The sequence below is a fragment of the Spermophilus citellus genome, assembly GCF_964194105.1.
Source record: "Spermophilus citellus genome assembly, chromosome: 2".
Classification (NCBI taxonomy): Eukaryota; Metazoa; Chordata; class Mammalia; order Rodentia; family Sciuridae; genus Spermophilus; species Spermophilus citellus.
The window spans coordinates 242110014-242182102 of record NC_138183.1 but is presented as its reverse complement, the minus strand read 5'-3'; the positions used below and the strand labels follow the sequence as shown (position 1 = coordinate 242182102).

Here is a 72089-nt window from a genome sequence, read left to right as displayed (position 1 = left end):
AAAAAAACAATTTGACAAAATACAGCATCCATTCATGCTCAAAATAGTAGAAAAACTAGGGATAGTGGAATCAAACCTCAACATTGTAAAAACTATCTATGCTAAAACCAAGGCCAACATCATTATAAACTGAGAAAAATTGAAAACATTCCCTCTAAAAAATGGATCAAGATAGGGATGTCCTCTTTCACCACTTCTATTTAACATAGTTCTGGAAACTCTATACAGAGCAATTAGATAAAAGAGGTGAAAAGGATATGAATAGGAAAAGAAGAATCAAACTATCCCTGTTTACCAATGACATGATTCTATAATTAGAAGACCCCAAAAACTCCACTAGAAAATTTCCAGAACTCATAAATAAATAAAAAACACCCATAAATCAATTGCATTACTATACATCTGTGAGCAATCAACTGACAGAGAAATTAGGAAAACTATCCATTTACAAAAATCTAAAAAATAAATTTGGGAATCAATCTAATAAAAGAGGTGAAACATCTCTAAAATGAAAACTAGAGAATTCTAATAAAAGAAATCGAAGAGGACCTTAAAAGATGGAAAGATCCTCCATGTTCTTGGATAGACAGAATTAGTATTGTCAAAATGGCCATACTACCAAAAGCACTATGCAGATTTAATGCAATTTATATTACTGTTCTAGTGATGTTCTTCATAGAAATAGAAAAAGCAGTTGTGAAATTCATTTGGAAAAATAAGAGGCCAGAATAGTTACAGAGCTGTAGTACCAAAAATGGCATGGTGTTGGCATCAAAACAGACATAGAAATCAATAATCGAGAATAAAAGACACAGAGACAAACCCACATAAATACAGTTATCTCACACTAGACAAGGCACCATAAACATACATTGGAGAAATGATAGCATCTTCAACAAATGGAGCTGTGAGAACTGGAAATCCATATGTAACAAAATGAAATTAGATTCTATCTCTCCCCTGTACAAAACTCAAAGTGGATCAAGGACTTAACTCATTAGACCAGAGACCCTGTGCCTACTAGAAGAAGTAGGCCAACTTTCCTTCATGTTGGCTTAGGAACCAAATTCCTCAACAAGATGCTTAAAGCACAAAAACAAGATCATGAATCAATAAATGGGATGGAATCAAACTAAAAATCTTCTTCACAGGAAAGGAAACAATCAAGAACATGAAGAGAGAGCCTACAGAATGGGAGAAAATCTTTGCCACTTACACATCAAATACAGCATTAATCTCTAGGATATATAAAGAACTCAAAATACTTATCACCAAAAAACAAATAACCCAATCAATAAATGGGCAATGGAACTGAACAAGTACTTTACAGAAAAAGAAATACAATCAGTCAACATATATATGAAAAAATGTTGCACATCAATAGCAATTAGACAAATGCAAATTAAAACTGCACTGAGGTTTCATCTCACCCCAGTCAGAGTGGTAATTATCAAGAATACATATAACAATACATTGTGGTGAGGATGTGGGAAAAAGGGTACATTCATATATTGCTGGTGGGACTGCAAAATTGGTGCAAGCACTCTGGAAAGCAGTATGGAGATTCCTCAGAAAAATTGGAATGGAACCAGCATTTGACCTAGTTATCCCACTCCTTGGCATATATTCAGAGGACTTTAAATCAGCATTATAGAGTGATGTGCCCACATCAATGCTTATAGCAGCTCAATTCACAATAGCTAAGTTATGGAACCAGCCTAGGTTCTCTTCAACAGATGAATGGATAAAGAAAATGTGGTACACATACACACTAGAATATTACTCAGCCATAAAAAAGAATGAAATTATGGCTTTTGCTGGTAAATGGATGAAACTGAAGACTATTATGCTAAGTGAAATAAGCCAATTCCAAAATACCAAAAGCCAAATGTTCGCTCTGCTATGTGGATGCTGACTCATAATAGGCAGCGGGGAGGGAGGAGTGGAGGTTCACCTGATTAGATTGGGGTGGGGAGCTGGGAGAAAGGGAGGGGGAATGGGAAAGACACTAGAATGAATTGGACATAACTTTCCTATATCATATATAAATACATGGACAGTATTACTGTACATCATGACAACCACAGAAATGGTAAGTTATGCTCCATGTACATGTGACATATAAAATACATTCTATTATCATGAATAACTAAAAAGAACAAATAAATTAAAGAAAAAAGAAATGTACCCCAACATAATGGAGGCCATAGATGAGAAGCCCTAAGATAACGTCATAAATAATGGAGAAAAATTGAAAGTTTTCCTCAAAAATCAGGAGCAAGATAGGGATGTTCATTCTCACCACTTCTATTCAACATAGTACTAGAAGTCCTAGCTAGAGCAATTAGGCAAGAAAAAAGAAATAAAAATACATTCAGTTTAGAAAGGAAGAAGTAAATTGGTATCTGTTTACTGACAATATGACCTTATATGTAGGAAACAATAAAGAATACATACACACATGATGGAATTAATAAACAAATTCCAAAGAATCAAAGTACTGGGGACTGAAATAGAACAAATTATAATCAGTGTATGTATGATTATGTCAACTATAAACTATCTGAAGAAGAAATTAATGAAATTATCTCATTTATAATAGGGTCAAAAAATAAAATAGGAGTAAATTTAACCGAGAGGATGAAAAATCTCTCTATTGAAAAATTATAAACCATTGATGGAAAAAATTGAAGAAAACACAAGGTAATAGAGATTTATCCTGTGTTCATGGATTGGAAGAATTGATATTGTTAAAATGCCCATACTACTCAAAATGATGTACAAATTCAATCTCTGATCTACAAATTCATTGCAATCTTTATGAAAAATTTCATGGCATTTTCCAGAGAAATAGAAAAGAATTCTCAAGTTGATATAAAATTTAAAATGACCTGAAGTGAACAAAGAAAAACACTAGAGGCACATGCTACCAGATTTTAAAATATATTTTGAATCTCCAGTAATCAAAACAGCACAGTACTAGCCTGAATAGACAAGGTAGCCAATGGAACAGGCGAGAAAGCCCAGAAATAAAGCATTAATTTATGGTCAATTGATTTTTGAGAAAGATCACAAGATTACATGATAGGCAAGGGATAGTCTCTTCAATAAGTGCTGTAGGCAAAATTGAATATTCACATGCAAAAGAAAGAAACTGAACTCTATCTCATGTCATATACACAAATAACCCCAAGCTGATTAAAACTTAAATGTAAGACTAGAGACTGTAAAACCAATGGAAGAAAAAATAGGAGGAAAACTCCACAACTTTGGTTTGGGTAATAATTTTTTGGATATGACTCACTCCCAAAGCATAAGAAACAAAACTAAAACTAGATAAACTGAATTGCATTAAATAAAGAAGCTTTCCACAGCAAAGGAATTAACAGAATAAAGAGACACCTCATAGACCAGGAGAGAATATTTGTAAACTATACATCTGATAAAGGCCTGATAATAAATAATAATAAATTATACTACTAATAAAATATGCTATGCACATATATAATACTCTATAGTGAATATTACCTTTCTGTGTATCTATAAAACATCAATTTAAAAAAATAATAGATAAATAGAAAGAAGACCAATGGAGTAAAGGAAGGGAAACAGCAGAAGAGAAGAGCAGAGGTAAAGAGGAAGCACTGGAGTCTTAAGTGGAGCAGATAATATTCCATGCATGTACGATTGTGTCAAAATCATACATATTATGTAAAATTATTGTGTAAAATCAATATAATATATAATTATAATGCACTAGTAAAAACATTAAAAATCTATTTTTATGACCCCAAATATCATATATCCCTATAACAATTCTAAATGTACTCAAAGACAGTGTATTTTGAAGTTGTTGGTTGGAGTGTTATATAAATATCATTTTTTTTTGTGTTCTTTCTGATGTGTAGTCTCCTTGTTTTATCAATATTGAGAGTACAATGTTGGAATCTCCAACTCTAACTGTGGATTAACTTATTTCTATCTACAGTCCCATTGATCCTTCATATATTTTGATGCTCTCTTTTTAGATGAATATTTAGAATTGTTACATATTTTTGTTAAGTTGGACCCTTTGGTATCATGAATTTTCTCTTTATCTCTGCTAAACGATATCCTCCGTAATGTACCCTAAGTCAGGTGCTAATATAGCTTATCTTCTTCTGAGATAGATACTTAATAGGAGTTAAAAGTGAGCTGCCGAAGAAACACTGTGGGAGTTTGTAGAGTGAGACTTCAGCTCTTCCTGATGGGAAAAGCATCAAGATCTTCAGAGAGGGGGTGACTGTGGTAGTTCAACCCTTATCATCCCATTTTCTTTCTTTGTCATGGTCCCATCCCAATCTCCTTACTTCTTTTTTTTTTCTTTTTTTTATTGGTTGTTCACAACATTACAAAGCTCTTGACATATCATATTTCATACATTAGATTGAAGTGGGTTATGAACCCCCAATTTTACCCCAAATGCAGATTGCAGAATCACGTCGGTTACACATCCACAATTTTACATAATGCCCTATTAGTAATTGTTGTATTCTGCTACCTTTCCTATCCCCTACTATCCCCCCTCCCCTCCCCTCCCATCTTCTCTCTCTACCCCATCTACTGTAATTCATTCTCTCCTTGTTTATTTTCCCATTCCCCTCACAACCTCTTATATGTAATTTTGTATAGCAATGAGGGTCTCCCTTCATTTCCATGCAATTTCCCTTTTCTCTCCCTTTCCCTCCCATCTCATGTCTCCGTTTAATGTTAATCTTTTCTTCTTGCTCTTCCTCCCTGCTCTGTTCATAGTTGCTCTCATTATATCAAAGAAGACATTTGGTATTTGTTTTTCAGGGATTGGCTAGCTTCACTAAGCATAATCTGCTCTAGTGCCATCCATTTCCCTGCAAATTCTATGATTTTATCATTTTTTATTGCTGCATAGTACTCCATTGTGTATAGATGCCACATTTTTTTTTATCCATTCATCTATTGAAGGGCATCTGGGTTGGTTCCACAGTCTAGCTATTGTGAATTGTGCTGCTATGAACATCGATGTGGCAGTATCCTTACTTCTATTCCTGCTTCTGTTTCTACTCATCTAATTAGTACTTCTGGAATGGCTTTCTTCTTAATTTAGTTTACCTAAGTTATAGTGTCTTGACAATTCTTCCTGGAAAAACTTTCTCATCTACTCCAGCTTCCTTTGGGCTTCAGTGACTGCATTGTAAGATTACCTAGAGAGAAGCAAATGGTGATTAAAAAAGAAAAAAAAAAGAAAAAGAAAAAAAAAGATAAGTAAATGCCATGTTGTCTTACTTCTTTAAGTCTGAGTATTCTCGCCATGCTTTGATCTCGAAGAAGTGACATTAACAAGAACCTACTGTGTTGGGGACTCTTTTAAGTACGTGTACTACTTTAATCAATCCTTCCAACATTTATGTGAGCTATGAACCTTTGTTACTATTTTAGAGATGACAGGAATGAGGTATGGGCAGGATGAAATAGTTTCTGAAGTAACAGTCAGTTAACTGAAGATTTCGCATTTATGCCTAAATAACGTGGCTCCAGAGTCCACGCAATGAATTACTTTACCCCATTTCATACATCAGTCTCCACTGACAGAAAAGAGGGCTGGCTTTGGCAAGGAGGATCCCAAAGAGGAACACACACACACACACACACACACACACACACACACACACAAACACACACACACTTTTCTTAGGAATCTTGTCTTTGAGATAAGATACTATTAGGAAATAAAACTTGGTCCAAATGCTATTGAGATCATTTAAATTTTGTCCCTTTTGGTGTAAGCCCTTGAGGTTTCAAATTCTTTAGGGGCCTGGCTCTAAATTATTGAAAATTCCCAAGAAAATGTTCCTTGATCTGTACAGTATGTGTACAGACCGTGTAATGCACAGGACAAGAGGACAAGAGTGATCTCTTGATGACCAGGGGTTTGTCTTCTTCACCAAGTGCCCTGAAAGTCTTGCTTTTGGCTAGGTTACAGCCAGGAAGGAAATTGAGTCTTCCTGGAGATTACCTGGAGAAAAGATCATTTCCTTTGAAGTAGATAAAGGGATACTTGAAGGACATAATTAGAGAAGGAAGTAGCCTGCATTTTGGACAATATGAAGTTTTTGAAATCTGGCTGGAAGGCATCAGGACTAGTGTGAGCCCTGGGAGTCTAACCTCCCACCCCAAGTGCTCTACAGAGAGCAGACCTGTACATTTTGTTCACGTCTTCCTGAAGTCAAACAACGGGGTTGTGTGTCTTTTCCGGGACTGAATTGCATTTATTTAAAAGTAATATAGAGATACTGTTAATCATAATGTACTGTAGTTCTGAAAATTGCTAAGCAAGATTTCAGGTGTCCTCACTTAAGCCTGCTAAACAATGCATGTTAAACAATTTCTCTGTGAATTAGCTTGAGGTAGCCATTCTACAAGGTATACATATCTCAAAACATCACATTGTACCGGAGAAATGTATGTCTTTCTTTATAAATTAAAAATAAATTCTGTAAAAAGAGAGATTATATGCATAAAGAACTTGAAGATCACAAAATGTTAGACATGGGAAAGACATAATGATCATTCTCATTTTGTAGAAGACTCAAGATAAATATATCTAAATAAATAAATGACTAAATAAATGGTCACTGGACTAAAACTAGAAGCCATCTACACTCCTTCTATCCCAACCCTCCTATCTTGTATCTTGTCATAGTTAGATGAGCACCAACAAAATCATTTCTTTAATGGATAATGTTCCTATTGAAAATCTAGAGTTATCTTTGTAACTGCTGAAAATATACTTCCTAGAGCATTAATCCAATAATAATGATAATGAAAAAATAATTTTAAAAAATCAAGTAGATGAAGTCATTATTATTTGAAAATATTGCGTTGAACTCCAGGAAATAATCATTATATAACTTGAAGATGGCTTTTATTTACACAGTGAATTAACTGATTATGTTGAATAAACTGGAAGTTTGCCCTATAAATTATCTGACATAATTGTCTTCTTATAGGAAATTTAAACTGTTTTGTTTATTATTACTTGACTAATGAATCACTCAGAAAATACTTTCTTGAGGGCTCTCCCTCAAAGTACAGTTGACATTTTACTACATTGTTAGCATAATTGATTTCAGTATATATATATATATATATATATGTATATATATATATATATATACATATATATATATATATAACTTCTTTAAAGAAGTTATATATAATATAGGCAGTCATTAATAGAGTTTTGTGTCATTTCAGCTCAATGGATGCTTTATTTTGTATGCAATTTCCATGATAAGTTGTGTTGACATTTGTCAGACTACTTGATCTCTAAGTCAGAGCATCTCATGTCCTTCCAGAGCATCTCATTCTTTTATAGGAATTACACAGTTAAGAAAAAATTCCACCCTCTTCTCTTTCTTCTCCTCTTCTCTTTCTTCTCCTCTGATATATATATCAGAGGAGAAGAAAGAGAAGAGGGTTCTTCTGACTTCACATCTGTCATCAAGTAAATCTATTTTATCTTCTTCAAGAACATAAGTAAATTATCATTTATTTCTATTAATTTTCAGATGAGTAACCTCTTTGTCAAATGTGCATATTGTCTTTTTCCACATCCCTTTATAAGGAGGAATAGGGAATAGAGACATACACATAAATCATATATTAACATCATCATGAAATTACTGAGCATTCAATAAGAATAATAATTCCCTTGTGTAGCTTTTCTCTGGTGTCTAACATCCGGATCTGAACCTCTCATTGGTTTTTACAGTACTCTCCATAAAGGTATTTCTAGGTGGGTTTTATAGTCTCATCACAGAGCAAGTTGAAATATGAAGAGTAATTTTCATTTCAAGTGTAATTTTATAATCCGAGGAAGTTTTATACCCTGTAGTTGAACCATTCTTGATGTGGGCGGGGATAGAGTACTGAGAGACCTGAGTAAGGCAGGTTGCCCAAGTTTACACAGGATCTTTGCACAACAGTCCAGATCTAGTAGCTGGGAATATCATTGTTCAAGGCTGTTTCACAATTGTCTGTCATAGACCTATTTAAGATAATCTGTCATTGACTTAAACTATTATTTATGGCTGTTAAAGATTGATTTTTTTAATTAGACAATAAGATAACAAATAACCCAATCAACAAATGGGCCAAGGACCCGAACAGACACTTCTCAGAGGAGGACATACAATCAATTAATAAGTACATGAAAAAATGCTCACCATCGCTAGCAGTCAGAGAAATGCAAATCAAAACCACCCTAAGATACCATCTCACTCCAGTAAGATTGGCAGCCATTATGAAGTCCAACAACAACAAGTGCTGGAGAGGATGCGGGGAAAAGGGCACACTTGTTCATTGTTGGTGGGACTGCAAATTGGTGCAGCCAATTTGGAAAGCAGTATGGAGATTTCTTGGAAAGCTGGGAATGGAACCACCATTTGACCCAGCTATTCCCCTTCTCGGTCTATTCCCTAAAGACCTAATAAAAGCATGCTACAGGGACACTGCTACATCGATGTTCATAGCAGCACAATTCACGATAGCAAGATTGTGGAACCAACCTAGATGCCCTTCAATAGATGAATGGATAAAAAAAAATGTGGCATTTATACACAATGGAGTATTACTCTGCATTAAAAAATGACAAAATCAAAGAATTTGGAGGGAAATGGATGGCATTAGAGCAGATTATGCTAAGTGAAGCTAGCCAATCCTTAAAAAACAAATGGCAAATGACTGCTTTGATATAAGGGGAGTAACCAAGGACAGGGTAGGGACGAAGAGCTTGAGAAGAAGATTAACATTAAACAGGGATGAGAGGTGGGAGGGAAAGGGAGTGAGAAGGGAAATCGCATGGAAATGGAAGGTGATCCTCAGGGTTTTACAAAATTACATATAAGAGGAAATGAGGGGTAAGAGAAGAATAATACAAGTGGAAGAAATGATTTACAGTAGAGGGGGTAGAGAGAGAAATGGGGAGGGGAGGGGAGGGAAGGGGGGATAGTAGAGAATAGGATAGACAGCAGAATACATCAGACACTAGAATGGCAATATGTAAATCAATGGAAGTGTAACTGATGTGATACAGCAATCTGTATACGGGGTAAAAATGGGAGTTCATAACCCACTTGAATCAAACTGTGAAATATGATATATTAAGAACTATGTAATCTTTTGAACGACCAACAATAAAAAAAGATTGATTTTTTTAAAAAATAAAATAGTTTTTTTCCTTTCTTGCAACAGATTCCAACTGACCAATGGAAGAAAAGAATGGAACAGCAGTGACAGAATTTCTTTTCTTGGGCTTCACGGATCTTCTCCATCAGAGGATTGTCTTTTTCATCCTGCTTCTTTTTGCTTATCTTGTTACCCTTGGGGGTAATTTGGGGATGATCATTCTCATATGCCTTGATCCCAGACTCTACACTCCTATGTACTTTTTTCTTAGTCACTTGTCCTTTGTGGATGTCTGTTCCTCTTCTTCCATTGCACCTAAGACACTGAGTGATATCTTTGCAGAGAGAAAAGCCGTCTCTTTTGTGGGCTGTGCTGCCCAGATGTGGTTCTTTGGTCTCTTTGTGGCAGCTGAATGTCTCCTCCTGGCTGCCATGGTGTACGATTGGTACGCAGCTGTCTGTAAGCCCTTGCTGTATACTCTCATTATGTCCCAGAGAGTCTGTGTGCAGCTGGTTACAGGGCCTTACACCATAGCTCTAATAAGCACCATGACCCATACCACACTCACTTTTTGCTTACCCTTCTGTGGTCCAAATACTGTGAATCACTTCTTCTGTGATATTTCCCCATTGCTTTCCCTAGCATGTGCTGATACCTCCATCAGTAAGTGGGTGCTCTTCATTTTCACAGGAGCTATGGGAGTTCTCAGTGGCCTGATCATCATGGTCTCCTATGTTTGCATCCTCGTAGCCATCTCCAGGGTCCAGACTGCAGACGGGAGGTGGAAAGCCTTCTCCACCTGCTCTTCTCACCTGGCAGCGGTCACTATTCAGAATGGGACACTTTTCTTCATCTATGTCTGCCCTGGCTCAAGTTCCTCTCTGGGTATTAATAAAGTGGTTTCTCTGTTTTATACGGTGGTGATCCCCATGTTGAACCCCCTCATCTACAGCTTGAGGAACAAGGAAGTGAAAGATGCTTTTCGGAGACAGTTGGAGAGGAAACATTTTCTAATAGCTAGGTAAGGTAGGATTCTATTTACCCAGGGCCATAGATGTAAATGCTAAATATATAGTAAAAGGAGCACTGGACTGGGAATCAAAGGCTGCATGCCAGTCCTGATTTGGCCCTTTCACAGGTTATTTTTAAAATGGGGACGTTCTTAAATATTTCTCCCATCTCTGTCATATTCTTTGTGACAGATGAGTATTTCAAAATATTCTAGAGATGAATTGAGGACATAAATGTAAAAATATACTAGGGGAAAATTAGGTGAATCTTGAGTGTGTGAATATTTTTTTAATCCAGACATGAAAACTGGAATTGCTAAAAGAAAGATCAAAGCACTACAATGTTAAAAGAAGAATAATTAAAGGCGAGAAAATGTTTTTGTAGATGTGACACCAGTGAGGTAATATCCTTAATACACAAAGAGCCTCAAACCTACAAAAAGAAATTCACAAGCCAGTGGATGAATAGACAATCCACAGAAATGGCATTGCTAATTGCCAAAAATGTTGGAAAAATGTTCAAAATAATTATTGACAAGGTAAATGAAGTAAAATTAAAACAAATATAGGGGATATAGTTGTGGCTCAGTGATGGAGCACTTGCCTAGCATATGTGAGGCACTGGGTTCAATCCTCAGCACCCCATAAAAATAAATAAATAAAATAAAGGTATTGTGTCCATCTACAACAATACTTTTTAAAAAATCCACTCTAAAAAAACAAACAAAAATTGCAATGCTTTTCCTTACAGAAGGAAAATGAATGGTTTTAATCATGTTGAGGTTCTTATTTGACTATGTGCACTTGTTTCCGATAGTGTATGACTCCCATTTCCATACAGAAATTTGGTAGTTTCCATTTAAAAAGATAAATGTATATTTTGTTTTTATTGGCTCTTTTTAGTTATATGTGACAGTATTTGATAAAATTATATATGCATGGAATATATCTTATTCTAGTTAGGACCCCAGGCATTATTATTTTTTTTTGTTTTTTTTTTAAATTAATGTGTATTAATTGTGCATGTTAATGGGGTTTAGAGTGATATTTCATCACATGCGTAACGGTTTGTACCGGTTAAGTCATAGTATTTAAGATTTGCCCCTCCTTATTATTTCTGTATGCTTGGAGTCTCCAAACTCCTTTTTTTCAGAGCTTCATAAAATATGTAGTGGACTATTGTGAACTATAGTCACCCCACTGTACTGCAAAATGGTCAGAAATTGTTCCTTCTAACTAACTGTGTTCTGTTTCCCATTATTTGATCTCTCTTTCTATACCCTGAGTCCTAACACTTTGACTTAGAAACCCCTCATTTAGAAATCTAGACCACAGAATTATAAACAGTGACGAATAAAGATTATATATATTGCAGCATTATGTGTAGTGTCAACGAAAAATTAAAAGAAATAATGTGACTATCCATCAGAAGAAAATAAATGAATAATCTTTCTACAAAATGTTTTGCAACAAATAAAAAGAATGAGTTAGGTATTCACTGACTGACCTGGAAATAATTATTTTTTAAAATGTTTTTATTAGTGCATTATTACAGATTTCCATAATAATGGGGTTCATTTTGACATAATTATATAAACATGGAATATAATTTTCTCCACTTTAGTCCCCAGTACTTCCACTTTCTCTTCCCTCCACCTGTATCCTTTCTGGAATGAAATATTTTGTGCAGTCACTGTCAGATGAAAACAAAATCAAGTTATGGATGAACATGCAGCACTAATTACATATTTAAAAAGACAAAAATCTATAATGAATAAAAGTGTCTCCCTATGTATGTGTATATGAACATAAGGATAATTAGGAAGGATAAACAGTAAAGTGAACATTGATTATTCAATGGCAGGAGCACCGCAGATAGGAATGGGAAGCTTTTCCTATACGTTTGAATAGTTGCTATTATTTTATGAATAGTTCACGGTGCTCTTTGGCTCAATTCAGATATATCATCTTCACCTTGTGGTGAAGATCACTGTTGTGCCTGTATAATTTTATTGATTGGAGAATATGACAGGATTCTGCTCATCATGAGGTATGGATGCACTGCCAAATCTGTGTGCAAACATCCCTTTCTTATCAGTGTTCAGATACAGATCAGAAGTTGCTTTGCAAAAGCCAAAAATTTCTTAAATGTGAATGGCATGAACTTGCCCCTGAATCCCAGGATATTAGTAAATCTCACACCATGGCTTTAATAAGTTCCCTACTGTTTCCTTCCCATTATTAAATCTTTCAATGCCATAAAGTCTGAAGTATTTTGTGGCTATGGTGGTAGGATTATTTGTGCTACAATGGTGCCACTTCTGACTCTGCATCCCATTTAATGCTGGTAGCTTCCTGTGTCATTCGGTGTGTGGGCGGGGACAATATTACTAGTTGTGGAATATATTGTCTCCAAACCCCAACAGGGCCATAAAGACACTGTGCCTTTTTCTATGTGAATTTCACTATTGTACATGGGATTATTTATGTGACAATCTCTTTATTGGTGTATAAAGATGATTAACATACAATGATTTTTTATACGTCAATTTTGTACCCCACAATGTCACTGAATTTATTATTTACAACAGCTTTTTAATGCAATCTTTAGGCTTTTCTAATTATACTATCATGTCACTTGTGAAGAGGGATAATTTGACTTCTTCCTTTCTTATTTGGGTGCCTTTATTTCTTTCTCTTGTCTTAATGCTTTTTTTTTTTAAAGAGAGAGTGAGAGAGGAGAGAGAGAGAGAGAGAGAGAGAGAGAGAGAGAGAGAGAGAGAGAGAATTTTTTTTTTTAATATTTATTTTTTAGTTCTCGGCGGACACAACATCTTTGTTGGTATGTGGTGCTGAGGATCAAACCCGGGCCGCACGCATGCCAGGCGAGCGCGCTACCGCTTGAGCCACATCCCCAGCCCTGTCTTAATGCTTTGACTAAATCTTCTAACACCATGTTGAATAGCAGTGGTGAAAGTGGATATTCTTTTCTTGTTTCTCCTATTAGAGAAACAAATATTAGAGGAAATGATTTCAGATTTTCTCCATTCATTATGATGTGGGTTTTGTCATATACAGGCTTTATTGTTTTGAAATACATTCCTTCTCTAATTTGTTGAAGATTTTAATATAAAGTGATGTTGATTTTTATCAAATGCTTTTTTTTTTCTGTATCTTTTGAGGTAATTATGAGGTTTCTATTATTCCTTCAGTTGATGTGATAAATTAGATTTATTGATTTGCATACATTGAAACATTTTTGCATGCCTAAGATAATGATTTATATATGTGATCTTTTTGATATGCTCTTGGATTAGGTTTGCTATTATTTTATGGAGAATTTTACATCATTGTTTAACCATGGCCCAACTCTTTTCCTTTCCCAGGGACCAAATCTTATCCTCTCAGATTTGATCTTCTGATGTATATATTTAAGGAAATATTCTGAGTTCCTTCTTATTCCTACAGAAAGTTCTCAATATCCAACTCCTAAAAGAGTCTGGACCCTTCTCCTAACTTTTCTTCCTGCAGCTACCACTGAGTCCCAAGAGTTTCTGAGCACTGAACCATGCTGCCTCTGAATCATGGCTCTATTTTATTTATTTTAATCATACTAAATTGTGGGTTCAATGCCATAATTTGGTGCATGTATGCAGTGTACAATGTTCAAATGAGGGTAGTTAATATTTCCCACTCCTTGAACATTTAAAACATTCTTTTGATTAACATGTAATTACTGTAATTATGTGGTACAGTATGACATTTCAAAACAAGTATGCAATATTTACTGATAAAATCAGAGTAATCAGTGCTTCATTCTTCTTATCATTTATGTTTGGAGCTGAAGGCTTTTATCATCTAGTTATTCACGTCATATATAATAGGTTATTGTGAACTATGGGCACTCCACAGTTCTGTTGAACACTAGGACTTGTAACTTCCATCTATCTAAGCTTCAGTACCCATAATCCACTATCTTTCCCAGCCCTTTCTGGCCTCTAATAATCACTAATATACATTCTAATTGGCTTTAAGGATTTTGGAGGGTACTAGGAATTTAACTCAGGAAATTTACCACTGAGCTATATCATTGACCCTTTTTATTTTTTATTTTGAGACAGGGTCTCACTAAATTTCTTAGGGCCTTGCTGAGCTGCTGAGGCTTACCTTAAACTTGCAATCCCCCTGTCTCAGTCTTACAAGTAGCTAGGATTATAGGAGTACACCTCCATGCCAGACCTTTTACTTTTCTTTTCTTGTCCTGGAGCTCAAATCCAGGGCCTCATACATGAGAGGGAAGCACTCTACCATTGAGCCACACACATCCCCAGTCCTAAAACATTTTAAATTTAGGGTTGCTATTTTAGAATTCTCATATCTGCATAAGGCCAGGGGTGGCTAATCATCATAGAGCTGGACATTCTGAAAACTGAACTTTCTAAATGGGTTAGGAGGTTGCCACTCACAAGAGAGAATGGAATTTCATATGGTTACATGATTGAGTTTCAAAATTATTTTCTCTAACAATAATAAATTCTGGATATCTCTTGTATGGTATGGTGAATCTAGTTAATAATATTACATTATATACTTAAAATTACTAAGAGAGAAGATATTAGATGTTTTCACCATAAACAGATACATATGAAGTGATAGATATATTAGTGAGACTGATCAAATCATTTTACAATGCATATATATATCAAAACCTCATACTGTATACTGTACATATGTGATGATATATTTAGTGCTGGGGATAGAACTCATGGCTTTGTGCATTCTCTTTACGTCTGAGCCACGTACCAGCCCCAATATTTACAATTTGTATTTGTCAATGATTCTTTAATAAATCTAAAACAAATCCTTCAAAATCTTCTCTATGGGTTTGATCCTCCAAGCTTTAGCTTGTTGCAGTGAGTTGGTTCCAGTTTACCACAAGTATTTGGAAAAATCTTTCCTGCATGTTATGCAGAATTAAGTCAGGGAGCTCATTACTAAAGTGCTACTGGAAGGCTCAGCTTCAGGATGGTATTAACTATTATTTATCTTTCCAGGTAGCCGAAGAAGCTGAAAAGAAGGGCAAGTCAGCTTTTTTTTTTTTTTGATAATTTATTTTCTTACTAAGGAGCTATTAGCTTTGTAATTAACTTTGACCTCTGTAGGCAAAGGGTGTAGTGGCTTGTTTCTTTAGAGATGTGACTTAATTGTGTATCTAAATAACCTTCAGTGGGCCAGGTATCAAAATTTGAACTCAGTGACCTAATTTAGTACAAATGAAATTTTAAACTTTCCTCTGTTTTAAACAACCTAACTCAAATGCACATTTTAGAAAACAATTTTGTGTTTTCCCTGGGCATACTGAAATATACTGGAAGATATGTGCAATCATAGAAGGTCAGAATTGAGAGGTCTTGACTTAGCCTTAATTTCTTCACTTTCACAATAATAATTCATTATAAAGGGAAAAAAAACCTCTGAATTGGTCCTCAATATTCTTGTGCCAAAGGTCACATTTATATGGAATCATGTCTTTGTTCAGTGAGAAACTTTCCATGGGTCAGGCTGGGAAAAGTACAGTTTAATAAACCTTTATGCAGTCACCAGCTATTGTTTTCATGCAGGATTTCAAGTTGAGCACAAAGTTTTTAAAATCATAACAATTTTCCTTGGTGCATGTCCCTCAGTACTATTGTTTACAGGGATTATTATTTGGGAACTCAGGTAAGTGTATTCTAGTTTCAGTCTTATACATTTTTTTTTCTATAGCTTTAATTTGCTGGGATGCATGAAATGAATTGTTTCTATCTTCCTTATATAATAACTAATAAAATATAAGTCACCTGAAATGAGTATTTATATCTGGAAAGTATGAAATTATTGAAAAGTCTTACTACTCAGAGTTTTTTTCTGACAATGTTAGTTGGCATCCTTCTATGCTGTATTCTTTTCTAAGCTCCACTATGTCTGAGACCACAAGAGGTCAGCAGCTTTTCCTTTCGATAGTCTTCCTTTTCAAGCTTTCTTATTGGGAAGAAAGTGTTAGACTCCCATCAATACTTCTCTGTCAGTACACCCTGAGAATGTCTTTGTGTGTTATAATTTTTCAAGAGCTATCTTTATTGCAAGGCCTAAAATGTGTGCTTCTCTTCCTCAGTTTTACTTTTTCTGCACTGTCCTTCCTTTTTCCATGTTTTACTTCCATTTCCTTCTTTTTTGACATAGACATTTAATTCGGAAATGATCTTGATTCACAGGGAGCACAGGCTAGTACAGAGAGGTCCTGTGCACCCTTCACCTTGTTTTCATCAATGCGAACATTTTATGGCACACAGTGTATCACCCAAATGGGGAAATCACATTGGTAGGATGTGTCCATTTAGTTCCTTCTCATTTTAATCACAGTTGTAGGTTTGTTTCAACCACTACCGCAATCAGAATATGAAACTCTTCCATCCCCACGGAGGTCTCCCTTGTGATACCCCTTCATCGTCAAACCACTTGCTTTTCTCACTGACAACCACTGACATGTTTTCCATCTCACAGTTGTGACATTCTGAGAACATTATGTAAATGTACCAATAAGCTATGTGACCTTAGGGCCTGGCTTTATTCAACTCAGTATATTCAACTGTTGCTTGAGATTCATTTATATGGTAGCCTACATCATATATTTTTTTTTAACCTTTCACTGTTGTAGGATATTTTGGTTGTTTCAACTGTTTGCCTAATATGAGTCAAGGTTCTGTGAACATTCATATATAGGTTATTGTGTGGGCTTCAGTTTTCATTTCTCTAGGATAACTGCCGGGGAGTGAGTGCCCTTTTCTTCCTTAAAATGCTTAATTTTCTTTCCCAAGATTCTGACAACAATCAATATTTAAGAGTTAGTCAATTTTTTTTGATGGGCTTCAAAATTATATGAATAGTGACTGGATTTATAGGTATTTGCAACAGTGACTTCCATCAGTACTTCTCTGGCAAGAAACCCAGGGAAAGTCTTTGTGACAATTGTGCTCTTGAAAGAGCTACCGAGATGGATCAGAGAATATGCCCCAGATGGGACACTATGGCATCAGCCAATACATGTCCCAAAGCCATGTTCTCTTGTCTCTGTCTGCCCTCGAATCTCTTAGTTACCGGAAATTCAACGAATTGTTTCTATAGAATCTAAGGGAGAAGGAAACAAAATTATGTTCCTAATAGAGTAACTATTTATCCTTAACCCGGGTTGAGGGGAGTTAACCATTGAAATTCATTGAATTCATGTAATTCATTTAATTCTTATCGTCATCAACATTGTGAGGATCCGCTCTGCTGATGGCAGGTACAAAGACTTCTCCACCTACTCTCCCCACCTGATGGCTGTCTCCGTCCTTTACGGAACTCTTCATCTATGTAATCTGAGGTCTGGTTTCTCTGTGGATATCCACACAGTGATTTCTATGTTTTGTACAGCTGCGATTCTCATGTTGAATCTACTTATCAACAGCCTGAGAAACAGGGAGGTCAAAGATTGCTCCAGAAGGAGGTGGAAAGGAAGTTGTGCTTAGACCAGCAGGTGATATAGTACAGAGGCAAGAACAGTTGGCTGGGAATTGGGATATGGCATCTTTAGTTACAACTGTCTCATTTCCATTGTCTTCTTTTCAAACCCAAGCACTTTAGAATTAGAGCTTTAACCTGAGATCTGTGGATGCAGGACTTTAGCTTTAGTAAAGTTCCAAGTTTTTGTGACTAGGAATGGGAGACTGTTAAATTCTGAATAAATGGAAAAGTCATAAACAGAGAACTAACAGTAGGTCAGTTGTGGTTTACAGGATGTTGAATTCTTTAGTGATCTCTGAGCTTCCTTTGGAAATTTTTGAAACAACTTATTTGAAACATATATTTTCAGGTAGTAGGGAACCAGGTCCTTTTCTAAAAGTATCTTCATGTGTGGAGTAGACATTTGACAATGAAGTTCTATATCCACTGTTGCTTAAAGTAGCATTAAAAAAATTGCCACTGTAAGTATGTGATTTATACATCTAAAGTGTAGGATGCATTGCAGTTCTTAAAACAGTGCTGGCCCCATCATAACTATGTTCTTTAGTAAAGTCAAAGTCACTATAAGCTATTTTTTGTTATTTTTGACTTTTCATGACAGACAAAAGACTGAGAGAGTGTAAAAAGTTTTACTTTAGAATAGGTGGTAAGAAAAGACTCTTTACATAGGGTAGGAATTGGGAAAGATGAACAAATTCCATTTCCATGGAATTAAGATTAGAAAAGGAGGAAATGGTCGTATATGAAATTTTAACAGGGCAAAATTTATGACCCAGTTATTCTGATTTTTGAATATTTTACTTCATTCCATTATATGATAGGCATTTCCAGATGGATAGTAATAGAAATAGGAGTTTTTGAAATGCTTTGGCAATTAGTGCTGTGAGCTACTCAGCATACTTACAAAGAATCTTCATCTCTGTTGCTTGCTACCAAAGGCCTCTGGCACATTGCCCAGTTTTTGTGTGCCTTCAAAAGTATGCAAAGTTTATTTTTTTTCTTTAGTAATTTCTTCAATATTATCTGATGTTAGAATTGATAATTTAGCATATCCCAGGAGAAAAGATAGATTTAATTAGAATATATTTCTATTTAAATATTAATTGAGGATTCAACTCCTTTTAAAATTATTATATTTTGATGATCAGCTAATCCAATTTTATTTGTTGAATAATCCTTTTTAATAATTTCCATTAACTGAACTTTCACAATGTCCCACGTAGTGTGCTGTGAACTGTTCAGAATTCTTTTCTGTTGTTCGTAATAAGTCTATTTCCATTTAAAGAAATAAAATGTGGAATGCAGTATTTTTCTATGTTTGCTTTACAAATCATCACAAACATTATAGTTTAAAATGACACAAAGTAATGACTTCATGATTTCTTTCAGGGGTCTGGGCACCTCATCACTGTCTCTATATTTCAAGACTAAAATCAGTGTGGTGGTTGGCTTAGACACATTTCTGGGGGTGCTGGGCAAGAATCCATTTCAAATATCAATTGAGTGGTTGACAAAATTCAGTCCTTGGGGTTGCAGGACTGAGCTGACTATCCGTCAACAGCTGTCAGCCAGTGGCCTCTGTTGACCAATTAGGGTTGCCCACGGTGCTTCTCATGAGACTCCATCTTCAGGCCAGCAGCACATGACAGCTTCTTCTCCCACTTTGAGACTCTCTGACTTTGTTCCTGTCAGCTGGAGAAAGCTCTGGACCCACTCCAGGATAATCTATCTTTTTAAAGTTTGCTGGGCCATATAACATAACAAAATTATATGAATAACATCACGTCGACAGATTCCAGGTCACTTATGCAGGGCCACTATGGAAATTCTACCAACCACACTGATATTCAGTTATCCTCAATAAATATTTTAAAAACAAATAATTGCCCAGTAAGGAGAATAATTGACCTTTAAACCTGCCTTTACTGATTCCTAAAATGTAAGTTTGTGTATATGTTTCTATAGGTTTGATGCTTTTATATGTTTGTTTCTATGCCAATATCATTATTTTCAAAAGTACTCATTAGAATATTCTATTCTTTAATAGTAATGATATAATCATACATTTGCTGAGGATCATATACATTAACTACATGTTGTATTAACAAGTTCATGGGGTCTTTAGCTCCCGTTTATAGTGAATTATTAAATGTACTTCTGCTTTATAGCTGAAGAACTTGGGGCTTCATTGAACTTGAGTCACTTCCTTCAGGTCACACATCTACAAAATGGAGGAGTTGACATTGGTTGTCACTCAGAGTCCTCCAGAGGCAAGGTCTCATCAGTAACCAGTGGAAGGTCATTTGGTGGGAATAAAACTTACCCATTTTTCTGTGCCCAGGGTCTAAATATCTTTAGATTCTCATATGTTTATTCTTCCAAACTAAAATTACAAGTAAATTATTTAGAAAGTCAGAATTGAACATAATATTTGAATAAGATTTTGCATTTCTGTGATCAAAGATACCTGATAAGACAACCTATAGGAGAAAAGATGTATGTTGGCTCATGATTTCAGGGCTTTAGTTCATGGTCAGCCAAGTCCATTGCTCTGGGTCCAAGGTGAGGCAGAACACCATGGTGGAAGGGCCTGGTGGAGGTGTACGGCTCACCTCACGGCAGCCAGGAAGCAGAGAGGAAGGGAAGGGAGAGGGGCTGCAAGGAAGATGTACTCTTCCAGGGCATGCCCCTAGTGACCCACCTCCTCCACTCATGCCCACCTGCCTACAGTTTATCACCTAGTCTTTTCAAACTGGGATGGACAGATCAGGTTATAGCTCTCAAAATCCAATTATTCCACCTCCAAATATTCCTGCATCATCAGAAGAAGCTCGAAGCCTTGGCAGGACACCTCAGGTTTTAGTCAGCTCTTCTTCATGAATGTGATCAGAAGACCTGAAAAGAAGAACTTAGAAGAGGAATAGTTTATTTTGGCTCACAGTTTAAGAAGTACAGTCCAAAAGCAGTCAGTTCCCTAGTTCTGGGCCTGGAGGTGAAGCAGAACATCATGGAAGCTGGGAAAGAGAGAGAGAGCGAGAGCAAGCACATGAGCATGCATGTCACTTCCACCAGCTATGCCACACTTGCCTACAGTTACCACCCAGTCAGTCGTTCAAAGTAGGATGAACTAATTAGGCTATAGCTCTCACAATCTGATCATTTTTTTTTTTTTTACCTCTGAATAGTTCTGCATTAATACAGAAACATTTTGGGGAGCACTTTATATCAAAACCTAATATCCAAACCTTAAAATTTATATAAAACTTGGGGTTGGGGATGTGGCTCAAGCGGTAGCACTCTCTCCTGGCATGCACACAGGGTTAGATCCTCAGCACCACATAAAAATAAAGATGTGTCCACCAAAAACTAAAAAATAAATATTAAAAAATTCTCTCTCTCTCTTTAAAAAAATTATATAAAACTCCTCAACTAAAAAGAGTTTAGTGTAAAGCTATGAAAGATAATCATCCGAGGCAAAAGAAGAACACATGAGAAAGATAGTGTTTGCAAATGTGTTCTGAACATCACTTTCTTTTTATTTAAATGTATTTTAATTTGAAAAATACAGAAACATTTTTCATGAACTGCATTGATTATAGGGTAATTTGTGTAATTATCATATTCATTTGCTCAACAACTTGGAACACAGAAGTGTATATATAGTAGGACTTCTGACACTGCCTGTTGAAACCATTAAAATATGATCTTTGCACGGTGGGAGTATTGTTTAGCAAAGAAAATAAAGCCCAAATAGAGAATGATAATACATGGTGGTATCTAAGGGAGAGAAGAGAAGAACAGGTGCTGTTGAGTTTCAAAGGGATTGGATGTTCTGATTGCATGGGATCAGGAAAGGCAATCTGGATAGGATTATAATCAACATGTCCGTCATGGTAGTCATGGAATTTTGACTTCCACTACCTTCATAAATGAGAAGGGAATGTCAGACTAGGAAGAAGGGTTTGTTTTCTGTGTGTGGTGGCACATTGCCAGGCCAGGCTGAAACATATAATGTCCCTATAGTGGGAGTAGAAGTGGTGAAGTCATATTCCTTAGGATTAAAAAAGCAATATTGAATGAGTCCAGGCCTGGATCTTCCTAAGACAGTGAGATGACTCTGAAGTTCATATGAAAATACAAAAGACTAAAATAGCCAAGCTAATCTTATATAATATCATAGAGGGATGTCTTCCTTTTCTGAATATAGATTTATAAATATATAGTGGTTAAGACAAATCTAGTATAGAAAAAAGGGCCCAATGGGACAGTGTAGAGAGTATAGATGCATTAGCTAATGTATGCTAATAGCTTTATTATTAAAGAATAAATAAATGCCATGCATGAATTCTTTATTTCTGTCAAGGATAGTAAGAAAACAGGATTACAAAGCAGAGTGTTCAATATGTCTACATGAAAATAATTGTATTTGTACCCTATCTGACAAGAAATATTATTTCCAGTTGAAATTGACATTGATATATGAAAGGAAGAACATGAAGCACATAGAGTTTAATATTAGAGAATATATTTGCTATATGTGTTAAGACCTTCTCATAGAAAGACAGGTTTAAAAAGAGTACAGAAATCACTGAACTTGAAGGTTAATATTGATTAACTGCACTGTGTTAAACCTAATTTTGATACATCAAAAGTTACCATTAATATCATAAACATGGAACCCCAGAGTGGAAAAACATATTTACAGTGCATGTAGGTTGCATATCTAGGATATTTAAATTATACTATAATTAAAAAAATAATGACAGACAATCCAGTGGAAAAGTACACCAAACTAACCATTTGAATATTGCAAAGTTGTTCAACTTCACTAGAAATCAGAGAAATGACAATTAAACATGCAATAAGATACCATCACATATTCATCAGAATGACCAAAATTATAATTATTGCCTTTAGGACACTAGGTTTTAATATGTGTTGCTACCCTTTGAAAAACCTGTATTATCACTCCATTTTAACATGCACATCTCCCATTGCCCAAGACTGCCTTACAATGCTCCTCAGCTGAACTTTAGACAATTTTCATACTAACTATGGCCCTGGACCACCATTTTCATTAGGACATTTACTAAAAAATTAAAATCATAAATACATATGTCTAAAAAATAAATCTCCCATTCTCTTGATAGTTTTATGACCCAGAAATATCTTTCTTAAGGACCCGAGAGCTATCTCTGGAAGAACATAATGAAGAGGGTTCAGGCCCCTAAATCCTGGTGTCTGTAATGTAAGAATGTAAGAATGTAAATCTAACTTCAATTTTTGGAAAGTAGCAAGAAGATGGCCTAATTGCATGGACCACCCTCCCACCCCTTCAATATTCTTCAGTACTTTTTAGTAGCTCTCTCCAGAAGCTAAAAAGTCTAGGTTTGTTCCAGTAGAAGTGAGTTTACTAATACTCCACTGTACTAAGGTTCTCTAGAGAAACAGAACCAAAATTATATATATATAGAATTTAATCTGGGTTCTTTGATGATTTTGGTTATGGATTTAACAATCTGCATTTTGGTTGAATTTGGGGACTGGCATAGACACAGAGATATATGATAGAAGATTTCTGGGCTCATAGAAGGTGATATGTATATATATATATATATATATATATATATATATATATATATTTATATTTATATATATTTATATAGATATATATATCTCAAACAGAAGATTATATATAATAATATAAAATAATATATAAAATCTCCTGTTTGATTTATTTGATTGGCTTACATAACCAGAGCTGCATAGTCCAATAATAGCTGTCTGCAGGCAGGAGACCTGGTGGAACCAGTAACTTCTCAGTCTAAGAAGCTGAAGCTTCAGAACCAGAGGAATCAATGATACATCCCCCGTACAGGATTGAAGGCCTGCAAACACCCTGGAGAGTCACTGGGCAGAGTCTGCTTTGGAAGAGTGAAGGAGCTGGAGTGTGATATTCTCAGTTGATCACAGCAACAATCAAGAACCTGTTCGAGAAGAATCAAGATCATGTCAGGTGCTGTTTCCTTGTTCTTGCAGCTTTTGTTCCATCCAACCCTCTAACCTATTGGAGAGTTCTGCCCACACTTAAGAGTGAGACTCTGCTTCCATCTACTGTTCCACACACCAGTCATTCTTAGAAACACTCCCATTGAGACACCCAGCATCTTCTTAATCTCAGGAGTCTCTTAATCCAATCAAGTTGAAAAATCAGATTAACCATTACATCCACCATTGTAATTGTTTCAAGAAAGACAATTTCCTTTGCTTATTTAACTCTGTCTGGTGCAATTTATATTTGACAGTTTAACCAAATGAGGTGATTCCCAGGCAAAGTCCCCAAATAAATTCCCAGGCATATTCCCAAAATAAATACATTTACCAAAGATGTATATAAGGATGCTTATTGAGAAAAATTCACAATGGTGAAAATCTGTAAAAAAATTCAAATGCCTAATAACAAAATAATAGGTAAAACTTCTGTGGAATATTCATATAATGAAATACTATCAGCAATAAAAATTTATAGGCTACAGGTTTATTTAACAACAGATGAATTTCACACACAAAATACATTCATTGGATGCTGATGGTGGTGATGCTCTATTTTCTTATGTGGCTGGAGGCTACATACATGTGTTGACTATCTAATAATTTACTGAGCAGTGTCCCTAAGATTTGTGCAACTCTCTGTAAAGACTGCTGTTATTGTCAACAAAAGCTTAAAAAGTAGCATCAGACTGGCATGTAAGAAACTTAGAAGTCACCCATCCATCTTAACAAAGACTTAAAAAGCTCCATAAATTTAAAAATCAACAATTCATCTCAGACCTGTAGAGGTGAGGTCACAGTATATAGTACTCCTCTGTTGCACATTCTGTATTTGGGCTGCAAGTTTTTCCGTAAATGGTATGTGGATGCACAACCCTGTGTCCATCTTCCTGGAACTCTCAGAGGACCCAAGGTCAGGCAAGGAATGAAAAAAGACAGCAAAGCCTGGAATAGTCAAAAGGAAACTTAGATCTTCTCTGAAAACATAGGAGAAATGGGAGTAGGGCTCCACTAGGGCCTGCGAAACCCCACGGTCTGTGTGTTGAGATAAGATCAGAATCTCTTGGGTCACTCATGATCTTGGTGTAAATATATTACAGAAGCCACAGGAGGACAAAAGCAAGGACCAAGTGTCATTGAAGTCAAGGAAAATGTAGAACAGTTCTGAAAACAGAATCTGGCACTCAGAATTCAGTATTGGCTCAACTCCTTTTTCCTTCACAAATCAAAATCCAGGCCTGAGTTTCCTAAAAGTGCATCTCAAGGAAATAGCAGTAATGCCTTTCTAATCTCAGAAGAGTTTCTCATTATCAAACTTCTAAAAGAAGTTATATTGATCTCCTGACTCTTCTTCCTGTAGCAACATTTTTAGAATCATTTATTTATTTAAAGCCTTTGTAGAAATATTTCCTGTAGACTTAGTTTTAAGTCTTTCTCTGGAGAGAAAGGCTTTCACATTCTATGCTTGTTTTTATGAAGTGGGTGGACACAATAAAATTCATTGTTATATATTATCATTTCTCCAAAGAAAAAGAGAACGAGGTAATGAGACAGAAAGTTAATGAGGCTAGGATCTGGTTAATGGTACTCTGATAGAGTCCTCAAAATCTAGGTAGAGACAGAGAGAGCATAGTTCAGAAAAACAATCTTGGCTCTGAGAATCCCTTCCTGAGGTGTATTGTAGCAGAAATATGAATGAAACGAGGAAGTAAATTTTGTAACTCCATGGAGAGAAAAATATTTTAAGCAGAAGAAAGAAGACCAAAGATTCTGAGGTAGGATCCTGCTTTGCTAGAAAAAATGAACTGGGTAAGGAGAGGTAGGAGATTCCAGGTCTCTATTCATCTTCTCCTTGTTCTTATGCTGTTTCAATAAGGAGATTTCTCAAAGCATTTAGAAGAAAGTGTCATTTATGATAAACACTATGAGTGGTAATAGTAATGTCCTATGGCAATTTTATCTGAATGCATATCATCTGTTTTCTGAAACAACTTGGAAGACTCCAAATTATTTACAAACAAAAAAACACAAATTCTTGCTGGGTGCTGTGGCACATGCTTATAATCCCAGCAGCTTGGGAGGCTGAAACAAGAGGATTGCAGGGTCAAAGCCAGCCTCAGGAACTTAGTGAGGCCCTGAGCAACTCAGTGAGACCCAGTCTCTAAATAAAATACAAAACAGGGCTAGGGACGTGGCTCAATGGTAAGTACCCCTGAGTTCAATCCCTGGTGCAATGGGAAAAAAAAAGTTCAAATTATTTAACCTAATGACAATCAAATTTAGGCTCAACTCTGTTTTCAAACTAAAAATTTGAAATTTTTAGACAGCCAAAGTGGACAACCCTTTATCTGTCAAAGATGTCTAAATTTCTAGATGCCTGTTGCTTCATGAAAACCCCAGTTCATTTTAACTTTACTTCCTTATATTTTAGCCTTCCTTTGAGATTCATCACCTCCAGGGGACTATTTTCAAACCCTCTGTGTACTTTCTAAGGAGTTTTTTGAAAGCGTATTCACCTAATCACTCCTGTACCTACCATGGAGTGCCATGAAACTCCTCTTATGCAATTTCTCCAAAGCAAGTTTCTCTTCTAGAATTCTCAGATCTGCATGGTGCTAAGGGATCATCATTATGCAGCTGTTGAAGGCTTAAAACTAGAATTTCTAAGGTAGAGGTAGCCTACAAGGGAGATGGCCCTATCATGTATAGTTGCAGTAGATTTAAAACTCTCAAAAATATTTTCTTAAAAAATAACATCAAGGGGCTGGTGTTTGGTTCATTGCAGAACACTCACCTAGCATATGGAGCACTGTGTTCAATCCTCAGCACCACATAAAAATAAATAAATAAAATAAAGGTATTGTGTCCAACTACAACTAAAAAATATTTTAAAAATAATTAAAAAAAGTAACGTCAATATCTTCCCTATGAGACCCAATCTCTTGAGCTTCTATTTCCTTGGGGAGTTGGCTGCCATTTAGTCAGAGGTCTTTGGAAAATCTCTCATGTGTGCTTTGTAGCACTAGTTAATAAACTGTTCTTAAAGGTGCTACTGTAAGGCTTAGTTTTGAAGATATTGTTTTCCTGTACTGTCTTCCTGTACATCTGAAGAAGTACAGAAAACGGACAAGTCTGCATTTCAGGGTAATTCATTTTCAGAGCTGAAATAATGTTCATTTTGTAATTCAGCTTGACAAAAGCGGGGTTTGCTTCCTCAAAGAGACAGATGAACTTGGTTCCTAAGTTGCATCCGCGAACTCAGGAGTGCAAAAATATATTAAGAAAAATGGAAAACATCATTACTAAGATCATCAGGAGAACAATTCTGAATTTAGTCTGCCTTCTTTGGTGTTTTGGGTTATGAATTTAACAATCTGCATTTTGGTTGAATTTGGGGTCTGGCGTAGACATAGAGATTCATGATGGAAGATTTTGGGGCTCATAGAAGGTGAAACTGAAGAGGACTTGGCATCTCCAGGTCCTATTCTTCACTATGCACAGCTTACATAAGGGAAACAGGAAAGCACCCTCTGAACATGCTTCGTTTATTCTGCTTCTGCTCATGAACTAAGTCACGTTATCATGTGACCTTATGGTTTTTGTCTATTGAAATCTTTGACTTACCTAAAGTTGGGGAAAAAATAGCTTAATAGTTTTCCCCCTCCACAATTTCGTATCAATTTTGTATATAGTTCATTAACTGTGTTTTTACAGAAAAATATTAGTTGTATGTAAAAATGTGTAGAGGAAGAATACAAGTTCAGTGTATTAGACAAAGGGGAATGACAAGGAGGGAGAAATCGGAGAAACAGGGGAATGAATTGGATATAACTTTCCTGTGTACCTATATGAATACACCACAGTGAATCTCACCATCATGTACCTCCACAAGACTGGGATCCTAATTAGAATATTGATAAATTTCATGCTTGTTTAAATATATCAAAATAGATTCTACTGTGATATATAACTAAAAAGAACAAATGAAAAAACCCCAAGCTGTGTATATCAACTATGTATTCTTTTCCCATGATTTAAGTTCATTGTGTCACTTAAAATATTTTCTTTCCATTCTCTTTTAAAATAAATACTAAAAATATGGAGGACTTGATATTATTTTCTATATATAGAATACATGAGAACATGACATGTTGAAACATTTTACTACTCAGATGTAGATATTCTGATTAATCTTAAATTATATCTCCCCAGGATTTTTCTTATCCAACCTCCGTTGCTTCTGATACTACAAGAAATCAGTAATTTTTCTTTTCATTAATGTTCATTTAGCCAGCAGGATACAGTAGCACACAGGAACAGTTCCTGCTATTTGAGAGGCCAGCCAGGACAATTTAATGAGAACTTGTCTCAGAATAAGAAAATGAAAAGGTCTTGATATGTAACTCGGTGGACTGAGTCCACTCCCCAGTACAGTAAAAAAATCTATCTATATCTGTATCTGTGTTTATATTTATACCTATACTTATACCTATATCTGTATATCCAGCTATCTATATATTTAGATGACACAATCTTTTATAAATTTTTTTTACCTGGGAGATGGGGGATTTGTTACATTATTTTCAATAGTGTTTCATATAAATCTCATGAATATCTTCTGTGGTTTCACATCTAAGAGAGCAAAAAAGAGGTTACCAGCTTAATTCATAGATTTCATGGACTTTTCACTGAAATTGTTATGAAAATTTCAAGGCCCCACATATATGCCACCCTTCCTCAACTTTCCTGTCTTCACAGTGTCTTCCCTTACTCCTCTTCTCCCTGATCTTTCATTCCTTTTTCTTTGTTTTAAATTTTTAGCATTTATTATTTATTAAAAAATATTCACAAGATGCACAAAGATAACACCCAGAGATCGTCAGTATCTACGTCCACTTTCACCAATGACTACATCTCCAGCAATTGTAGTACATATTTAAAACCTGGAAAAGAATGTCCATCTGATATGTGTGTATAGTTCCACACCATTTTTATCACATGCACAGGTTTATTTAAACATAACCACAGTCAGGACATGCTATGTCACCACCACAAATACTCCTTAGAGATTCACTTAAGGTATTGGTTCACCTTAGTATGTTCATTGTCCTGTAACCATTCAACAGTTACAGGACGGTAGGGTTATTTCAAGTTTTTTGATAATATAAGTGAAGCAGCTGTAAAAAGTTCTGTACAGTTATTATGTGCATATAAGTCTTTATTTCTCTCAGATAAATGCCCAGGTATGCCCTTCTTTCTTCAAATATTTATTTGTCTCTCGCAAGTACCTGGCAGCAATGATTGGGTGACAACACCCCTCAGTACTTAAGGATTGATTGATCCCTTCTTTGATGGATTTCAAAATTCAGTGGAGAGTAACTGAATTAATGAGTATTGTGACATGAGGGGATGAGATGTATTACAATGTGTGTCCCAAAAGAGAGACTGTGAGCTGTTTGATCCTGTCCCAAAGCTCTGTTACCCTTGTTTCAGCCTTCCCTCCTGTCCTTGAGACATCTATAGATATCTTCTGTACAATTTGGCTGTTTCTATAGAATCTAAAAGAGCAGAAAGGAGGTTACATTATTCGTACCTAGATATACTTAATCTGGAGTGAGTGTAGATACCAGCTTGGATTCATAGATTTTTGTGGAATGTCCTTTTCTCTGAAATGGGTGTTTTGAGATAAGTAACATGGAAAAGTGAGAGGACCTCCCTTAGAGAGCCTCCACATTTCACTTCTAGCTGCAAAATTCCAACTCTGGACAAATATCATATTTTTTAAAAAAATAACTTTTTTTATTCTATTTATTTATTTTTAAGTGTTGCTGATAATCGAACCCAGTGCCTCACACATGCTAGGCAAGTGCTCTACCACTGAACTACACCCCAGCCCCCCAAATCATCTTTTGACTATAGAGGACACTGAAGTACCCAGGGAGGTTCAGTAAATAACTCAGACACAGAGATGGTTAGCAGAGACTTAGCAGGTCCTCCGGGGTAGAACTCACATGGTTGCCTGTCAGCCTATGCTGTGTAGATTTAAAAAGAAAAAACAAAAAAAACAAGTAAAATTCAGGTGCAAAGCTAAAAAGCCTTTAATTAGAATGGATTATATAAAAATGTCTTATATTTTTTCTCAGCAGATTAAATAAAAAATGGATTCTGGGAATCAAACTTTGGTGACTGAATTTTTTTTCATGGCCTTAACCGATTCACTTGAGTACCAGGTGCTCCTCTTCCTGACCTTCCTCCTAGTGTATCTTGTTACTCTCCTTGGAAACCTGGGCATGATCACCCTCATTTGGATGGATTCTCGACTCCAAACCCCCATGTACTTTTTTCTCAGCCATTTGTCCTTTGTGGATGCCTGCTCCTCTCCCAAGATGTTGACTGACATCTTTGTGGAGAAAAAAGTGATCTCTTTCTTGGGTTGTGCTGCCTAGTTTTGGTTTTTCATTCAGTTTGTAGTGACAGAATGTTTCCTTCTGGCTGCCGTGGCATATGACCAGTACATAGCCATCTGTAAGCCCTTGCTGTATACACTCATCCTGTCCCAGGGTGTCTGTGTGCAGCTGGTGGCAGCGCCTTATGCCATGGGATTTATAAGTGCCATGAACCACACAACCTTGGCCTTTTGCCTACCATACTGTGGTCCAAATATCATCAATCACTTCTACTGTGACCTTCTTCCTGTCATCTCTTTGACATGTGCGGATACCCAGGTCAATAGAATTTTGCTCTTTGCCTTGGCTGGAGCCCTTGGAGTCCTCAGTGGTGTGATCATCTTGGTGTCCTACATTCACATTGGGGTCGCCATCTTGAGGATCCGCTCTGCTGCTGGCAGGAGCAAAGCCTTCTCCACCTGCTCTTCCCACCTGACGGCTGTCTCCATCCTTTATGGGACTCTTTTCTTCATCTATGTTCGTCCAGGCTCTAGTTTCTCTCTGGATATCAATAAAGTGATTTCCGTGTTTTACACCACAGTGATTCCCATGCTGAACCCACTAATCTACATCCTGAGAAACAAGGAGGTCAAAGATTCATTCAGAAGAGTGTTGGAGAGGAGGAAGATTCTTATTGGCAGATAGAGTAGGGTTCCGATTGTACCACAGGGAAGATGTAACATGGGATGGAGCCCAAACCACTGGACTGGGTGACAGGAGTCCAGATTTTAAGATGACATTCCCTCTTTATTGTTGTCTTATTGCTAGGTCTTATAAAATCTTTGGTCAAATTTTATTATTTCAGTGTTTTCATCAGCAAGAATGAGATTTTGAAATTCAGACTGAGATGGGGGAGATTGTATAATCATCAAATTCAGAAAATAATGCCTACATTTATGACTAGGAAATCAATATTCTTTATTAAAACCTAAATAAATGGGCTGGGGATGTGGCTCAAGCGGTAGCACGCTCACCTGGCATGCGTGTGGCCCGGGTTCGATTCTCAGCACCACATACAAACAAAGATGTTGTGTCCGCCGAGAACTAAAAAATAAATATTAAAAAAAAATTCTCTCTCTCTCTCTCTCCCTCTCTCACTCTCTCTTTAAAAAAAAATAAAATAAAATAAAACCTAAATAAATGTAAAAAATCATAACCTATGAGATTAATAGTACTTCAGTGCTGGTACTCAGAACCAAGTCCTGCGAGCTGGGTCTTGTGTGTGTGTGTGTGTGTGTGTTTTAATTTATTTTCAAATTTTTTAAAATTTTATTTTTCTTGAGTCCTTTAAAATATAAATGGTTACATATGGTATTGTTCTGCTATAATGGAACCCTGACACTTTGTAAAACTATCTGTATGTTTGGAGTAAATGTTTTTTGAAGACCTTTTACTTCATATGCACTGCGGTGATAGTAACACCTTGTCAGGATTCTGCCACCCAAGTTCATGATTTATGTACATAAAATACAGCCTGAAGTGCATTTTTTAAAAAAATCATGAAGTAGGTATTACTATCGTTATTGGTTTTTGTGTTTCTGGTAGGGCATTAATTAACATTTTAGAGATGACAAATCTGATAGCCATGAAGGGTCAATTTATTTCCTATGACCTTAATAATTGATTTCATGTTTTTCCCTCCCAATATAATATTTTTTCAACCCTATTTTTGTGTTCCTTTACGGGAATATAGCAACTGGTGCAAGAAATGAGGGGAATGTGTGATTGACACAGATGGATGACTCATCAAGAGCCCCACTTTGCCTTTCCTTTGAAGACCTTCATTGAGAGAAATTTAATTTTACTCTATAGAACTTGAAGGTTGCAAGAAGCCTTAATAACCTAGAATTTCTTTCTTTCTTTTTTTTTACTTTGTTTATTGATCATGCTTTCTGCACCCAATGCTGGCTGTCTTTACAAATGATTTGGGGAAATATTTGGGATAGATGCTATTCATGTAAGGTGGAATGAGATTCAATGAACTCTACAATTGTGAATTAGTGTAATATTACTTTGTGTTTCCACTATGTGCCAGTCATTATTATGCCTATTGAGTGGGAATAGAAGTATTCATATAATTTAGAGATTAGAAGAGTTGGAAAAACAAGCGATTAAAAAACAACAAAATAAATTTGATTATAAAGATTTCTGTGTCAAAATATCAAAGAATCAAGATAGAATGTAAGATTTTATACTTTAGAAAGAGTAGTGACAGAAATGTCTTTAAAAAGGGTAGGGATTGAGAATGATGAAGACCATCTGTTTTTCTGGGTGGCTTTCCATGAAGTCTGCTATCATTGTTTGGATAAGAGAAGGACGAAAGGACCCTACACAAAATGGTGACAGAGAAGTTGTGTTTCCCAGAAGAGGGATTGAAATTTGCTAAATCACTGTTTCTTCTAATTTTCAGGATATTTTCCTTTCTGCTGTATATTATGGGTGTTTTTGGAATGGAGAGGGTTGAAATAAGGGAAAGATTACTTAATGGTGTGTTGGGAGATGCGATTTACTGTGAACTATATGAGTACTAAAAAACATTATCATGTTTGTGGCTTATTAAAAATCTTGTTACCATTTCAACAGGTGATTCTTGGTTGCCTAAGATAAAAAGTTATTCCATTGCACTTTTTCTATTTTCTCTCTATACCCGGAATGGAACCCAGGGATGCTTAACCACCAAGCCACATCCCCAGCCCTATTTGTTTTTAATTTTGATACAGGGTCTCTCTAAGTCGCTTAGGGCCTTGCTAAGTTGCTAAGGTGGGCCTCAAACTTGCAATCCTCCTGTTTATCCTGGCACACAGTCTTAGGCTGTTGAATTTCAAAGGGAGTGATTGCTCTGATTGCTTGGGATCCGGAAAACTTGTTGGATAAAGTTATAATTAGCACATGTTTTATAGAACATATGAAATTTTTATCTCCAGTATTTCTGTATGTAAGAATGGACTGTAAGAATAGGTTAAGGAAAACGGGCCATAGGTGGTCACATGGGGATGACACATTGACAAACCATGACGAAACATCAACACCCATATCATGGAAGCAGAAGCAGTCAAGTCATATTCTACAAGATTAAAGAAAGAATATAGAATGAGTCCAGGCCTACAGTTTCCTAAGACACTGAGATGATTGAAAAGTTTATATGGAAATATAAATGACCAAAATATCCAAATTGCTCTTGAGGAATAAAATCAAGGTGGATATAGACTTATGAATATGTAGTAGTCAAGAAAGGATCAAGAATAGACCAAGGACCCTGTTAGCATTGCAGAGAGTACAGATGCATTATCTTTATAATTAGAGTACACACAGATGCTGTGCATAAACACTTTATTTATGGCAAGGTAACAGGGAATGAAGAGATTTTTAAAACATGGTATTAGACCCATTGGATGTTTGCATGAAATGAATGGAGTTTACCCCTGTCTTTCAGCACAAACCAAGAACACACTAGGTGGGGTGGAGTGGAGGTCAAGATGTGAACAGCAGGGACCAGAACAATGTAGAAGACACTATCAGAGAGTCTATTTAGGATCTGTGGTGGTGCCTAGAGGTAGGGAAATGTATTTTTTTAAACAGAATACAAAAACACTAAACTTGAAGGAAAATATTGATATGATATCCTGAACCATGTTAAATCTAATTTTGATACATCGAAAGTCACCATTCAGATCATGAACACATAAACCACATAGTGGGAAATATATTTATAATACACATAGCTAGCTTATTTAGGATATATGAATTTTACTGTGATTTAAAAAAAGACAGGCATCCTATTGAAAAAGTACACCAGGTTAGGCACGCTAATGTTACAAAGTTGTTAACTTCACCTGAAATCAGGGAAATTACAACTAAACAGGCAATGAGATACTATTATATCCTCATCGAGTAGCTATAATTATTATTATTGGCTCTCATACACTACTTAGGGGTTTGACACTATTCGCTTAGAAAACTTGGATTATCATGCCATTTTAATTGAGATGTATCTTATCAACCAAGATCACCTTACTGTGACTTTCAGCTTGACTAAACTTTAGGCAAGCTACTTCTTTTTTTTTAAAAGATAGATAGAGAGAGAGAGAGAGAGAGAGAGAGAGAGAGAGAGAGAGAGAGAATTTTTTTAATATTTATTTTTTAGTTTTCGGCGGACATAACATCTTTGTTTGTATGCGGTGCTGAGGATCAAACCCGGGCCGCAGGCTTGCCACATCCCCAGCCTGGCAAGCTACTTCTTGACTAGAGATCTTTGACCTCCCTTTCCTTGGAATATTTACTTTAGAAAACTAGAAATTGTCCATTCTTTCTAGGTCTCTTTGAGGCGTGAATCTTTTCCTGTCCTCCTCTCAGTTATACAATGCAGAAGTACCTTTCTCAAGGACTTTGGAGTTGTCTCTTGAATATGTAATCAATCATTAAGGAAGTGTGCCCTGTCCTCCAGTGTCTGTGAGAAAATAGGTGCCTAATTTTGGGTTTTGGCAATTAGTAAATGGATGGTCTAATCAAGTTGACCGACCTCCTTCTTAATACGCCAGTGCACTCATTAGCTGTCTCCAGTGTTTAAAAACTCTTCTACATTTTATTCCAGAAAAGCTGCGTTCAATGTCATTTTTCTATTGCAGTGGTTTTGAATAAAATATTTCCTGTTTTTTTTAACTCTCTCTGGTATAATTTCATCCTGACAGTTCAATTGCAATTTGATCCCTGGTATATTTACAAGAATATAACAGTAAAATAATAAATCACTTGTGCGATATTCGTATCATGGAATACTAGCAGTACTTTAAAATATATGAGTAACAGAGGATGGGTGGTGGTGATTGTCCATTCTGATGTGAGTGATGGTTATATGGGTATTTTTATCTGGTAATAATTCACTGAGCACTGAACTTAAGAATTATGGTCTTTTTCATTCAAGTGTTGTTTGTTGGTAAAGTTTAAAAATGCAGCATCAATGTTGTATTTCTTGGTTCAACCTCTCTTGTTAGGATGGGCTCAGAAAATATCTGTTCCTATATGACAAAACTTATTCACATGTTCCAAAGCAGTGTTTTCCCTGTCTGCCCTAGAAAATGAGAGGAACTATCACATTGGAACTGGGAAGTAAATCAAGTATGAGTGGCTAAACTCAAGCAGTCTTTCAAAAAATAAGTGACATTTTACCCCACTCTTAAAAAGGCAGAAAGATATTTTGTCAATCATGGGTGTGTCTGAAGATTCAGGATCAGAATCAATCAGAAAACTCAGATTTAGTTGTCTGCTCTCCAGACGCTTACTTTGAGACATGAGAATACGTTTTCCGCTGATGAGCAGGGGGTACATTGTACACATTATTGTTTTATGTAAGGCTTCCTCCCAAAGTAAGGTAATGCTACTTGGAAACAGATCTAGCATCAGAATTGCCCTGTGGGGCTCTTATTTCCTCTTACCTATCATATCCTTCCTATTCAAAGTATAGGCTTGGCATCCTCTGGGAACTTATTAGCCCATGCAGACTTACTCTTCACCAATTGAATCAGAACTTACATTTTAACAAGATACCAGACAATATGTAGATATGTTCAAGTCTAAGAAGAAATCTTGCACATAGCCCCAAGTTCAGAAGTTCATGTTATGAAGATTTAGTGTGAAAGATAAGATTTTATCTAACCTGTATGAAATTCTACTAAATGAATATCCTATGGGTTTATCTATCCTAGATCCTCATTCAAGAATGAAGAAAGAAAAAAAAAACCTATATACACTTGTGAGATAATACTTTACAATCAATGGCAAAGAAGTATACTAGATTTGGAAGAAAAACAAATGTTAAGTTATTAAAGAATATGGAGGTTGGACACAATGGCACATGCCTATAATTTCAGTGACTTGGAAGGCTGAGATAGGAGTATCACAAGTTTGAGGCCAGTCTCAGCAACTGAGTTCCTAAGCAACTTAGCGAGATTCTGTCTCAAAATAAATAAATGCATAAATAATAAGGACTGGTTATGTGGCTAAGTGGTTAAACACCCACGGGTCAATCCCTGGTGCAAAAAAAAAAAAATTATAAAGAGAGAAAGATGCTTGTGTGTTGCACACACATGTGTGCATATGTACATGCATGTGTGTGTGTATATGTGTGCACATGTGTTTGAGTATGTGTGTGTTTCCTTATCTAAAGAAGGTGACAATGAAGGTGGATGAGGATCCAATAGCATCTTACAGTGCACATGTGTTCATAAGGATGATTGATGTCAAGAAACATCTTTCCAGTGACGTTGATACCTGAAACGTGTGAGGTGACTGAGAAGTCCTGATTGGATGGATGAGTATTTTTAAAGATGGTTGGAAATGGAATGATATTTGATGTGACTTCTCCTAAGCATTGGTAGGTAAGCCCCAACCAGGGAAAATGTCACTGTCTACATCTTTTGGTTTCAGAGCATTTGGGCACAGTGTTTGGAGCAGGAGGTCTAAGTTATGTCCACGGTCCATCCTCTACTATAATGCCCTTCAGCTAAGCATTTCCAGAAACTTCATGGTACTTCTTGTGGGGAACACTCAAAGAGTTGTCTCATCATTTCACAGAAGTTTTCTCTGTATTTATTTGTCTTTGAAAGAGATAAAGAAAAAGGAAAGTATCCAGTGAAATATGGAAAACAAATAAGTTGACCCCAAAGAGCAAGAAAACTTTAATTTATTTTTCTCTTAACAACAAAAATCCCAAGGTATGGCAGACTTTGGGGACATGTTCTCCCAGAATGAAAATGATGTAACTGCTTCTGGGGACTTTGCAATGAATGCAAATGAATAAGACACTTAATTTGCCCCAGAGTGGACTCCCACTAGTTCCTTAGGAAGATTAAGAATAAAACTAACTCCTGGAAGCTCTGACTTCTCTGTGCAGTGGCACCCAGTAATGGTGGGGGACGGACTGAGGGCTGCAAAGGGGTCTATACTCCACATCAATTTAATTCTTTTTGATATCTCCAAAGAAGAAAGGAACTCATTAGAAAGTAAGTGTAGGTGACAGTTAACAATCATTTCTGTCTCTCTGCTTACACTTTGAGAAGTTCAAAATGAATTAAGTGGATTTATAAGAAAACTATTATAACTAGTAGCTAGTGGGAAATTGCCAGACAGAGGCCCCGAACCTCATGTATCCTTGATCATGACTTTCATTGCCTCCTCAGAACTTCATGTTTTCATATTTCTCAAAACTTTGTAGATGTTTAAAAAGTAACAGAATGATATTATAATCAGACCATAACTGGTTAAGAGATTGCACTGAAATCCAGCAAGAAGTACTGTGTTTTCCCTGTCTGAATATACATACATATAGAGGTGAGGATCAAGTTGAAGCCATCTTGCGGTACAGGAACTTCACTCGTTCTGAAGCCCTTGAGAGATCTGAGGTTCCCTCCTGCAGAAGTGGTATAGTTGAAAGCCTGGAGGCTCTGAATTCACACAGGACAGTGTTGATCTCACACCACTTTCTAGGAAATACAAGCCCTGAGACTTAGGTCAACACTTCACACTCTGAGCCTCGATTGCTTGCTTTGTGGGATGCAGATCACCTCGTTCTTTACCCAGACTTATGCGCACATAAATATGCTGATGTCTGCAAGGAATTTGGGCAGAATCTGCTGAGTCCCGAATACTGCACAATTGCTGTTCCTAGTCTCACACTCACTGTACCCCCAAATCTTCTGTATCATGAAGCCAGTCACACTCAGTCTTTAGCACTATATGGCAGAAAGTGATATTCAATTTGCCACAATTTCTGTGGTCTTTGGGTAGACAGCTTGAAGAGTCAGTTTTCTTAAAGGGCGAGGTGGGGGCTAGAGTTCTTTTAGTATCTTAGAATTTTAGAAATCTAAAGCTCTAAAGGCATAGCTTGTAATTCCCCCTCCCCCCCCCCCACACTTCCTACCTGTTAAGGATTCACAGATTTTTTTGCCTCTTCTTGGTCCTCACCCAGACTGATCCATTGTGGCTCTTTTTGTAATTGCTGCAATACTTTAAGGAATTGCTTTAGATTGTTCTTCTTCTTGGTGTGCTTTTGGATTACTTTTTTAAAAACAAAGGTAATACATTTACACTTGTCTTAAATATCTTAAAATTGTAGTAAAGCTAGGATTCCATTTGATTATTCACCAAATGCATTTTCCTGGTCCTTTTTAATCTCAGACTGCTAATTTGTTGTATTTTCTTCCACATTCTTGTATTATTTGTGCACGCATTTAAATAATTATCATTAAATAAAATGTTGAGATTTTTAAAAATGTAATTTTGTATTCATCATTCTGTAAGTTTCTTCTCTTAAATCTGTATTTTAAAAGTGACTACGTTGGCATGTCTAAAATCATCTTATATTGAAGAGTCAGTTTGGTACAGTGTTTACTAAATGAGTATACTCAAGTTTATTTTGCTGTGATTGTTTCAGAGAATATTTATGTGGATTCCAGTTTTGCATCATTTTAAACAATGGTGGCATGGGCATCCCTGCTTTTCCCCTGTGTGTGTGTGTCTTCAAGGTGGAGACTAGTGGAATTTTTTGACTCATCAGATAAACACTTAAAAAACTAAATGTAGCTAGTGGGAAATTGCCAGACAGAGGCCCCGAACCTCATGTATCCTTGATCATGACTTTCATTGCCTCCTCAGAACTTCATGTTTTCATATTTTTCAAAACTTTGTAGATGCGATGGGTGGAAGTTGTATATTGTATATTGCTGTTTTAATTTGGTGTCTATTTTTAGAAAGATTGGGCATTTTTCATGCTTATTGGACTTTGTAGGTCTCTCATGGTAGGATGTTCTTGTCCATTGCTATGATGTGATTTATTAATGGTCTGTGATAATTTACTTTTGTGTGTGTGTACGTGTGTGTGCTCTGGTTTTAACTCCTTGCAGTGGGTGTTGCAATGTTTTCCCCTGTGTGAATATCTTAATTTTACATAGAGTGCACTTTCATTTAAATTTATAGGGGATAGTACAATTCTTCACACTTCCTTCATTTTTTTAATGATTTTTATGCTTTATTTAAGAAGACCATTCCATAACAAAATAATAATTCTGTTTACTGTTTCTTGTCTTATGTTGACAGATAAGATATTTTTAGTTTTAGTAGTGTTTGGTAGATATTCGACATCACTTGTGTTTTCAAATGCATTCAAATATTGTAATACCTTTTGATGACTAATTTATTTTCATTTCCTTTTGCCGAGACCTGCACGGCAAGTAAATAGTTCTCTGGACGCAAGCGGTAGGTCGGATTAGGAAAATTAGAAATTATAAAAATAAAGACAAAGACTCAATTGTGAGTGGAAGCTGAACATGGTGGGTAAACCAGCCTGATGGAGTCTGGCTTAATAATGAGTGAACGTCTGCATATTTATTATACAGGTGTAAACGTCAAAGAGTTCACTGGGAAAAGCCTTCTTCAAGGTAAAAAGGATAAGGTTTGTGGGTAAAACAGCTTGGTTGGGGCTTATCAGCTCACATCCATTTCTTCTATTTCTGGCTGTTGGTATTTGAGTTCAAGGCTTTTGAATTAGTAAATTCCATGACAAGCAAGGAATTCTCCCTATCAACAGGTGTCAACTGTAAATGGGTGTTTCCCTCTGCAAGCACTTTCCCACTGAAAGATTCCCAGAAGCCGTGTCTCACTGTCCAGGGTTAGATACATAGGTCAAAGCAATGATTTATTCACTGCTCATAAATAAACATTCATTGTTGTTCTATAGGACTTGTATATATGCTTAGGTCAGCTTTTAGTTTTCTTGATTTATCTATTCTTTTCTATTCCTTTCCTTTTCTGTCCTGTGAACAATGCCTTACTCTTTTAATTAGGGTAGCCTCATAATTTCTATTGACATCTGACATAGAACACTCTCATTTGTTTTTCTTTTTAAAAATCATTTTGGCTTATGGGTATCGATTTTATATAAAATAATGAGTGAAAGTATGGGTATTTTATATAAAATCAATACCCATAAATCAAAGGCATTTTTATACATAAGTGATGAACTCACTGAAAGAGAAATTAGAAAAACTACCCTATTCAAAACAGCCTCAAAAATATAAAATACTTGGGAATCAATCTAACAAGAGGTGAAAGTCCTCTAGAATGAAAACTACAGAACACTAAAGAAGGAAATTGAAGAAGACCTTAGAAGATGGAAAGATTTCCCATGCTCTTGGATAGGCAGAGTTAATATTGTCAAAATGGCCATACTTCCAAAATTGTTATACAGGTTTAATACAATTCCTATTAAAATTCCAATGACATTCTTCATAGAACAAGAAAAAGCAATTATGAAATTTATTTAGAAAAGTAAAAGACCCAGAATAGTCAAAACAATGCTTAGAAAAAAAAAGTGAAGCAGGAGTCATCACAATACCAGACCTTAAACTATACTACCTAGCAATAGTGACAAAGATAGAATGGTATCGGCACCAAAATAGACATGAAGACCAATGGTACAGAATTGAAGGCACAGAGACCAACCCACATGAATACAGTTATCTCATACTAAACAAAGGTGCCAAAAACATACACTGGAGAAATTATAGTCTCTTCAACAAACGATGCTGGGAAAACTGGAAATCCATATGTAGCAAAATGAAATTAAACTTCTATCTCTCACCATGCACAAAAGTTAACTCAGAATGGATCAAGGTCCTAGGAATTAGACCAGAGACCCTGCTCCTAATAGAGGAAAAAGTAGGCCCAAGTCTTCATCACATCAGATTAGGCTTTGACTTCCTTAACAAGACTCCTAAAGTGCAATAAATAAAACCAAGAATCAATAAATGTGATGGATTCAAACTAAAAAGCTTCTTCTCAGCAAAGGAAACAATCATTGAGGTGAAGAGAGAGCCTACAGTATGGGAGCAAAGTTTTACCCCATTCACATCAGATAGAGCACTGATCTCCAGGATATATAAAGAACTTAAAGGATTTAATACCAAAAAAAACAAACAACCCATTCAATTAATGGGCTAAGGAACTCAACAGATACTTCTCAGAATAGGATATACATGTGATCAACAAATACATGAAAAACTGTTCAATATATTTAGCAATTAAAGAAATGCAAGTCAAAACTACTCTAATATTTCATCTTATCCCAGTCATAATGGCAGTTATGAAGAATAAAAGAAATAATAAATGTTGGAGAGGATGTGGGGGAAAAGGTATACTCATACATTGCTGGTGGGACTGCACATTGGTGCAACCACTTTGGAAAGCATGTGGATTTCCTCAGAAAACTTGGAATGGAACCACCATTTGACCCAGCTATCCCACTCCTCAGTCTATACCCAAAGGACTTAAAATCAGCATAATATAGTGATGAAGCTACATCAATGTTTATAGCAGCTGAATTCACAATAGCTAAACTGTGGAAGCAACCTAGATGACTTCAATAGATGAATGGATAAAGAAACTGTGGTATATACACACAATGGAATATTACTCAAAATTAAAAGAGAATAAAATTATGGCATTTGCAGGTAAACAAATGGAGTTGGAGAATATTATGCTAAGCAAAGTAAGCCAACCCTAAAAAACTAAAGGCCAAATGTTTTCTCTGATTAGTGGTTGCTGATCTATGATGCTGGTGGCATGGGAAGAATGGAGGAACTTTGGATTGGACAAAGGGGTGAGTGGGGAGGGGGCATAAGGGTAGGAAACATGGTGGAATGAAATGGACATCATTACCCTAGGTACATGTATGATTGCACGAATAGTATGTCTCTACACCGTGTACAACCAGAGAATTGAAATGTTGCGCTCCATTTGTATGCACTGAATTGAAATGCATTCTGCTGTCATGTACAACTAAGTAGAACAACAACAATGACAAAAAAATTGACAGAAAAAAATCATTTTGGCAAATTTTGAGCACTTCTCCATATTTTAAAATTGGACTGTTTCATCAAAACTTATTTTTAGATTATGATTGGAATTGCATATTCAATTTTGAAATAGTTTGGTGAGTATCCTTACTCAATCAGCCTAGGAAAACCAGGAGTCTGTCTGTTTTCTGACCAAATCACTTTATTGGTCCTTTGCAATGAGACAGACCACACACCCTAAGAACTGTCAGTGTCTTACTGAACAAAAGAAAAATGGAGTCATTGACAGGGGTTGAGTTTAGGTGAAAGTTATATCAAAAAACACATTTCAAGAGGTTCAAAGCAAAGCAGAGCTGAATGCAAAGGAATCAATCTCAGCTAGAAATAAGGCAGATATGAGGCTCTGTTTCCTTGGAAACTGCAAAGTTAAGATAGATGTGGAGTAAAGCATCCTCAAGCCCCCTACTTGACACTCTACCTATGTGGAAAATTCACCCTGTTTCCCTATGTCCGTGATACAGATCCTTCAGAAAAGAATGTTTCATCTACTGAAATAATTTTGATCCAAAAAAATTTTACTAGTTGTGTGAAAAAATAGCAGTCTTTCAAAGGAGAGGGTTGTTGGGACAGTTTGTAGCTACAGCATATGGATGGGATAAACACAGTTTACTCCTAACTTCACAGTTGGCTTGATCTTCGTCTGTTAGACCGGCTTGAAGAATGGCCAAGCAGGTGCTTACTTTCCCAGTGAAAGCAGAAAAACTTTTAAAGGAGAAAGTGAATCTTTACGATGGACTCCACAAAATGTATTTTTTTTCCAATTATTTAGTTGCTTACTTCTTTGTTTCAGTAAAAGTTGCCTAATGTGTGTGTGTGTGTATATATATATATATATATATATATATATATATATACACATTTATATGTGTATATATATTTTTAATATTTATTTTCTAGTTGTAGTTGGACACAATACCTTTATTTTATTCATACATCTTTATGTGGTGCTGAGGATCGAACCCAGGGTCTCGCACATGCGAGGTGGGTGCTCTACTGCTGAGCCACAACCCCAGCCCGCATAGCGTATATTTTGCTTTGCACAAATCTTGAAGATTCCTTACTAGTCTTATTCAGTTATTTTATCAGTTCAAACTTATATGTATTTTTCCTGTTATAATTTATATGTAATTATTTTTGATTTTTCATATTCATCTATTATACTATTTTTGAACTTTTATTTTTTTAAAAAACGTGTCTCATTTTTTTTTCTAGGTTTTCTTCTTCATTTGTTCTTGCTTTTCTGCTTGCTTGCAGGTACTAGGAATTGAACCCAACACCTCGCTCATGCTAGGCCCTTGCTTGTACCACTGAGTTATATTCCTATCCCTTCTACTAGGTTTTTCTATGTGGATAATTATCTTGTCCACAAATGGTGCCCATTGTTAACAAATTATGAATGATTCTGATGTTTTATCATTGCACACATGTATTCACTGGGGGTTTCTTTTCATTAAATTATAGTTCTTTTTATTTCTAGTTTGAAACGCTTTCTGACAGTATCATTTTATTAAATTACTTTTTCAAATTTTATTGAAAGAGTTGTGCTTTTCCATTTAGTCTATAAGGGTAGTGAATGATTGCATAGGTTTTCTAACACAGAAAGTTTTCTTTTTCTTTTTTTAAATATTTATATTTTAGTTTTAGGGGGATACAGTATCTTTATTTTATTTTTATGTGGTGCTGAGGATGGAACCCAGTGCCTGGCGCATGCCAGGTGAGTGCGCTACTATTTGAGCCACTTCCCCAGCTCCACAAACTTTTCTTAAACATCCATTTTCTCTTTAAGTCATATTACTCTTTAGCACTGTGATACATACACTTGATGGGCTAGCATTTTATTTAGACTATTTTTAAAAAATTAATATTCCTAATTTATTTTCCCCTGCATCATGTTATGGTTTTAAGATCCTTGCATGCCTTATAAATTCTTGGCTTTTCTCACCAGAGACCCAAACCTACTGATGGCCGATGAAAACCGCACAAGGATCACCGAGTTCATTTTCATAGGCTTAAAGTTCCATCCTCAGCTGCAGGTCTTCCTTTTCTTGCTCTTTCTGCTTTTCTACCTCGTCACCATGACGGGGAACCTGGGCATGATCATCCTCATCCGGGTGGACTCGCGCCTGCACACCCCCATGTACTTCTTCCTCAGCCACCTGTCCTTCGTGGACATCTGCTTTTCCTCGGTCGTGGGTCCCAAGATGCTCACCGACTTCTTCTCGGAGAGGAAAGCCATCTCTTTCCTGGGGTGTGCCCTGCAGCAGTGGTTCTTTGGTTTCTTCGTGGCCATCGAGTGCCTTCTCTTGGCCTCCATGGCCTATGACCGCTACGTGGCCATCTGTAACCCCCTACTGTATTCGGTCGCCATGTCCCAGAGACTCTGCATACAGCTGGTGGCCGGACCCTACGCTGTCGGCTTCCTGAACACCATGACTCACACCACGGCCGCCTTTCGACTTCCCTTCTGCGGCTCCAACATCATCAATCACTTCTTCTGTGACATGTCCCCCCTCCTCTCCCTCGTCTGCGCTGACATCCGCGTCAATAAACTGCTGGTTTTCATTGTGGCCGGAGCTGTCCTGGTGGTCAGCAGCCTGACCATCATCGTCTCCTACTTGTACATCTTCGCGGCCATCCTGCGGATCCGCTCGGCCGAGGGCAGGCGCAAAGCCTTCTCCACCTGCTCGTCCCACCTGACGGCCGTGTCCATCCTGTACGGGACCCTCTTCTTCATCTACGTGCGCCCCGGTGCCATTTCCTCCCTGGACCTCAATAAGGTGGTGTCGGTGTTCTACACGGCCGTGATCCCCATGCTGAACCCACTCATCTACAGCCTGAGGAATAAAGAAGTCAAAGCTGCCGTGGGCAGGACCATCACCAAGGGGAAGTTTTTCATCAAGAATTAAACTCACATCCAAGAAAACAGAGCAAAGGAAAACCTTCTGGATGTGATTCGACTACCTGGGCGCCAAACCTTTTGCAGAATTTGGAGGGAGGGGGGAGGGATGTCATCTCTCCTTCCACATGATTTTTATTTTACTATTTAATATTTTAAGCTCCATCTCATCATGTTCCTATACTCAAAAACTCCTAGGCACTCAAGAGTCAGAATATTTCTACTTCTTTTAAACATCCTTATTACTGGAAACACAATAAGACTCAATGCATGGTGGAACCACATAGCTGGTAATACAGCTATAGCTGTTGGAATAATGTGAACATCCATGGCAGCAACATATGTTCCCCATCCCTTTGTGCAGAACTGAAAATATCAAACAGCACAAGTTATTTAGGTCTGTAAATGATCGTTTTTAACTGAAGGAATTTCTCATATCTATTTTAAAAATTTTATTTTATGAAGACTTTCTTTATTTTTCTTAAAATAGTCATAATCATTCCAAAAAAAAAAGGAAGAAAATATAGAGAAGCAAAAGAAGAACAACAATAAAAGTAAAATCCCTGCTGGGCATGGTGGCACGTGCCTGTAATCTCAAGGACTCAGGAGACTGAGACAGGAGGATTGTATGTTTGAGGTCAGCTTCAGCAACTTAGCAAAACTCCATCTTAAAAACAAAAACAAAACAAAACACCCTCCCTCCCAAAAAACCCCCCCACAAACCCCTCCAAAACTGACTGAGGGATGTAGCTCAGTGGTAAACCACCCCAAGCTCAAGCTCCAATACCAAATAAATACATAAATATACACAAAATCCTTATAATCATACTCTTTTACCAAGAGGCAAATATTAATAACATGTTCCAGGTGTTTCTCTGTGTATTTGACTCTTTAAGCTATCCCAGCTATTATTTTATTATTTGATATCTATTTTTTTTGCTAGTTCTTCCAGATGAAATTCAATAGGAATAGCATACTATAGAAATTAAACATAAAATGAAAAGAAAAAAGAATGAGAAAACCAGAAAAATTCTAAAAACTCAGAGACCACAGTTATTGAGAAGTCAGATGTTAACTAAGATGTAGAAAAATTATAGCCTGTTTTCATGCTGGTCTTTGTTGTTGTTTCCAAATTGTAAGGCAATGGAATTCAAAGGTACTTTTAACACCTCTTTACCATCTGCAAATATGCTGAGGAATTCAAGAAGGATTACAGTTATTTTCAGAGAAGATAAAATTATGCTTGAAAAGTGTCTATTTGATAAAACCAGGGTCTGCAGTGTTTCTTTAGTCCTGATAGTTGGGCATGATATAAAAATGTACAGTTATGTTTAGACTATGTCAAAATTTATGCCTGAGTGTGTGGTGGGGGAATGGGGAGGGCGGGGGCTAAAAGCAGGATGAGACACCTTCAAGAAGTCATGCAAGGGAAAACCAGGGTGTGGATTTATCTTAAGCTCCTGCCACGTGGAAGGGTGGGATGAGAGGCAGGGTGTGCTAGGGCTTTCTGAGGCAAAGAGATGGAATCCACTGCTGAGTGTCACAATCCTTGCTTTCTCCACCAGGGATAGGAGAAGCTGCTTTGAGTATTGCAGGTATTCTAGAGGTAGCTTTTTACAGGCACTGATGAGAGAGTCGCTTGAGTTCAGAGGAGATGAGCAGACTGTGCCGGGAGCTGGATGCAGATGAAGATAGATGGATTAGGGGAAAAAATGAGTCATGAGCCAGAAAACCAGAGGGTCAGAAATAGTGCCCACAGGAGGTTATTGAATGGATTCCTACCGTACATACCATAGCTCACAAATTCTTCCATTCAATTAATATTTATTTGTTTATTTTTGAAAGAAATAAGCGGAAGATGGCATAAATAATCACAGATATGAATGTGTTTGCTGCTTATAGTAAAACAAGGTAACTTTGTTCTTTCTTTCTTTTTTTTTTTTTTCAAAAAGGAAAATTATCAAGGCTTGATCTGTGCTCGGCAGCAGAGGTTCTTTGGACCCTTGTGGCTGCATAGGGTTCCTCTGGTCATTCATGGTACATGTGGCTCCACTGAACCCCAGAGCTCCGTTAACTGCCGTGTCCCATAGCAGCTGTGTCTCAGAAGTGGGTAAGCTCCATGCTTTGGGTTCATGAACACCTTAGTATTTCATGACAGCTGCTGATTTCCAATTCTTCTCCATTATCATTTTTGAGATATCTCTCTACTATGCACCACTGAATATCCTGATACTTCGTCCAATACACTTTCCCTTAAAAGTATTATATTAAGGCACTTTTAATTGTATACATTAATAAAATAGAATAATGAATCTTTATGTCCCCATCACCCAAGTTGTTGTTGTTCTTGAAATGTGAAGTTAACCTGAAGTTCAGCAAACTTTTGGTGGCATAACATCTGTATATTCTTCCCTTTCTCCCTCTTCCTTCTCTCCTCCTCCTCCTTCTTATTCTTTCTTTTCTTTTCTTTTCTTTTTTTTTTGTACTGGGGATCCAACTCTGGGGCATTTAACCACTGGGCAACATGCAAAGCTCTTTGTATCTTTTATTTTGGGATAGGTCTCCCTAAGTTGCCGAGGCTGGCCTCAAATTTGTGATCCTTCTGTCTCAGCCTCCTGAGTTGCTTGGATCACAGGCATGCCCACCACACCCAGCTTCTTTACTTCTTGACTGCCATTGTGGAATCCATTCTGCTTCTGGAAGGCAATCTTCCCTTGTACCGATATGATGAATGCTCTCTGTTCTGGATGGGAGTCACTTCCACATCTGTTAATTATGTGTAGCAAGTTTTCCTGGCTCTCTTTAAAAGAGTCAGCATTCTATGTTGCATTGTTTGTGATATTGAGTCCCATCAGCAATACGATTATCTGCAAAGAATAAGGCCTAAATTCATAGTTAGTATGGAAAACAGGGAAAAAAAAAGAGCCTCCAGGCAAAGCAAGTGAACCTGGATTATTCAGGACCCTAGGATTCTAGGTCCCTTACCCATGCTTCTACCATTTATCCTGTCACCCCTTTCTCTGAATAAGAAAAAGAAAAGGCCAAATCTCATGCTCAGAACGTCCAGTTCATTTTCAGGAGACTGCATTTCCTCAAGGTTTCATGATCGCATCTGTGCACCCGAGGAAAGTTCTAGAGCATTCCATTATCCACTGCCTCTTTCCAACCCTGCATAAGTATTTGGCTGTAGTATGTCTCATCTCTAAGTTTAATGCTATAAATTACACCCATAATTCTGATTTCTGAGGTCTTTTTTTCTATGACTTTGGTGTAAGAAAAATAGGCAATGGTCAATACTAAAAACTACTCCCACAAAAACAAATAAACAAACAACAACAACAACAACAACAAAAACACCACCAAACAAACAAAAAAAACAAAAACAGCTTCTTCACCTATGCCGTCTACCCATCACTGCATTCTCATGTTGGTTGTGGGATCCAGGGAGATCTGGTTCAGCCTGAGTCTCAGGCTGGCACTGAGCAGATAAGGAGACCCTGCATGCTCCAAGGCCAGGTGCAGAAGGTGAGTTACCTCCGGGTGAGGCCAGAGGTTACTGTGTGCAGCTGAAATAAACTGAATGCAGAAATCTGTCCTCAGAATGCAGCAGGGGCTAGCAGGTCTTCCGGTGTTCAGAAATTCCCCTGAGAAGCAAAGGGAGTCAATGTGTAGTTGGCCCTTGGTATTTTATTGGAAGTCCCTCCAAGGAGTGGACCACTGCCTGCATTTACACAGGGCCCTTGTCTGAACTCAGAGCCATGGGCCAGGAACTGCCATCCCCTGTAATTTCACTCAGGAAATTCTAAGGGCAAATATATTTTGCAATTTTCAGAGCAAATCCCAGCATGCTGCCAAAGAGCAGACTTTTCTGTAACCTAGCAACAGATTCTACTCAATGTGACGGGAAGACCGTGGTTCCTCTTAGAGACTCCAGAGTAAATTTCCCTGACCAATGCATTTTACCGTTTCCTTTTCTTTTTAATGGTGAAGCAAAGTTTTTAATGGATAAAATATTTGAACTTAATATGCCTAAATTTGTTGTTACTGTTGCCTAGGAAAAGCAATGAGAATCATAATTTGTAGAGAGGTAGTAGCAAAAATTATTGTAGAGTATTTGGAAAATAGAACAAAAGGAAGTTAAAATAACATGAAACTCTACTATTCATATATAAAGGTAGTGCCTATTTTAATATATTTACTTTGAATATTTCCCTAAATATGTATGTTTATATAGTATATTTAGAATTCAGAAATATATAATTTATAGTCCATCTTCTAAGACAATAGGACTTTGAAGCACATGTTCTTATATAATTTTGTTTGTACAGATAATCTATGCTAAATCTATTGCTCGAATTCTTTTAGTATTTTTCTATGTTCATGAATATATAGTATTTTTGCAATAATATTTCATGTAATATATTATTTTTAACTGGTCTTAAACTAAATCATAATATCTAAATATTTTGGAATAAATTGTAGTCTATTAAGTATTCCTTTCAGTATGACTTTTAATTGCCAAAATAATTTATCATGTTAACAAATTCGCATGTGATGACTCCTAGTTGGCAGGCGTTATTCTGTGTTCTGGTCTACAGTTGTGAGTGACACAGGACAAGTTCCCTCCTCTGTGGAGGGGGAGGGGCTAGCAGATGAAGACAAACCCACCAGGCACCAGCACTAGGAAAGAAAAAGCAGAGCATAGTAGGGTGTAAGACATCCTGGGGTTCAGCAGGATCATGCAACTAATATGTAGTGGGGCTACCATTCTAACTCAGGTCCCCCGGCAGCAAAATTCAAGGTTTTTATTTTTATACCAACACTGACATGATAGTATGGTCACCAAGGATAAAGACTAGTGGAGAAGGAAAGAAGGCAAATAAGTGGCATTTACCTCTGTGTTATAAAACACCCCAGAAGATTTCCATTTTTCATTCTCCTTGTTTTCTAGAAATTCCTTTTTAACTGAGCATGTTGCAACCAAGATAAAAGACTGTTTCCAAATGTTCTCTCCTTGTGGCTGTTGCCATGTGATCAAGTGCTGACCAATGAGTGACATTTAAGTAGAAGATTTGTGAGTTTCTTTAATGTATCCTCAGATTTTCAAGGTATTTACCCTGTCACCTGTCTCTTTTCTGTGACCTGGGATGCAGACATAATAACTAGGACTTAAGCAGTTATCTTGTACCAATAGGAAATACTTAGATACCTTAACTGTATTTCAGCCATATCAGCTCATATCTGGTGACTAGCTCTAGATTTGTCTTATGAGAGAGAAAATAAAGTCCTTTAAATCACTTCTTTAAGTTCTTAGTATTTTAGATTATTTATCTCATGTAGGCAAACTTAAGCCAAACTCACACAAGTCTCTCTTTCAAAGATGGGGTCCAGGGAAGTACATCTACATGATAATTTCAATAAACTATTGAACTAACTTTCCCCGTCCCCATTATTTAGAGAATACTCTATTAGTTCTGTAATAAAATCCATGTAGATAAGACCTTACATATTTAATTTAGTGTGTTACTTCTGTACAAATGGAAAAAAAATAAGTTTAATGTTTCTAGACCAGTATGGCTGTTAATTTCTGTATAATGCCAACTCAACATGGTAAACTGAGATACTTTTTCCGAAGTTGAAAGCACAGCTAAAGTTTCCAGAAATTCAAATTTTATATATGTGCATATATATGTATATGTATATAAAATCATATTTATATTTATATAAAAATACCAATAGTAGCAGTATGTTATGCATCAATAGCAGCAATAGCTTCCCTGGGTTCTGCATTCATCTGAACACATTGGCTTGGCTTTTAATCAGTACATTGGAAAAGAATAAAAGTGGAAGAATATAGTTAGGAGACAGTTTCCACTCAATTCTCTGTCACTAATTTGAAACCCTCAAAGAAAAAGAGAGAGAAAAATTACCACTGTGTTTGGTCAATGTTTGCTGCTCTGGTAGCTGTGCCCAGGGCCTTGGTGTTCTGACTAACTTTCTCTCCTGGATCAAAGGCTTATTTCTGATCATGATGGACAGCCCTGCCCCCTGGGGGAGGCACAAGTCATCCACACTGAGAGCCATGGTCTGTGGCCTAGAGAAGGGAAAGGGAAAGAGAAACCTAGCTGGGTAGATGAACATCTGGAATGGGACCTTGAAAAGTGACAAAAATTTAAGAAAAATGTTTTGGAGGGACAGAACAAAAAAAAAAAAAAAAAAAGAGAGAGAGAGAGAAACACTGTTTTCACACTCTGTGTCTTTACCAATGTGAGTAGTTTTAAAATAGTCCATTTTTAATACTTTTAGTTCAAGGATGTGGTGGGTGGTTGGCAAGCTGGGAGACGGTGAGGGAGAAAGGAACTTCAAATGTGCATGGCAGGGTTATGTTCAGTTGTACAACTGGGGCTATTTATTGAAAAATTCAAAAAAGAACCATATCTAGGGGCTGGGGATGTGGCTCAAGCGGTAGCATGCTCGCCTGGCATGCGCGAAGCGCTGGGTTCGATCCTCAGCACCACATAAAAATAAAATAAAGATGTTGTGTCCACCAAAAACTGAAAAATAAATATTAAAAAAAAGAAAAGAACCATATCTAAAATTATAGATAATTTAAACCAATAAATTTAATATGCTCATCTATGAAATGGGGATAATATCATGTAGGACATTATATCATTATCTGTTTAAAAATGACATTACAGGGGAGTATTCAGAAGATGATGGTTGATATTTCTATTATTACTGTTATTGATCTCCATTAGTATAAATTCTATATGGCCAACATTGTGGATATTAGAAAGACACAACATCATCTGCTTCTAATTAAAATTTATAAAATTTTATTGGACAAGAAATAGAGGAATTATTTCTCATCTTTTGTCCTGAGGAGATACTGCTTCTTAATGGTGAGATTCCCACATAACGTCTGGCCAAGTTGTTACTCAGCAGAAGTCTATCACCCACACCTGAGCACGTCTGTCAGGCTTCTCACCTGCACCTGAGCACGTCTGTCAGGCTTCTGTTTCTTCTAGTTGTATTTTAAAAGGACTGTGTTGGAAAGGACTGTGTTGGGGACAAATTCAGAAGTTTAATTTACCTTTCTCCAATTTCTCTGCTAATAAAGATTCCCCCTAAATTACCTCATGTCCTGAATTTTTTCCATTTTTAAAAATTTGTGCATTATAGTTATGGACAATGGTGGGATCAGTTGTTACATATTGATACATGCACATAATATAACAATATAATTTGTCTAATATCATTCTCCAACACTTCCCCTTTCTCTCCGTATCCTGAATTTTTAAAAACCTAGTTTTCAATACTAGTTCTATTTCAGAACATTAGTATCAAACTTTGTTTTTACACAAACAAAGAAACATTAGTATCAAACTTTGTTTTTACATGCATGAGAATGTCACAGCCCCATAAAATATATTTTTATCTCCTTCTCCTTTAGCTCCAGGCATCTGTTCAGGGTCTCAGGGAAAGCAAGCCTTGTTCAAGGCAAGGACACCCTCCTTGGGCTGTTTCTGCTTCAGGTGTTGCTAGACATGGCCACTAGATGGCAGCATCGGACCGTCATCCACAAAACCGGCGTTGCCTTTAAGAGTTCAGGCTTGGAATAAAACGTTCAAAGGCTAAGATTGAGTTTTGGAGAGCTGTGAAATCACATACAGGTTTTGTGTGTTGGTGCCTATGAACAATTATTCCGCAGGGAAAGACCAGAATTTTCATTAGATTGTCAAATTCATGGCTCATAAATATTTTAAATTGCTGTTGTATTTTAACATTCCTACGTTTGGATTGTGAAACTTAATTATAAAGGGAAACTAGTTTCCCAGGATACATGATGGAATTACAACACATCTGTTTTAGAAACTCATAGTTCAGAGCTTTTGACTTATCAAATATTCTGACACTCCTTACATCATCAAAACAATGAAAAGTTAGTAGAGTTTGCAATATTTTTTTTGCAAATAATTTTCTAGTCTATTCTTTGATGCTTTAAAAATAAGTAAAAATAATAAAATTTGCTGTTCTTATTGCTATTTTCATCTTTCAATGCTGACCATAGATTAGAATAATTGGCAAATGTTTATTTTTGTGTTCTTATGGCTGTTTCACATTTGTATTTCACTTTAATTTTAAAATACTAAAATGTAATCACCTTACTATTAATGCCATCTTCATGACAATGGTAATTTTCAAATGTTAATATCAATTGAGCTTTTAAGATGCTCTTTAAAAATAGGTGTTATAAAACTCTTAAGTAACTGTTGGAGTTGTAAGCTGTGCACAGAAAGTTTTATTTTAAGACAACTCTTGTGAAGTGGGGATTATCTTTAGTCAAGAGATAAGGAAACTTGACATTTCTTAAAGTGTATTGACTTGCAAGAAGCCAGATGGCAGGGAATGGCAGGGAGTGGCAGGCACAGATGTCAATCAAATTCTTCCTTCTCCTCAGATTCTCCTTTCCCTATTAAACTACCTCCTCTGCCGTGTATTTTGTTATTAGGAAACATCACACATAATATCAATTTGATTCTGTCTTCTGCTCTTTGTGCCAGTGTGTCCCTGCTCAAAACCTTACTTACATAGAATGCTATTATTTAGTGTGCATGATGTATTATTATGCACCACTTATTATTTTTGGAATTTATCCTGATATAGTTCCAAAGTGAAATGTTTGACTTAAATTTGGAATCAAGCTTTAATTTAAAGGGTAATTTTAAAAGATATAATCCCTGTACAAATCTGATCATCCCTCAGTGGAAATTTTGATAAAAGGTTATTAACTGGAGTAATGTAGTTGCTTTAGTGATTCCTTTTCCCTGATACAAGCTTACCCAAGAATATTGAATTTTTTTTGTTTGTGTGTATGTGTGTGATTAATGTAGTTCAGCTTATAAAAACATATGTAAGAAAGTAAACTGATTGTTTGGTCATTCTTTAGCTCATGTCATGAAGTCTTTAAGAGAGTGGACATCAGTCAGCATTAAAATTTTAGGACGAGGATATTGAACCCTCAGAAAGAAGGTGGGCTTAAGCAGCCTCCTGAAGCCTCCTGCGTACCAGCCCCTGCTCTGGTGACTGGGAGGTAGGGTGGTCTTCAGTTGGAGTAGAAGAGCTAGAGAGTGGTCAGCAGGTGTGGTGGGCCTGTGAGGGTTGAGTTAGGCTGCTATTTTCCAAAGAGTATGGGTGTATTTTGATATTTAGCAGCAGATGCAGCCAGACTAAGTGTCACCCTGGACACTACACGATTTTGCTGAATTAACTAAGTTATGGCCTTCATTATCTAGGGTCAAAGGGATATGAAGTCCTCCACAAAATTGCCATAATCAAGATCACTTTGCTAAGTTCCATAGGTGAAGTTGATACCTCAGGTTATGGCGAGTTCTGCTTCCCCACATGTTGAAGTTTGAACATTAGAGAAGCAGCCGAGGCAAGCATATGAAGCAGGGTTTATTTGAAAAGGGGTAACATAGCCTTCTCCCCAGAGGGAGAAAGGGGCCATAGCTGGTATCCTGTATCCCAAGAAGCGAGATGTTCTGCCCTTTTTATGTGACAGCTAAGAGATGGGAACCAGGTGGGCTGAAGGGGGAAGGGCAGGATGGAGCAGCCCAGGACACATTAATTAACAACTTTATAGCTCCCTGTAGGGAGGGGCAATTCCTGGGACAGGTTACCTTAGATGCAGGTGAAAACAGGGACTGGATCCTGATAAGGGCGAGAGAAGGGCTCTGAAGGTATTAACATTTCAATCCCTCAGGGGACAGTCTCCTACTTCCTGGGACTCACTTAAAATTGGCCTGACTCATCTGACCTGACTCGATTTGCCCATCTATACTGATTGCCTGACTAATTCTGGCTTCAAGGTCACCACATGTCTGAAACCTAGAAGGAGATACTGCTTTGAACCACAGATGCTGGGGGAAGAACATCTTTTTGTGGAGGAGGTCATGTTTGAGCTATCTTGAAGACTGGGCTGCATTTGGACCAGTCCCACTTAGATGTGACCCAAAATTCAGAAATGGGAGGAGTGGGTAGTCCATGAGATTGTGCTGCCATGGTAAAGACACGAGTGAGATATTATGATGGAAAGGAGTTTGCAGCAGGACTTGTGAGATCTGGAAGATGAAGGACTTGAGTCAAACTCTGAATGTATCAAAAGGTTTTTGCCTGGTCCATCTCACTCACCACATAAAACCTGGTGCTGGATTCTGGATGGACTGGAGTGACAGGTGAGAGCCTGCAAGGGTGGGAGGGCACTAGCGGCTCAGCTGCCTAGGGCTGGAGTTCTCCAGATTCTGAACACTGCAACCTCCTGGGCTCCATCAGACATTCTACTGAGTTCTCTTGGAAGGGACCCAAAGCTCTGAAGGCAAGTCTGATACATCTAATACCCTGTCAGGTTGAGGACAGTGGTCTAGATCTGTTTCCCACTCAAGAGTCTGAAGCTTTCATTATTTTACTTGTGAATATAAAGCTGTCTGAAAATTTTGAATTTTTAAAAGTCATTTTATTGATAATTTGTGCTATAAAGATAAACCCTATTACTGGGGCTATCCACAAGGGATTTTCCAGTTGGATAGACTAAGTAAAGAAACTACATCATTTCTGCTGATCTGATACAGTTTTCAAAGACAAACTGCCTTATTTTTGTAAGGTTGAAAATTCACAGTTTTAAGACCATTTTCATAAGGCATTAGTTGGTTAAGTTCATTAAATTGTGTTAAAAAATCCCACAGTAGTTCTCTCACTGTCCAAGAAAAATACTTATACATCTCCTTTAAGAGGAAAAATCTATATAGGCATCATTTTGTCTAGAATTAGCCAGGATTGAGATTATATAAGACTAAATTCTATAAATGCTGCAATATCTCTATTAAACAGACTCCCTGCTGTTTTCAAATAAAATAAATAGACCTAGCTTGAGAGTCCCCTGAGCAGACAAAACTAGTCAAGCCAATGAAAGCACACTTTGCTTTTGCATGATTTTCAAATATGATTAATTCTTGAGTCCTTGTGCTATTGCTTTTAAATGTCTATATTAAAGAAAAGTGAAAGTTAAACTCGACCAGTCAGAAATCACCAATTAACTTAACAGTCATGAAACTAGGGACTTTGCAATTGGATAGACCAAGGAAGGAAATTATGTAATCATAACTCAGCATGTATTTTCTTTGCCTTGCTTCCTCATTCACCCTATAAAAACCTTCCCCTGGATTTCTTCATCAGTGTTTAAAAACAACTCTAACTTGATGATTCCTGACACATGAATTTCTGTTTGTTAAAATGAGTTCATTAAACTTTTACTGTGCCTCAATTTACCTCTTAACACTTCCATGGGGTGAAAACTGGTTTTCCATCCTCAGCTGTCAGGACTCCTGCTGCTGAGGCTGCTGATCTGCCTGTGATCTGGAATACAGCTGCCAGTCCTTGAATGTGACATTAGATAGCTGCTCCTGACACCTCCAGATGCCTGAGCTTTCCCTGTGTATGGGGCAGAGGGTGGTGGTGGAGGGGGGTGGTGGAGGGGAAGCTTGACGTCACTGGTAACTAATCCGGGCTGCTTGTTCAAACCCTCACACTCTTGACTGTGCATTCTATATCTCCAACTTCTTCTTTCCTTACTTATGATTTTCATTTCGATGTGCTCAAAATTTTCTTAAAGTAATTCCTTTAAAACTCATTTTAATTCTACCTACTTCCAGAGCCTACCCTGAATAGATCCTTCCTCTCCTGTATGAAGAACTTTGCTTTGAAGAGGAGGCTCTGCAGCCTGGTTCCATGTCTTGACTTTCTTCCTGCTCACTGAGGTTTGAAGTACATTTTCTCAGACAGAAACATCAGCCTAGGAGTGAGTGCCTTCGATGTAGTGGCAAATAACTGGGGCAACTCAAGAGAGGAGGGAGAATCTCCTGGCTCTTCCACATCCACCCTGGCTGCAGGAAGTGCCCGGGAACAAAGGGGTGGGGGCTCAGGGTCTGGAGTTCCCAGCCAGAGGTAGGTATTATTATTATTATTTGCATTTAATAAATGAAGACAGGTAACTACCCCAGGATCAGAGGAAGAAGGCTCAGAACAGTGGGAGAGCACGTCTTTAGCCTTCACTTGTAATTATAAAGTGCATAGCATATGGATTAGAAATAGCCGGCTGCTTAGTTCTTCTCCATCTGGCCCCAACCCCACTCCTCAGCATGGCTTCCCCAGGTCTGGGTTCAACTGGTGGACTCTGGCAGGATTCACTCAAGTCTGAGTTACTAGGTCTCTATTCTAGAATCTACTCTACCAGTAACTAGTCATTAGTACCTTGAGCAGTCTGCTCATGTTTGTAGACTTCCATTTTCTCCCCATGTATAGATGGATCTCCACCGTTCTGGCTTGAGAACCAAGAGTTTGCAATGCCATTGTCTTTCACTTTCATCCTTTTGTTTTCGGGGTGTATTGAACTCTTATCTTGCTCACTCTTATGGTTTGGATGTGAGTTATCCCCCCAAAGCTCACGTGTGAAACGATGCTAGAAGTTTCAGAGGAGAAATGGTCGGGTTATAGTCTTAACCTAATCAGAGAACTAATCCCTGATGGGATGAACTGGTTGTTAACTGGAGGCAGGTGGGCTGTGGCTGGAGGAAGTGGTTCATTGGGGAGTGGCTATGGGGTATATATTTTGTATCTGGAGAATGGAGTCTCTCTGCTTCGGGATCACCATGTGAGCTGCTTCCCTCTGCCACATCCTTCTGCCATGATTTCCTGCCTCATTTTGAGCCCTGAGGAATGGAGCCAGCTGTTCCTAGGCTAAGACCTCTGAAACTGTGAGCCCTTAAATAAATTTTTCCCTCTCTACAGGTGTTCTGGTTGGGTCCTTTAGTCACAGCAGCAAAAAAGCTGATTCAAAACAGTTACTTCTCTCCTTTTCTGTTACTTATTTGCAGGTTTGTGGTTTTAAAGGCATGTTTTGTAAATAAACTGTGAGACCTCTGAGTGGAAACTGGAACCTGCCCTTGGCTAATGAAAACTACAGAGGGCACGGACTTCACTTCCACAGGCTGGGACTGTGACCTCCAGCTGCAGGTCTTCTTCTTCCTGCTGCTCCTGAATTTCTGCGTCATCATTCCAATTGAAAACACAGGCGTGCTTGTTGAGCTGGCAGTTTTATTTTGACGGGAGCTGTAGGAAACATGAGGGGTCAGACTATCTCAGTCTCCTTCAGGTACATCTCACTGATGTCCCAAGGAGGAACCATTGTGCTGATAGGAGCCCTGACATCATAGATTTACTGTGAGATTTCCCAGAAGGAGAACATGTATGAACGCTGACTTCTGTTTTAGGTTCTTATGATAATGAATCAAACCATATACCCCTTCATTTTTCCTGTGGCATTAGTAGGGGAACCATCAGAAGTAGTAACCATTAAAGTTACTAATTAAAAATGCAAAACCTCCTCGATTTAACTTTACAACGAATGCTCTCAGTTTGAAAGAAAAAAAAATGAGTTTAAAGAGACGCGAAGCCTCCTCTTGGAATCATATACTCAGTCAGTTAGGAGATGAGGATAGAAATATTAGATCCCTAATGAATTCTCTATGTGAGTTTAACTTCAAGTTGGTTCTTGTTTATAAACAGAAAAAAAAAATATTTATTCCAGTGTTTTCTTGTATTTTGGGGAAGGGTTTCAGAGTAAGATGATTGCTAAAAGATGCTTCTGAAGCTGAGAACAATTTACTATAATGAAACCATGGTTGAGAAGAAAATCCTGTAAAATTAACAAAGGTAAGTCAGTGTGGGGATGCACACTTGTGATCCCAGAAACTGTGGAGGAAAAGGCAGGAGGACCACAAGTTCAAAGCCGGCTTCAGCAACTTAGCAAGACCCTAAGCAACTTAGTAAGACCCTGTCTCAAAATAAAACATAAAAAGGGCTGGGGTTGTGACTCGTAGTTATGTGTCGCAAACCATTTTTAAAAAGTAATTGCTCTAAGCTCTGCCTTTCACAATGTTGTAGGCCACAGATAACATTCCAGCCACTGTGTAAAAGCAGGGCCTCCTCTCCAGTTTCCAGTACTTTGATCTGATTTGTACAAGAGAACTCATTAGAATGGCTTTTACAATTCTCCTTTCTAAATATTCTGATCACAGCCATAATAAGTAATAGCTAAGAAGATGCAGGCTTTCTATCCTGGACCTTTCCTCTTTCGAGCCCTCACAGAATTGCCCTTACCGCTCTGTTCACGACAGTCTGGGGGTTTCCAGCCTGCTCTTCCAAGTTCTTCCTGCCTCTCCCCATTACCCAGTTTCACACTCTTTCCACATTTTCATGTTTTTCTTACAGCAACAGCCCTGCTTCTTAGTACCAATTTTCTATCTTGGTCTATTTTGTGCTATTATAACAGAATACCAAAGACTGGGCATTTTACAAATAAAATAAAGTTCTTATGCATAGTTCTGAAGGTTGAGAAGTCCAATATCAGAGGTGTTGGTAGGCCTGATCCTCAGGTCCGAAAACTATGGTTTATGGGACAAATTTAGCTTGACACTTGCTTGAATACAGTTTGCCCACTAAGAAGGTTTTTGCATTTTTAAATGGTTGGAAAAAATAAATCAGAAGAAAATAATTCATGACTCATAAAAATTATTTAGAAGTCACATTTTAGTGTTTGTAAATCCAGTTTTATTAGAATATAGCCATCTTTTTGTCAGAGTTTCTCGAGAGCAATATTTTTGGATTGAATAATTTTTTATTAAGGGGATATTCTTTGCTTTTAATGTATTTAGCCACATGCTAGCTTTTATGCCTAACATGCCTTCAACACCCCTTGTCTCAGTATTTGCAACCAAAAATGTATCCAGATGTCAAACAAAACACAGAAACTATTACCATGGTTTGTGGATTGTCTGTGGATGCTTTAGAGCTATAAGGGTATGGTGGGATCTCCCAGTTTCCTCCACTTTTCCTTTGCTTTGACTGAAAGTACAGAATGCCTAGACTATTCTCTAACCCCAAAAGATGCATGTTTTCCCCTGAAGACCTGAACATTCCCAAGCAGTGACCCAGGTGTTTAGGTTCCTGTCTGAACCACTGAAAGAAATTAGCCTTGGCCCAGACTTTAATTCCTGAAACCTGAATATGAACTCAACCCTACTCCTTCACTGTGGCCTGCCTGGGCAGAACATGCCTTCTCCTGCTGCAGCACCTGTAAGCACTCTGTCTGTTAAGTGCTCTTAATGATCACCCTGAGGTTTAGTGCTTCTTTCTCTGAAACCATAGTCAGCCCCAACTGGGGAGGGCTTGGGACACTCCCTTGTAGGAATTCCTCTGCTGCAGCTCCAGCAGCAACTCCAGCCTCTGTTCTGAAACTGGCAGAACTGAGTAGTTGTCACAAAGAGTTGTCACTTATATAAATATAAGTTATACACTTTAAGATATATACACGTCCTTACTTGCCAAAGATAAAAACAGTTTTGCATTTTCTCTTTTTGATAGATGGAATGTTGAAGTTTCTTACTATTGGTGAAAATGGGTTTCAAAGACAATCTAACATTTTATATTATATATTTAAAAACCAGATGAATGTCTAATTTGCTTTATATTTATGAGTGGTTAGATTGTCAAGTTATAGGCTAGTCACCAGTAAAATGACACATTTGCTGACAGGTACAGATATCTGATGAAGACTAATTTATGAGCCCACATGGAACTGCCAGGAAACTATTCTGTAATTCCTGCCTACCCACAACTCACCAGGCATTTGAACATGTACCTGTCCCGCAGCATCCTGGTCCCTTATCCACAGTAGGTCCACTGGGCAGGTACTCAGGTGGCTGACTTACATTAAAGTAGAATGTTGCAATAAATCTAAAAAAAGAGCACTGGCTGCTGGAATTGGTTTCTGTGGCACCACAGGGGCATGGCTGAGACCTGTTTATGGAGAGTACCTGAGGAGGCTGCCCTTGGCCAGATTGTGCCTTCGGAGGGTGACCAGCAGCAGCTCCATATTGGTCCCCATATTTTTTGGCATATTTAGACTTTGCACAGTGGTGGTTAAAATGCACCTTTTTTAAAATGCTGGGTTTGGAATCTGGGGTCTTATGCATGCTAGACTACATGCTATGGAGCTATACCTCCAGTGAAACACTCTGTTTGGTCACTGCTGTTTCCTATTAGAATGCCTGCTACAGAGTGGGTGCTTCATTACACTTGATGAGTGCATGTTTGTTAACTGGCCAATGTCTTACAATTATCATTCTCATTCTTAGCTCACCATAAAATATTTGATGTTTTTGCATATCTAAAAAAAAGCTGGCTTACATATTTATAGCATTATTCACCAAAATCAAAAGGCAGAAACACAGCAAATATCCATTCAGGGATGAATTAATAAGCAAAATGTACTCTGTACATAAAGTGGCATACTATTCAACCTTCAAAAGAATGAAGTTATGGATTGACATAGTCTGACCTTAAAATCATGTGTGAAGTGAGATAAGGCAGACTGTAGGGGATGCAAATCAAGTCAAGATGGCACCAGGCAGTTTGCCAGGAGGAGTGGTTTGTGAAGCAGCCAGCAAGCCATTAAGATGATGAGGATTCCTTATTGGCTGACTGCTGTATCTAGATGATGTTAATTGAGTCAAGCTGTGTGTAATTATTTGGGTATATGTACCTCTGCTGTCCTGCAGAGAAGTGGCTCCTGCTACCTCGGGTGCCCGCTACTTTGAGTTCTCGCTCAGTTCACGCTGAGTCACTCGCAATAAAGTAGTTCCCATTTTAACCTTCAAGTTGCTTGTCACCTCTCGGTTATTTTGCCCAGCCGGACTGCAGCAGCAGACATAAAAGGAAAAATACTGTATAATTTCACTTGGATGAGCTACCAGGAGTAGTCAAGTTCATAGAGACAGAAAAACAGAGTAGTGGTTATGAGGGATTGAGAATGAGAAAATGTGGGACAATTATCTAGGGGTATAAAGTGTTCAGTTTTGGAAGATAAAAAATTTCTAGAGATTGTCTGATTTCATGGGGATAACATTGATTCTTGTGTGAATAAAGTCAAGCAATTAATGGGCCCTACCGGGAAGACCTCTTTTAGATTCAGCTTTCTCACTAATTTTCTTTGAAATCTTCAGAAAACATCTTGTTCCTCTAGGAGGTCCTCATTTCACATTGACAGAACAAAATGATAACTTTGTGAGCAATTTACGGAAGTTTTTGTGAATTATTTACTAAAGTTAGAATAAAACATACAACTCGGCTGGCATTTATTATGACTATTAGTAGGGACAACCAAAAGATATCCCACAGCCAATTTATAGAACAATAAAGTTCACGACGTCATAATGGCCACGAAAAACAAATACAGGGTTTGATAAAGAAACAGAGTGAGGATGGAAACAAGAAAGGTAAGAAGGGAGGGGAGAGGAGGAGGAAGGAAGGCAGGGTCACATGGGGTGAGGACATTCACATGGTTTCTTTAAGGAAGCTTCCTCGCGTCCTGGGGTTGGTGATGAAGATTGATTTCACGTCTAGCAATGGTGAGGAGGACACTAGATTGGAAGGGACAGTCTCAGCAAGAGCATGAGGAAATGACAAGGCATGATGCTTAGCTGGATGAGGGAAATGGGAAATAAAAGGCAGGAATTATGACCTCATTAGTTTGAAGAGGTGGGACTTCATGTTTTCTGGAGAAAGAAGGGGCCAAAAACAGATATTTTAAATGTTCAGGGCTACCCAGTCAGAGAGCTGGCTTGGTGTAGCTGGTCAGGAAGAAAGAATGACGAGAGGCCTGGGGACTTGTCCGGAGATGGTGCAATACCCTGGGTGGGAGGGCTAAACAGTGAGGATGATGAGCATTTATTGAACTCTTCCTGTATACCAGGCACTTAAATGCATTATCTTGGGTAACTCCATACTCTAGGGACTCTTACTGAGTCGACTTTTACATTTGAGGAAACTAACACTCAAGAGTTTTTAATAACTTGATCAAGATCAGGAGCTAGCGTTCTGTCCCAGAGGGGTCCTGAAAGAACCACTGCAGCCTTTCCTACAGCTTTCAGTTCTTACAAGTTAATGTGATCTGAGTTTGCTGGGTTTTGCTGAATTGGAATATATTTTTGTTTGTTTTGTTTTGCTTTTTAGGGTGATAAATTGAAGCCCAAGAAGACAGGATAGCAGCCCAGGAGTGGATAATGCTCAAAACTGGCCCTCTCGCGCCTCTCATCAGTTTACAAAGGGCACTGCCTGTCCTCAGACCCAGTGTCTCTGTGCTGGCTGATCTGCCAGGTCCTTGGAGGTACCTTTCAGAGCTGAACCACAATTATCATCCATGAAGTTTTCTTATTTAAAATTGCCTTGATTAATTAGATCCTCTGAAACTTGTTTAGGAGTGAGTAAGGTAGATTAATTAATGTTGATAGTTGCTGGTCTCTGAGCACCCAATGGATCTTAACAATACCCAAGACATCTTGTTAGGAAAAAGACTGGTAACAACTACTAGGCCTCGGAGTCTCAGTCTCACACTGTCAAGAATAACTTAAGTCACTATTTGGCTGTAATAGCTTCTCTGATATATTAAGTTCTGTTGGCTCAGGCTCCAAACTCATATTAAGCTTTTTTTTTTTTTTTGAGTAACAGGAATGTTAATTAGAAAAATCACTCTAGATATGACTTGGACTAAGCCCTTTCTTTGTTAAGTGAGGGAACTGCCAACAGGAATGGAGAACTGATCTCAAGTTTGCAGAATCAGAAACACAAACTCATCTAGAACCTATTCTCCCTGGTATTTAAAGCACTAATTCCTTTTAGAGTAGCATGACACCCGCTCATAGGAAAGAAAGGAAAGAAGAAAAAGAGAGGAGAAAAGTAAATTAAGAAAGGAAGGAAGGAAATAAGTCTCAAGTAACCATCACGTTGGAAAGGGAATATTAAAGATTTTATAATTAATTCAGGGTCCTCTCCAAAGGACTCACCCTTTGAAAAGAAAGGAAATAAGATGACAGTTGTGTTCTTGTGAAACTTCTAAAATCTGTGATAGGGCAGTAGGAGGGTTTTTTGAAATGAGCACCAGTGCTTCTTGGTACCTTCTGATGAAGCCACAGAGGGAGGGAAATAGCTTTGGCCACTCAGGGAACATTTGATATAAGCTGAATGGATATTAGCTGTGCAAATATGTTTATGTGTTTATTTACATAACCACATTTTATTTCTTATATTTGTAAACTGCTACATGTTTATACACACATCTTATGCCAAAGAGCAAGCTTTGAAACTAAGTAGGAGGGAAGTTCCAAATGAAGGAAGGATGAGTTTAAATAACTAGAAGTATTACCAAGGCTTGGGTTTAGACAGTGAGGGTATTAACCCCTTGCCAGAAGCCTAGCATTCACGTTCAAATATTTCCTCCTGTTCTATAGGTTTTCTCTTCACTGTGTTGTTGCCTTTCTCTACAGAACCCTTTTCGTTTGCCCAATTTTGCTTTTGTTCCCTGTGATTTTGTTAATTAAATAACTTTGCAATTAAAAAATCTTTACCCACACTGGACTTAGAAATATCCTGTCTCTAAATAAAAATATTTTAAAAAGGGCAGTGGATGTGGCTTAGTGGTTAATTACCCCTAGGTTCAATCCCTCATCCCTTTCCTCTCAAAAAAAAAAAAATCTTTGTCTGAGTCAATGTCATGACCCATGACATCTATGTTTTCTTGTAGTAGTTTCATGGTTTTGAGTCTTACCTATAAGTCTTTAATCGATTTTGAGTTGAATTTTACATATGATGACAGATAAGCGTCTAATTTCATTCTCCTACATGTGGATACCTAGTTTCTGTCAAACTATTTATTGCAAGCAATATCTTTTCAACAAAGTGTGCTCTTGGCACCTTGGTTGGCAATCAGTAGGTTGTATTTATTTATGGACTCTCTATTCTATTCCATAGATTTGTCTATTTTTTTGGCAGTGACACTATTTTGATGACTACAGCTGATAGGATATTTTGAAGTCAGGGAGTGTGATGCCCCCTGTTTTGATCTTTCTGATTATGATTGCTTGGACTCTCTGATGTCTTTCATGATTTCATACAGATATTAGAATTCTTATTTCTCTTTCTGTCAAACATACTGTTGGTATTTTGGTAGGGATTACATTGAACCTACAGATTGCTTTGGGTAGCATGAACATTTCAACATCAATTTTCCCACTACATGATCATGAAAGGTCTTTCCATTTATTGATGTCTTCTTCAATTTCATTCACCAGTGTTTTATAGCTTTCATTGTAAAGATTTTTTCACTTCCTTGGCTAAATTTATTTCTAGGCTTTTTTTTTTTTGAGTTACTACAAATGGTATAGTTTTCTTGATTTCTTTTTCCATATGGCTTACTATTCAGTGTAAAGAAATGCTATTGATTTTTTAAGTATATACTTCTTTATTTTTTAATTGGTTCTTTTATGTATCCTGAAATGTTACTGAATTTTTCATCAGTTGTGATAATGTTTTGGTGGATGATCTGAGGTTTTATACATTCAAGAACATATTGTCTGCAAGCAGAAAAAATTTAACCTACTCCTTTCCAATTTGGATACATTTTATTTCTTTTTATTCATTAAATACTCTGGCTAGGATATCCTATACAATGTTGAATAGAAATAATGAAATTATCATACTCAGAACTCAAAAACAACTAGATAGAAATAAAATAAAATAACCTGATTAAAAAATGGACAAAAGGCTAAGAGCTATATGAAAAAAAAAACTCAACATCTCTAAACATCAGAAAAATGCAAATTAAACCATGATAAGACATTACCTCAATCCAATTAGGATAAACATTATTGAAAGACAAATGATATGAGTTTTGGTAAGAATACACAAAAAAACTGAACTCTTACATGAAGTTGATGGGAATGTAAATTAGTACAGCCATCATCTGAAACACTATGGAGGTTCCTTAATAACGAAAAAATTATGCTATAGTGGTAGAGTCTAGCATGTACAAGGTCCTAGGTTTGATCCCCAGAACCACAAAAATAAGTAAAAAAAATAACTATTGCATGATTCAGCAATTACAGTACTAAGTATATATCCAAAGGAAATGAAATCACTTGTCAAAGAGAAATCTGCACCCTTGCTTCTTGGCTGCTTTATTTACAACAACCAAGATATGTATCTACTTAGTTGCCCATCAATGAATGAATGAATAAAGAAAGTATGTAAATAAACAATAGAATATTATTGAGTCAAAAATAGCATTAAGTCTGGGCACTTGCAACAACATGGGCAATCTGAAGGATGTTATATTAAGTGAAATAAGTCAGACATAAAAAGATGAATGCTGCATGATTTCAGTCTTTATCCGGAGCTTTAGAAAGCTGATTTTGTGTAAGTAGATAGTATAATGGTGTTATCAGAGCCTGGGGTGGTTGAGGGGCATGAAGAAGTATTGGTGAGATTATACATAATCACAGTTAGAGAATAGCAATAAATCTCAGGAGCTCTATTGTGTAGGAAAGGGACTCTATTCTAATGTCAACACATTGTATTGTTAAGAAATATAAAGATTGGATGTTATATGCTAATACCACAAAATGATAACTAGATGAGATGACGCACTTGTTAATTAGTTAGATGTAACCACTTCAGATTGCACATCAAAAGATCCTATGCATTGTAAAAGCATGCAATGCTGCCAGTTTAAATAATGATAAAAAAGAATATCATGAGGGTTGTAATAAAAGGCATGTGGAGGTTTATTTTCTCTCTTTTACAAACTATGAAAAAAAAGACAATTTCTGTCTCTAGTTGGCAATGCTTATGCTATTTATCATTTGTTGTTATGCCTTTATGTTGAAAAATGATATATTTTCATAATACATAGTCAATAAGGTAGGCAAATAATTGCAAAGTAATTACTGAGAAATCATCACAACACAGACCTTCAACTTCCCTAACAGTGATTCTTCTAATAGGTTCTGTGTTTCCTTCCAGAGGATTTTTTATTCATTAGGAAGGATGTGCACAGATAAAATTTTAATATGCATACCAAAGCAAATGTTCAAGAAATTTACACATTGTCCAGTGATTTGTTTTTTTTTTTTTAAAAACTGTAAAAATACATTTGTCATGATTATATATCTGAATATTTGTCAATTAATTAATTCATAATTACCTAGCCATGAGTGTCTATAAAGTGCTGCTTGAAAGTTATCCAGGAGGCTGCGGTAGGGTGGAGATGGAGACACTGGGGGTTTTGGGTTTTATGGTTTTAGGACAACACAGGGAAGCATACAATCACAAATACACATTAATTTTACAATGTAACAAGTGCTACAAAATAGAGATGTTTGGTCATGGATGCCTTAAAGGGTCTGAAATCAATAAAAATCCTTAGAGTGGCGGAAGCTGGCCAGTGGAAAGCTGGGTTCTGGCCTCGCAGTTCATGGATACCAAGTCACGGCACATTGCATTTCCTCACCACAAGATGGCAAGAACTCTTCATGAAGGTGATCATCCCTGCTAAGCTGAGGCCAGAATGTTTTCTTTGACTGTCCACCTGTGAAAAGAACAATATCGAAAATCAAAATTTTAAAACGTTACTTATAACAAAAACAATATTTAATTACATTGCATATAATCAAAATACTGGCAAAACCAAGTTTTCATTTCTATTTCATAGGAATTATATTATTGCATGCCTGTTAATAAAAATAGTCAAAACCTACTGCCTTGAATGAAGGATACATAATGAATATGCCTTCCACATTCCACTCCATATTTATCCCCATTCAAATTCAGCTTTCATCCTATAGATGACCTCCCTGTCCTGTTTTTAAAGGCTTTATTTTTTAAAGAGAGTTTTGGTTCTCAACTAAACTGAACAAAATCTACAGAAGAGAACTCCTTCTAACATTTTTTCCCCTATGTATTTGGCAGTATGTCATATTTTATTATTATTTCCCCAATAATTTTTTTTCCCTTTAGGGGCTTATGTTTCTGCTTGGCTTTTAACAGCCTGTTTGGATTTTGGGTTTTCAACATTTGTTTGATATTTAAATGAATGCTTCAGACTATTACTAGAAGAAGGCTAGATCATATCTCCTGGGAAGCTTTCTCCTTCCACCAAGCAGTGATTCTGAAATCCAGGCTGCTTCTCTCTTTTGATGCCACAGTCACCTCTACATGGGCCACTACTCCCTGGCAGAGGGAAGCAGGAGGATGGGTGATGTCTATGGCATTTTATGGACAGAAAGAGAAATCTTGTACTTCCCTTTTGTCCTTGTCTCATTGGCCAGAACACAGTCATATGATCCTGGCTTTAACTACAAATCAAATTGGGATTGCAAACCAGCCTGGGGAGCTCTATAGTTATACATAACATTGGAATTCATTTTGACATCGTCATACATGCACGGAATAGAATTTGCTCTGATTTAGTCCCTAGTACTTCCTCTTTCCCACCCTTTTCACTCCGCCTTCTTTTACTCTCCTGGTTTTCCTTCTTTATATTTACAGCATTTTAAAAATTAGTGCTTTATGGATATGCATAAAGATGAAATTCACTGTGGTACACCCATATATGTACACAACATATTTTGGTCAATTTTATTCCACCGTTCCATTTATTTTCTGTCTCTCTTCCCTCCTCCTCAACCCCCTTTTCCTGCTCCACTGATATTCCTACTATTTTCATGGGATTTGTCCTTTTACTCCCTTTATTTTGGCCTATCTTCCACTTATGAAAGCAAACATTTGACCCTTGGCTTTCTGAGTCTGGATTTCTTCACTTAGCATTGTATCTTCCATTTCCATTTTTTTTTTAATCAGTCAGTGTCATACTTACTTTATTCTTTATAGCTGAGCAAAACACCATAATTTTTGAATCCATTCTTCTGGGCTGGTTCCATAACTTGGCTATTGTGAATTGTGCCACTATAAACTCTGATGTATTTGTATTCCTATGATATGCTGAGTTTAGTTCTTTTTGATAAACACCAAAAAGTGGGGTAGCTGGGTCATACTGTGGTTCCCCTCCTAGTCTTTTTGAGGAATCTCCATGCTGCTTTTGAGAGTGGTTTTACTAGTTTATAGTCCCATCAGGAACGTCTAAATGTACCTTTTCACCTGTATTATTATTATTATTATTCCTCCTTCTCCTCCTCCTCCTCCTCCTCCTTCTCCTCCTCCTCCTTCTTCTTCTTCTCTGTTCTTGACATTCTGATTGGAGTGAGATGAAATCTCAGTTTCATTTTGTGCCATAGTCCTGCTGGGCTAAATAACTGAGAGGTGACAAGCAACTTGAAGTTTGAAGCGGGAACTACTTTATTGTGAGTGAACTCAGCAGGAACTGAGCGAGAACTCCAAGTAATGGGCACCGGAGATAGCAGGAGCCGCTTCTCTGCAGGACAGCAGAGGTACATATACCCAACTAATTACACACAGCTTAACTTAATTAACATCATCTAGATACAGCAGTCAGTCATTAAAGAATCCTCATCATCTTAATGGCTCCCTGGCGTTGCCTCACAAACCACTCCTCCTGGCAAAGTGCCAGGCGCCATCTTGACTTGATTTGCATCCCTAGCAATTTTGCATTTCTCTGATTTCTAAGGATGTTGAATATATTTTCTTATATTTGTTGTCCATTTGTATTTCTTGTTTTGAGAAGTGTCTGTTTAGTTCTTTTGCCCATTTATTAATTGGGTTATTTGTGGTTCTGTGTTTAGGTTTGCGTTCTTTATGTGTCCTGAATATTTAATCCCCTGTTGGAAGAGCAACTGGCAAAGATCTCCTTTCTGTAGGCTCTCTCTTCATTAATTGTTACCTTTGTTGTGCAGAAGCTTTTAAATTTGATGCTGTCCATCCCACTTTTTGATCCTTGTTTTTATTTCTTGGGTTTTAGGAGTCTTGTTAAGGAAGTTGTTGCCTATACCTATATGGTGGAGTATTGAGTCTATATTTTTTTTCTAGCAGTTGTACCGTTTCTGGTCTAATTCCTAGGGCTTTGATCCACCTTGAGTTGTCTTTTGTGGAGGGTGAAATGCGGATATCTAGTTTCATTCTTCTACATACTTTTAGACAGTTTCCCTCACATCTTTTGTTAAAAAGATAACTTTTCCATAATGTATTTTTTGCACCTTTTCAAATATCAGACAATCAAATCTATGTACATTTGTTTCTGTCTCTCTTCTATTCTGTTGATCTTCATGTCTGTTTTGAAGCCAATATCATGCTGTTTTTGTTACTGTAGCTCTGTAGTATAACTTGAGATCTGGTATTTTGATGCTGGAGGCATAGCTCTTCTTGCTTAGGATTGCTTTGGCTATTCTCAATCTCTGATTCTTCCAAAGGAATTTTGGGGCTGATTTTTATAATTTTGTGAAGAATGCCATTCATATTTTGATGGAGATTGCATTGAATCTGTGTTATGCTTTTGGTAATATGGTCATTTTGATAAAATTAATTCTGCTTATCAAGAACATAGGAGGTCTTTCCATCTTCTAAAGTCATCTTTGAAATTTCTTTTTTCCATATTCTCTGAGTTTCCATTTCAGAGGTCTTTCATCTCCTTGGTTAGATTTAATCCAAGCAATTTTAGGTTATTGTGAATGGGATATTATTTTTCGTGATTTGTTTCTCAGCAGATTCATTATTGGAGTATAGGAAAGTGATTTTTATATGTTGATCTTGTAGCCTACTGTTTTGCTGAATTCATTTATCAGTACTAGAAATCTTCTGGAGGAGTTTTCTGGGTCTTCTAAATACAGATCATGTCATCAGCAAACAGAGATAATTTGACTTCTTCTTTTCCTATTTGTATCTCATTACTTTCCTTTTCTTGCTTGACTATTCTGGTTAGAGTTTAAAGAACTATCTTGAATAGAAGTGGGAAAGTGGTTATCCTTGCCTTGTTCCTGATTTTAAGGAAAATGTTTTCAGTTTTTCTCTGAAATGATGTTGGCCTTGGGTTTGTTATGTGTAGCCTTTCAATATTGAGGTAAGTTCCTTCCATCCCTATTTTCTTTAGCATAAAAAGCACACAAATGCATGTTGGATTTTTTCAAATGCAAAAATCCTTAATAAAGTTTTGGCCAACTACTTTCAAAAAACACATTAAAAATATAGTACCTCATGATCAAGTGGGTCTCATCCCAGCAAGGCAAACTTGGTTCAGCACATGCAAATCAATAAATGCAATTTACAGCATCAATAGTTAAGGTCAAGTATCACATGAGCATCTCAATGGATGCAGAAAAAGCATTTGAAAAAATCCAGCACTCATTCATGTTTAAAACACTAGAGAAACTAGGAATAGAAAGAATTTACTTCTGCCAGCTATAATAACTTTGTTTTTTCATGTAATTATTTTATTGTACTTTGCATCTCCAGGCAGTTTTCCCACATTTGGGTAAAATGTGTAGCAGGGCATAAGCTTAAAATTTATGAAAAGAGTAAAACAGAAATTTCTGGAGTGGAAGTTGGAATAATTTGAGGGGTATTTTATTACCTTTAAACATCAGGATTTAATTGAGATGTCAGATTTATAGCAATTCACATCTTTAATTTTCCAGATAATCTGGAAGTTAACATTTGATAAATGATTTATTAAAGCAAATACAAAGATTTTGTTAATTTATCATTTATTATAAATTATAATTTATTATAATTAACATTCAATGAGAGTAATGTGTTATTACTCTTATTGAAAATGTTAGAGACTTTTAAATTGAGCCTTGTGTAGAAAAAAAATGTATTAAGCAAAATTATGTGAATAAATATTCCCCAAAAATAATATAAAAAAATAATTTACCTCAACACTGTAAAGGATTTATATGACAAGCCCCAGAGAGTTTTACTTTCATTTCAGTTAACCACACCATGAATTTGAGTAAAATCTGCCAATGGCTTCCCAATGCACAGAGAATGTTGGACAAAATCATTCACATGGTCTACTCAGCTTCTGTGCTATCTGGCCTTGTAATCTCTCCTGCCTTTTTAAATATTCTTCTGTTTATCTCTTCAAGGTCCCATACTCTGAACTTCCACA

The 72089-nt window shown here is 37.0% G+C and overlaps 3 protein-coding genes across 3 annotated transcripts; all 3 read left to right on the top strand.

The window, feature by feature from the left end:
* Positions 1 to 9284: 9284 nt before the first annotated feature.
* LOC308638783 (olfactory receptor 5G3-like) lies at positions 9285 to 10229 on the top strand (the record flags this gene model as incomplete). The annotated part of the gene is made up of 1 exon (XM_081276565.1): positions 9285 to 10229. The coding sequence occupies one exon, from the start codon at positions 9285 to 9287 to the stop codon at positions 10227 to 10229; it is 945 nt and encodes a 314-aa protein (XP_081132691.1).
* A 19739-nt stretch (positions 10230 to 29968) lies between these two features.
* LOC308639102 (olfactory receptor 5G25-like) lies at positions 29969 to 30901 on the top strand (the record flags this gene model as incomplete). The annotated part of the gene is given in 2 exon segments (XM_081277115.1): positions 29969 to 30253; positions 30257 to 30901. Coding segments are annotated over 2 exon segments (930 nt in total).
* Positions 30902 to 44123: 13222 nt separating this feature from the next.
* LOC308638768 (olfactory receptor 5G9) lies at positions 44124 to 45068 on the top strand (the record flags this gene model as incomplete). The annotated part of the gene is made up of 1 exon (XM_081276541.1): positions 44124 to 45068. One exon carries the CDS (start codon positions 44124 to 44126, stop codon positions 45066 to 45068), a length of 945 nt encoding a protein of 314 aa, XP_081132667.1.
* Between the last annotated feature and the right edge of the window lie 27021 nt (positions 45069 to 72089).